Source organism: Aegilops tauschii, chromosome 3 (assembly GCF_002575655.3).
Source record: "Aegilops tauschii subsp. strangulata cultivar AL8/78 chromosome 3, Aet v6.0, whole genome shotgun sequence".
NCBI classification, from domain to species: domain Eukaryota; kingdom Viridiplantae; phylum Streptophyta; class Magnoliopsida; order Poales; family Poaceae; genus Aegilops; species Aegilops tauschii.
The window spans coordinates 341,704,749-341,776,837 of NC_053037.3; the positions used below are offsets into that span (position 1 = coordinate 341,704,749).

General features: G+C 44.7%; 2 protein-coding genes and 1 non-coding gene across 3 annotated transcripts; 2 read left to right on the forward strand and 1 right to left on the reverse strand.

The window, feature by feature from the left end:
• Positions 1 to 26,546: 26,546 nt before the first annotated feature.
• LOC141020499 (acidic endochitinase-like) lies at positions 26,547 to 27,786 on the forward strand. The gene has a single exon (XM_073510494.1). It carries the CDS (start codon positions 26,770 to 26,772, stop codon positions 27,613 to 27,615), a length of 846 nt encoding a protein of 281 aa, XP_073366595.1. The 5' UTR covers positions 26,547 to 26,769; the 3' UTR covers positions 27,616 to 27,786.
• A 97-nt stretch (positions 27,787 to 27,883) lies between these two features.
• On the forward strand, positions 27,884 to 32,306 carry LOC109786564 (uncharacterized). Its single transcript, XR_012205001.1, has 5 exons — positions 27,884 to 28,451; positions 28,539 to 28,630; positions 29,799 to 29,844; positions 30,645 to 30,703; positions 32,051 to 32,306. It is a non-coding gene; the product is annotated as an uncharacterized protein (transcript).
• Positions 32,307 to 33,859: 1,553 nt separating this feature from the next.
• LOC109786565 (plastidial pyruvate kinase 2) lies at positions 33,860 to 41,073 on the reverse strand. The gene is made up of 12 exons (XM_020345137.4): positions 40,668 to 41,073; positions 39,411 to 39,698; positions 39,018 to 39,183; positions 38,196 to 38,330; positions 38,014 to 38,124; positions 37,841 to 37,929; positions 37,503 to 37,565; positions 37,030 to 37,205; positions 36,346 to 36,448; positions 36,106 to 36,254; positions 35,451 to 35,559; positions 33,860 to 34,302 (listed from the first exon to the last, which is right to left on the reverse strand). Exons 1-12 carry the CDS (start codon positions 40,902 to 40,904, stop codon positions 34,195 to 34,197), a joined length of 1,734 nt encoding a protein of 577 aa, XP_020200726.1. The 5' UTR covers positions 40,905 to 41,073; the 3' UTR covers positions 33,860 to 34,194.
• Between the last annotated feature and the right edge of the window lie 31,016 nt (positions 41,074 to 72,089).

A 72,089-nucleotide genomic window follows, 5' to 3' on the forward strand; every position in this document is an offset into this window, starting at 1 on the left:
AATTTGTTAATATCCGGTTGTAGAGAACTTGACACTTGACTTAATTAAAATGCATCAACCGCGTGTGTAGCCGTGATGGTCTCTTTTCGGCGGACTCCGGGAAGTAACACGGTTTTTGGGTTATGTTTGACGTAAGTAGGAGTTCAGGATCACTTCTTGATCATTACTAGTTGACGACCGTTCCGTTGCTCCTCTTCTCGCTCTTATTTGCGTATGTTAGCCACCATATATGCTTAGTGCTTGCTGCAGCTCCACCTCACTACCCCTTTCCTACCCTTAAGCTTAAATAGTCTTGATCTCGCGGGTGTGAGATTGTTGAGTCCTCGTGACTCACAGATACTTCCAAAACAGTTGCAGGTGCCGATGATACCAGTGCAGGTGACGCCACTGAGCTCAAGTGGGAGTGCGACGAGGACCTTGGTCGTTACTATGTTTCGTTTCCTGATGATCAGTAGTGGAGCCCAGTTGGGACGATCAGGGATCTAGCAGTTGGGTTATCTTCTTTTCTTTCGGCTTTGACTGTAGTCGGTCTATGTGTGTACTCTGATTGATGTATGATTTATTTATGTATTGTGTGAAGTGGCGATTGTAAGCCAACTCTTTATCCCATTCTTGTTCATTACATGGGATTGTGTGAAGATGACCCGTCTTGCGACAAACCACAATGCGGTTATGCCTCTAAGTCGTGCCTCGACACGTGGGAGATATAGCCGCATCATGGGCGTTACATAGATAGACATCCCTCTAGTCATCTAAATGATCACGTGATCCATATCAACTAAACCATGTCCGATCATCACGTGGGATGGAGAAGTTTTCAATGGTGAACATCACTATGTTGATCATATCTACTATATGATTCACGCTCGACCTTTCGGTCTCAGTGTTCCGAGGCCATATCTGCATATGCTAGGCTCGTCAAGTTTAACCCGAGTATTCTGCGTGTGCAAAACTGGCTTGCACGCATTGTATGTGAACGTAGAGCTTATCACACCTGATCATCACGTGGTGTCTCGGCACGACGAACTGTCGCAACGGTGCATACTCAGGGAGAACACTTGTACCTTGAAATTTAGTGAGAGATCATCGTATAATGCTACCGCCGTACTAAGCAAAATAAGATGCATAAAGGATAAACATCACATGCAATCAATATAAGTGATATGATATGGCCATCATCAACTTGTGCCCTTGATCTCCGTCTCCAAAGCACCGTCATGATCACCATCGTCACCGGCTTGACACCTTGATCTCCATCGAAGCATCATTGTCGTCTCGCCAACTATTGCTTCTACGACTATCGCTACCGCTTAGTGATAAAGTAAAGCAATTACATGGCAATTGCATTTCATACAATAAAGCGACAACCATAAGGCTCCTGCCAGTTGCCGATAACTGTTACAAAACATGATCATCTCATACAACAATTTATATATCATCACGTCTTGACCATATCACATCACAGCAAGCCCTGCAAAAACAAGTTAGACATCCTCTACTTTGTTGTTGCAAGTTTACGTGGCTGCTACGGGCTTCTAGCAAGAACCGTTCTTACCTACGCATCAAAACCACAATGATTTTTCATCAAGTGTGTTGTTTTAACCTTCAACAAGGACCAGACGTAGTCAAACTCGATTCAACTAAAGTTGGAGAAACAGACACCCACTAGCCACATGTGTGCGAAGCACGGCGGTAGAACCAGTCTCATGAACGCGGTCATGTAATGTCGGTCTGGGCCGTCATCCAACAATACTGCCGAATCAAAGTATGACATACTGGTAAGCAGTATGACTATTATCGCCCACAACTCTTTGTGTTCTACTCGTGCATATAACATCTACGCATAGACCTGGCTCTGATACCACTGTTGGGGAACGCAATATTTCAAAACAATTACCTACGATCACGCAAGATCTATCTAGGAGATGCATAGCAACGAGCGGGAAGAGTGTGTCCACGTACCCTCGTAGACCGAAAGCGGAAGCGTTTAGTAACGTGGTTGATGTAGTCGAACGTCTTCGTGATCCAACCGATCAAGTACCGAACGCACGGCACCTCCGCGATCTGCACACGTTCAGCTCGGTGATGTCCCTCGAACTCTAGATCCAGCTGACGCCGAGGGAGAGTTTCGTCAGCACGATGGTGTGGTGACGGTGATGATGAAGGTACCGACGCAGGGCTTTGCCTAAGCACTACGACAATATGACCGAGGTGGAAAACTGTGGAGGGGGGCACCGCACACGGCTAAGACAAATCTTGAGTGCCTTTGGGGTGCTCCTCTCCCCCGTATATAAAGGAGGGAGGGAGGAGGCGGCTGGCCTGGGGGGGCGCGCCAAGCATAGGGAGTCCTACTAGGACTCCCAAGTCCTAGTAGGATTTGCTTTCCTATGCGGAGTAGGAGAGAAGGAAAGAGAGGGAGAGGAAGAAGGAAAGGGGGGCCCTTCTCTTGTGATTAACACCCAAAGAGTACTAAGGTGTGATCATGTTTTGCTTGTGAGACAAGTTTAGTCAACGGGTCTGCCACATTCAGATCCGCAAGTATTTGGCAAATTTATATGTCTACAATGCTCTGCACGGAGCTACTCTAGCTAATAGCTCCCACTTTCAATGTGTATCCAGATTGAGACTTAGAGTCATCTGGATCAGTGTCAAAACTTGCATCGACGTAACCCTTTACGACAAACCTTTTGTCACTTCCATAATTGAGAAACATATCCTTATTCCACTAAGGATAATTTTGACCACTGTCCAGTGATCTACTCCTAGATCACTATTGTACTCCCTTTCCAAAATCAGTGTAGGGTATACAATAGATCTGGTACACAGCATGGCATACTTTATAGAACCTATGGCCAAGGCATAGGGAATGACTTTCATTCTCTTTCTATCTTCTGTCGTGGTCGGGCTTTGAGTCTTACTCAATTTCACACCTTGTAACACAGGCAAGAACTCTTTCTTTGACTGTTCCATTTTGAACTACTTCAAAAACTTATCAAGCGTCTTGATCTATCTCTATAGATCTTGATGCTCAATATGTAAGCAGCTTCATCGAGGTCTTTCTTTGAAAAACTCCTTTCAAACACTCCTTTATGCTTTGCAGAATAATTCTACATTATTTCCTATCAACAATACGTCATTCACATATACTTATCAGAAATGTTGTAGTGCTCCCACTCACTTTCTTGTAAATACAGGCTTCAGCACAAGTCTGTATAAAACTATATGCTTTGATCAACTCATCAAAGCATATATTCCAACTCCGAGATGCTTGCACCAGTCCATAGATGGATCGCTGGAGCTTGCACATTTTGTTAACACCTTTAGGATCGACAAAACCTTCTGGTTGCATCATATACAACTCTTCTTTAAGAAATCCATTAAGGAACGTAGTTTTGACATCAATTTGCCAGATTTCATAAAATGTGGCAATTTGCTAACATGATTCGGACAGACTTAAGCATCGCTACGAGTGAGGAAATCTCATCGTAGTAACCACCTTGAACTTTGTCAAAAAAACCTTTTTTCAACAAGTCTAGCTTTGTAGATAGTGACACTACTATCAGCGTCCGTCTTCCTCTTGAAGATCCATTTAATCTCAATGGCTCGCCGATCATTGGGCAAGTCAATCAAAGTCCATACTTTGTTCTCATACATGGATCTCATCTCAGATTTCATGGCCTCAAGCCATTTCGCGGAATCTGGGCTCATCATCGCTTCCTCATAGTTCGTAGGTTCGTCATGGTCAAGTAACATGACCTCCAGAACAGGATTACCGTACCACTCTTGTGCGGATCTTACTCTGGTTGACCTACGAGGTTCAGTAACAACTTGATCTGAAGTTTCATGATCATCATCATTAACTCCTCGCTAATTGGTGTAGGTGTCACAAGAACCGGTTTCTGTGATGAACTACTTTTCACTAAGGTAGCAGGTACAGTTACCTCATCAAGTTCTACTTTCCTCCCACTCACTTCTTTCGAGAGAAACTCCTTCTCTAGAAAGGATCCAAATTTAGAACGAATATCTTGCCTTCGGATCTGTGATAGAAGGTGTACCCAATAGTTTCCTTTGGGTATCCTATGAAGACACATTTCTCCGATTTGGGTTCGAGCTTATCATGTTGAAGCTTTTTCACATAAGCATCGCAGCCCCAAACTTTAAGAAATGACAACTTTTGGTTTCTTGCCAAACCAAAGTTCATAAGGTGTCGTCTCAACGGATTTAGATGGTGCCCTATTTAACGTGAATGCAGTTGTCTCTAATGCATAACCCCAAAACAATAGTGGTAAATCGGTAAGAGACATCATAGATTGCACCATATCTAATAAAGTACGGTTACGATGTTCGGACACACCATTACGCTGTGGTGTTCCAGGTGGCGTGAGTTGCGAAACTATTCCGCATTGTTTCAAATGAGGACCAAACTCGTAACTCAAATATTCTCCTCTACGATCAGATCGTAGAAACTTTATTTTCTTGTTACGATGATTTTCCACTTCACTCTGAAATTATATGAACTTTTCAAATGTTTCAGACTTATGTTTCATCAAGTAGATATACCCATATCTGCTTAAATCATCTGTGAAGGAGAGAAAATAACGATACCCGCCGTGAGCCTCAACATTCATCGGTCCACATACATCTGTATGTATGATTTCCAACAAATCTGTTGCTCGCTCCATAGTTCTGGAGAACGGTGTTTTAGTCATCTTGCCCATGAGGCACGGTTCGCAAGCATCAAGTGATTCATAATCAAGTGATTCCAAAATCCCATCAGCATGGAGTTTCTTCATGCACTTTACGCCAATATGACCTAAACAGAAGTGCCACAAATGAGTTGCACTATCATTATTAACTTTGCATCTTTTGGCTTCAATATTATGAATATGTGTATCACTACGATCGAGATCCAACAAACCATTTTCATTGGTGTATGACCATAGAAGGTTTTATTCATGTAAATAGAACAAAAATTATTCTCTAACTTAAATGAATAACCATATTGCAATAAACATGATCAAATCATATTCATGCTCAATGCAAACACTAAATAACATTTATTTAGGTTCAACACTAATCTCGAAAGTATAGGGAGTGTGCGATGATGATCATATCAATCTTGGAACTACTTCCAACACACATCATCACTTCACCCTTAACTAGTTTCAGTTCATTCTGCAACTCCCGTTTCGAGTTACTACTCTTAGCAACTGAACTAGTATCAAATACCGAAGGGTTGCTATTGTTGGGAATCGTAGCATAATTTAAAATTTTCCTACGCTCACCAAGATGCATCTATGGAGTCTACTAGCAACGAGGGGAAAGGAGTGCATCTACATACCCTTGTAGATCGCGAGCGGAAGCGTTCCAATGAACGTGGATGACGGAGTCGTACTCGCCGTGATCCAAATCACCGATGACCGAGTGCCGAACGGACGGCACCTCCGCGTTCAACACACGTACGGTGCAGCGATGTCTCCTCCTTCTTGATCCAGCAAGGGGGAAGGAGAGGTTGATGGAGATCCAGCAGCACGACGGCGTGGTGGTGGATGTAGCGGGTCTCCGGCAGGGCTTCGCCAAGCTTCTGCGAGAGAGAGAGAGGTGTTGCAGGGGAGGAGGGAGGCGCCCAAGGCTGTGTGTCGCTGCCCTCCCTCCCCCCTTTATATAGGCCCCCTTGGGAGGGGGGGCCGGCCAAAACCCATCTAGGGTTGGGGGGGCGGCGGCCAAGAGGTGGAAGGGGTGCCTTGCCCCCCAAGGCAAGGGGGAAGTCCCCCCACCCTAGGGTTCCCAACCCTAGGCGCATGGGGGGAGGCCCATGGGGGGCGCCCAGCCCACTAGGGGATGGTTCCCTTCCACTTTCAGCCCATGGGGCCCTCCGGGATAGGTGGCCCCACCCGGTGGACCCCCGGGACCCTTCCGGTGGTCCCGGTACAATACCGGTAACCCCCGAAACTTTCCCGGTGGCCGAAACTTGACTTCCTATATATAATTCCTCACCTCCGGACCATTCCGGAACCTCTCGTGACATCTGGGATCTCATACGGGACTCCGAACAACTTTCGGGTTTCCGCATACATATATCTCTACCACCCTAGCGTCACCGAACCTTAAGTGTGTAGACCCTACGGGTTCGGGAGACATGCAGACATGACCGAGACGCCTCTCCGGTCAATAACCAACAGCGGGATCTGGATACCCATGTTGGCTCCCACATGTTCCACGATGATCTCATCGGATGAACCACGATGTCGAGGATTCAGTCAATCCCGTATGCAATTCCCTTTGTCAAACGGTATTTTACTTGCCCGAGATTCGATCGTCGGTATCCCAATACCTTGTTCAATCTCGTTACCGGCAAGTCTCTTTACTCGTACCGCAATGCATGATCCCGTGACTAACGACTTAGTCACATTGAGCTCATTATGATGATGCATTACCGAGTGGGCCCAGAGATACCTCTCCGTCACACGGAGTGACAAATCCCAGTCTTGATCCGTGCCAACCCAACAGACACTTTCGGAGATACCCGTAGTGCACCTTTATAGTAACCCAGTTACGTTGTGACGTTGGGCACACCCAAAGCACTCCTACGGTATCCGGGAGTTGCACGATCTCATGGTCTAAGGAAAAGATACTTGACATTGGAAAAGCTCTAGCAAACGAAACTACACGATCTTTTATGCTATGCTTAGGATTGGGTCTTGTCCATCACATCATTCTCCTAATGGTGTGATCCCGTTATCAATGACATCCAATGTCCATAGTCAGGAAACCATGACTATCTGTTGATCAACGAGCTAGTCAACTAGAGGCTTACTAGGGACACATTGTGGTCTATGTATTCACACATGTATTACGATTTCCGGACAATACAATTATAGCATGAACAATAGACGATTATCATGAACAAAGAAATATAATAATAACCATTTATTATTGCCTCTAGGGCATATTTCCAACAGTCTCCCACTTGCACTAGAGTCAATAATCTAGTTCACATCACCATGTGATTAACACTCACTGGTCACATCACCATGTGACCAACATCTAAAGAGTTTACTAGAGTCAACAATCTAGTTCACATCACTATGTGATTAACACTCAATGTGTTCTGGTTTGATCATGTTATGCTTGTGAGAGAGGTTATTAGTCAACGGGTCTGAACCTTTCAGAACCGTGTGCTTTACGAATATCTATGTCATCTTGTGGATGCGACCACGCGCTATTTGGAGCCATTTCAAATAATTGCTCTACTATACGAATCCGGTTTACTACTCAGAGTCATCCGGATTAGTGTCAAAGTTCGCATCGACGTAACCCTTTACGACGAACTCCTTTCCACCTCCATAATCGAGAAAATTCCTTAATCCACTAGGTACTAAGGATAAGTTCGACCGCTGTCATGAGATCCCTTCCCGGATCACCATTGTACCCTCTTGACCAACTCATGGCAAGGCACACTACATGTGCGGTACACAGCATAGCATACTATAGAGCCTACGTCTAAAGCATAGGGGACGACCTTCGTCCTTTCTCTATCTTCTGCTGTGGTCAGGTCTTGATTCTTACTCAATACTCACACCTTGTAACACAGCCAAGAACTCCTTCTTTGCTGATCTATTTTGAACTCTTTCAAAATCATGTCAAGGTGTGCTGTCTTTTTGAAAGTATCATCAGGCGTCTTGATCTATCTCTATGGATCTTGATGCCCAATATGTAAGCAGCTTTATCCAGGTCTTCCTTTGAAAAACTCCTTTCAAACAACCCTTTATGCTTTCCAGAAATTTTACATCATTTCGGATCAACAATATGTCATTCACATATACTTATCAGAAATGTTGTAGTGCTCCCACTCACTTTATTGTAAATACAAGTTTCTAACAAACTTTGTATAAACCCAAAAACTTTGATCACTCCATCAAAGCGTATATTCTGACTCCGAATGCTTGCTCTAATCCATGGAAGGGTCGCTGGAGCTAGCATACCTTTTAGCATCCTTAGGATCGACAAAACCTTTCTGATTGTATCACATACAACCTTTCCTTACGAAAACTGGTAAGGAAACTTGTTTTGACATCCATCTGCCAGATTTCATAAATGCAGCTAATGCTAACATGATTCCGACGGACCTAAGCATCGCTACGGATGAGAAAAACTCATCGTAGTCAACTCCTTGAACTTGTGAAAATACTCTTTGCCACAAGTCGAGCTTCATAGACGGTAACATTACCGTCCATGTCCGTCTTTTCTTAAAGATCCATCTATCTCAATGGCTTGCCGATCATCGGGCAAGTTCACCAAAGTCCATGCTTTGTTCTGATACATGGATTCTATCTCGGATTTCATGGCCTCGAGCCATTCGTCGGAATATGGGCCCACCATCGCTTCTCCATAGCTTGTAGGTTCATTGTTGTCTAGCAACATGACTTCCAAGACAGGATCACGCATTACTCTGAAGTAGTGCGCATCCTCGTCGTCCTACGAGGTTTGGTAGTGACTTGATCCGAAGTTTCATGATCACTATCATAAGCTTCCACTTCAATTGGTGTAGGTGCCACAGGAACAACTTCTTGTGCCCTGCTACACACTAGTTGAAGTGACGGTTTATTAACCTTATCAAGTCTCCACCATCCTCCCACTCAATTCTTTCGAGAGAAACTTTTCCTCGAGAAAGGACTCGTTTCTAGAAGCAATTACTTTTGCTTCCAGATCTGAAATAGGAGGTATACCCAACTGTTTTTGGGTATTCTATGAAGATGCATTTATCCGCTTTGGGTTCGAGCTTATCAGCCTGAAACTTTTTCACATAAGCATCGCAGCCCCAGACTTTTAAGAAACGACAACTTAGGTTTCTCTAAACGGTGTCGTCTCAACGGAATTGCGTGGTGCCCTATTTAAAGTGAATGCGGTTGTCTCTAATGCCTAACCCATAAACGATAGTGGTAATTTGATAAGAAACATCATGGTATGCACCATATCCAATAGGGTGCAGTTATGATGTTCGGACACACCATCACACTATGGTGTTCCAGGCGGTATTAATTGTGAGACACTTTCCACAATGTCTTAATTGTATGCCAAACTCGTAACTCAGATACTCATCTCTATGATCATATCACAGACATTTTATCCTCTTGTCACGACGATCTTCAACTTCACTCCGAAATTACTTGAACCTTTCAATAATTCAGACTTGTGTTTCATCAAGTAAATACACTCAGCATCTACTCAAATCATCTGTGAAGTAAGAACATAACGATATCCACTGCATGCCTCAGTACTCATTGGACTGCGTACATCAAAATGTATTACTTCCAATAAGTTGCTCTCTTGTTCCATCTCACTGAAAACGAGGACTTTCAGTCATCTTGCCCATGTGGTATGATTTGCATGTCTCAAGTGATTCATAATCAAGTGAGTCCAAACGATCCATCTGTATGGAGTTTCTTCATGCATATATACCAATAGACATGGTTCGCATGTCTCAATCTTTTCAAAAACGAGTGAGTCCAAAGATCCACCTACATGGAGCTTCTTCATGCGTTCTACACCAATATGACTCAAGTGGCAGTGCCACAAGTATGTGGTACTATCATTACTATCTTATATCTTTTGGCATGAACATGTGTATCACTACGATCGAGATTCATTTTAGGTGCAAGACCATTGAAGGTATTATTCAAATAAACAGAGTAACCATTATTCTCCTTAAATGAACAACCGTTTTGCGGTAAACATAATCCAATCATGTTCAACGCAAACACCAAATCTCGATGGTAGAGGGAGCATGCGATGCTTGATCACATCAACCTTGGAAACACTTCCAACACATATCGTCATCTCACCTTTAGCTAGTCTCCATTTATTCCGCAGCTTTTATTTCGAGTTACTAACACTTAGCAACCGAACCAGTATCTAATACCCTGGTGCTGCTAGGAGTATTAGTAGAGTACACATTCATATAACGTATATCCAATATACTTCTGTCGACCTTGCCTGCCTTCTCATCTACCAAGTATCTAGGGTAGTACTGCTTCAGTGACCATTCCTCTCATTACAGAAGCACTTAGTCTCGGGTTTGGGTTCAACCTTGGGATTCTTCACTAGAGCAGCAAACGACTTGCTGTTTCATGAAGTATCCCTTTTGCCCTTGCCCTTCTTAAACTAGTGGTTTTACTAACCATCAACAATTGATGCTCCTTCTTGATTTCTACTCTCGCGGTGTCAAACATCGCGAATAGCTCAAGGATCATCATAACTATCCTTGATATGTTATAGTTCATCACGAAGCTCTACTAGCTTGGTGGCAGTGACTATGGAGAACTATCACTATCTCATCTGGGAGATTAACTCCCACTCGATTCAAGCGATTGTGGCACTCAGACAATCTGAGCACATGCTCAACGATTGAGCTTTTCTCCCTTAGTTTGCAGGCTTAAGAAACTTGCCAGAGGTCTCATACCTCTTGGCGTGGGCACTAGTCTGAAATCCCAATTTCAGTCTTCGGAACATCTCACATGTTCTGCGACGTTTCAAAAAAATGTCTTTGGTGCCACAATTCTAAACCGCACTGAACTATCACGTAGTCATCAAAACGTGTATGTCAGATGTTTCGTAACATCTACAGACGACGCTGAGGTTCAGCACACCGAGCGGTGCATTAAGGACATAAGCCTTCTGTGCAGCAATGAGGACAATCCTCAGTTTACGGACCCAGTCCGCATAATTGCTACTACCAACTTTCAACTAAATTTTCTCTAGGAACATATCTTAACCAGTAGAACTAAAGCGCAAGCTATGACATAATTTGCAAATACCTTTTTGACTATGTTCATGATAATGAAGTTCATCTGATTATGAACTCCCACTCAGATAGACATCCCTCTAGTCATCTAAGTGAAACATGATCCGAGTTTAACTAGGCCGTGTCCGATCATCACGTGAGACGGACTAGTCAAGATCGGTGAACATCTCCATGTTGATCGTATCTTCTATACGACTCATGCTCGACCTTTCGGTCCTCCGTGTTCCGAGGCCATGTATGTACATGCTAGGCTCGTCAAGTCAACCTAAGTGTATTGCGTGTGTTCCGAGGCCATGTCTGTACATGCTAGGCTCGTCAACACCCGTTGTATTCGAACGTTAGAATCTATCACACCCGATCATCACGTGGTGCTTCGAAACAACGAACCTTCGCAACGGTGCACAGTTAGGGTGAACACTTTCTTGAAATTATTATAAGGGATCATCTTACTTACTACCGTCGTTCTAAGCAAATAAGATGCAAAAACATGATAAACATCACATGCAATCAAATAGTGACATGATATGGCCAATATCATCATGCTCCTCTGATCTCCATCTTCGGGGCACCATGATCCTCTTCGTCACCGGCATGACACCATGATCTCCATCATCATGATCTCCATCATTGTGTCTTCATGAAGTCGTCACGCCAACGATTACTTCTACTTCTATGGCTAACGCGTTTAGCAACAAAGTAAGGTAATTTACATGGCGTTATTCAATGACACGCAGGTCATGCAAAATAATAAAGACAACTCCTATGGCTCCTGCCGGTTGTCATACTCATCGACATGCAAGTCGTGATTTCTATTACAAGAATATGATCAATCTCATACATCACATATATCATTCATCACATCTTCTGGCCATATCACATCACATAGCACTTGCTGCAAAAACAAGTTAGACGTCCTCTAATTGTTGTTGCAAGTTTTTTACGTGGTTTGTAGGTTTCTAGCAAGAACGTTTTCTTACCTACGTATGACCACAACGTGATTTGCCAATTTCTATTTACCCTTCATAAGGACCCTTTTCATCGAATCCGTTCCGACTAAAGTAGGAGAGACAGACACCCGCTAGCCACCTTATGCATCTAGTGCATGTCAGTCGGTGGAACCTGTCTCACGTAAGCGTACGTGTAAGGTCGGTCCGGGCCGCTTCATCCTACAATGCCGCCGAAACAAGAAACGACTAGTAGCGGCAAGAAGAATTGGCAAACTCAATGCCCACAACTGCTTTGTGTTCTACTCGTGCATAGTAACTACGCATAGACCTGGCTCTGATACCACTGTTGGGAATCGTAGCATAATTTAAAATTTTCCTACGCTCACCAAGATGCATCTATCGAGTCTACTAGCAATGAGGGGAAAGGAGTGCATCTACATACCCTTGTAGATCGCGAGCGGAAGCGTTCCAATGAACGTGGATGACGGAGTCGTACTCGCCGTGATCCAAATCACCGATGACCGAGTGCCGAACGGACGGCACCTCCGCGTTCAACACACGTACGGTGCAGCGACGTCTCCTCCTTCTTGATCTAGCAAGGGGGAAGGAGAGGTTGATGGAGATCCAGCAGCACGACGGCGTGGTGGTGGATGTAGCGGGTCTCCGGCAGGGCTTCGCCAAGCTTCTGCGAGAGAGAGAGAGGTGTTGCAGGGGAGGAGGGAGGCGCCCAAGGCTGTGTGTTGCTGCCCTCCCTCCCCCCCCCCTTTATATAGGCCCCCTTGGGAGGGGGGCTGGCCAAAACCCATCTAGGGTTGGGGGCGGCGGCCAAGGGGTGGAAGGGGTGCCTTGCCCCCCAAGGCAAGGGGGAAGTCCCCCCACCCTACGGTTCCCAACCCTAGGCGCATGGGGGGAGGCCCATGGGGGGGCGCCCAGCCCACTAGGGGCTGGTTCCCTTCCACTTTCAGCCCATGGGGCCCTCCGGGATAGGTGGCCCCACCCGGTGGACCCCCGGGACCCTTCCGGTGGTCCCGGTACAATACCGGTAACCCCCAAAACTTTCCCGGTGGCCGAAACTTGACTTCCTATATATAATTCTTCACCTCCGGACCATTCCGGAACCTCTCGTGACGTCTGGGATCTCATCCGGGACTCTGAACAACTTTCGGGTTTCCGCATACATATATCTCTACAACCCTAGCGTCACCGAACCTTAAGTGTGTAGACCCTACGGGTTCGGGAGACATGCAGACATGACCGAGACGCCTCTCCGGTCAATAACCAACAGCGGGATCTGGATACCCATGTTGGCTCCCACATGTTCCACGATGATCTCATCGGATGAACCACGATGTCGAGGATTCAGTCAATCCCATATGCAATTCCCTTTGTCAAACGATATTTTACTTGCCCGAGATTCGATCGTCGGTATCCCAATACCTTGTTCAATCTCGTTACCGGCAAGTCTCTTTACTCGTACCGCAATGCATGATCCCGTGACTAACGACTTAGTCACATTGAGCTCATTATGATGATGCTTACCGAGTGGGCCCAGAGATACCTCTCCGTCACACGGAGTGACAAATCCCAGTCTTGATCCGTGCCAACCCAACAGACACTTTCGGAGATACCCGTAGTGCACCTTTATAGTCACCCAGTTACGTTGTGACGTTTGGCACACCCAAAGCACTCCTACGGTATCCGGGAGTTGCACGATCTCATGGTCTAAGGAAAAGATACTTGACATTGGAAAAGCTCTAGCAAACGAAACTACACGATCTTTTATGCTATGCTTAGGATTGGGTCTTGTCCATCACATCATTCTCCTAATGATGTGATCCCGTTATCAATGACATCCAATGTCCATAGTCAGGAAACCATGACTATCTGTTGATCAACGAGCTAGTCAACTAGAGGCTTACTAGGGACACGTTGTGGTCTATGTATTCACACATGTATTACGATTTCCGGACAATACAATTATAGCATGAACAATAGACGATTATCATGAACAAAGAAATATAATAATAACCATTTATTATTGCCTCTAGGGCATATTTCCAACAGCTATAAACACTAGTAAAGTACACATCAATAACATGTATATCAAATATACTTTTGTTCACTTTGCCATCCTTCTTATCCGCCAAATACTTGGGGCAGTTCCGCTTCCAGTGACCAGTCCCTTTGAAGTAGAAGCACTTAGTCTCAGGCTTAGGTACAGACTTGGGCTTCTTCACTTGAGTAGCAACTTGCTTGCCGTTCTTCTTGAAGTTCCCCTTCTTCCCTTTGCCCTTTTCTTGAAACTAGTGGTCTTGTCAACCATCAACACTTGATGCTTTTCTTGATTTCTACCTTCGTCGATTTCACCATCACGAAGAGCTTGGGAATCGTCTCCGTTTATCCCTTGCATATTATAGTTCATCACAAAGTTCTAGTAACTTGGTGATAGTGACTAGAGAACTCTGTCAATCACTATCTTATCTGGAAGATTAACTCCCACTTGATTCAAGTGATTGTAGTACTCAGACATTCTGAGCACATGCTCACTAGCTGGGCAATTCTCCTCCATCTTGTAGGCAAAGTACAGTCAGAGGTCTCATACCTCTCGACACGGGCATGAGTGTGAAATACAAATTTCAACTCTTGGAACATCTTATATGTTTCGTGCCGTTTCAAAAAACGTCTTTGAAGCCCCGATTCTAAGCCGTAAAGCATGGTGCACTAAACTATCAAGTAGTCATCATACCGAGCTTTTGTCAAAACGTTCATAACGTCTGCATCTACTCCTGCAATAGGTCTGTCACCTAGCGGTGCATCAAGGACATAATTCTTCTGTGCAACAATGAGGATAAACCTCAGATCACGGATCCAATCCGCATCATTTCTACTAACATCTTTCAACTTAGTTTTCTCTAGGAACATATCAAAAATAAAACAGGGAGCTAAACGCGAGCTATTGATCTACAACATAGATATGCTAATACTACCAGGACTAAGTTCATGATAAATTAAAGTTCAGTTAATCAAATTACTTAAGAACTCCCACTTAGATAGACATCCCTCTAATCTTCTAAGTGATCACCTGATCCATATCAACTAAACCATGTTCGATCATCATGTGAGATGGAGTAGTTTCAATGGTGAACATCACTATGTTGATCATATCTACTATATGATTCACGCTCGACCTTTCGGTCTCAGTGTTCCGAGGCCATATCTGCATATGCTAGGCTTGTCAAGTTTAACATGAGTATTCTGCGTGTGCAAAACTGGCTTGCACCCATTGTAGATGGACGTAGAGCTTATCACACCCGATCATCACGTGGTGTCTGGGCACGACGAACTTTGGCAACGGTGCATACTCAGGGAGAACACTTTTATCTTGAAATTTAGTGAGAGATCATCTTATAATGCTACCGTCAATCAAAGCAAGATAAGATGCATAAAAGATAAACATCACATGCAATCAATATAAGTGATATGATATGGCCATCATCATCTTGTGCTTGTGATCTCCATCTTCGAAGCACCGTCATGATCACCATGGTCACCGGCGCGACACCTTGATCTCCATCGTAGCATCGTTGTCGTCTCGCCAATCTTATGCTTCTACGACTATCGCTACCGCTTAGTGATAAAGTAAAGCATTACAGGGCGTTTGCATTGCATACAATAAAGCGACAACCATATGGCTCCTGCCAGTTGCCGATAACTTGGTTACAAAACATGATCATCTCATACAATAAAATATAGCATCATGCCTTGACCATATCACATCACAACATGCCCTGCAAAAACAAGTTAGACGTCCTGTACTTTGTTGTTGCAAGTTTTACGTGGCTGCTACGGGCTGAGCAAGAACCGTTCTTACCTACGCATCAAAACCACAACGATAGTTTGTCAAGTTGGTGTTGTTTTAACCTTCGCAAGGACCGGGCGTAGCCACACTCGGTTCAACTAAAGTTGGAGAAACTGACACCCGCTAGTCACCTGTGTGCATAGCACGGCGGTAAAACCAGTCTCGCGTAAGCGTACGCGTAATGTCGGTCCGGGCCGCTTCATCCAACAATACCGCCGAACCAAAGTATGACATGCTGGTAAGCAGTATGACTTGTATCGCCCACAACTCACTTGTGTTCTACTCGTGCATATAACATCTACGCATAAAACCTGGCTCGGATGCCACTGTTGGGGAACGTAGTAATTTCAAAAAAATTCCTACGCACACGCAAGATCATGGTGGTGCATAGCAACGAGAGGGGAGAGTGTCCACGTACCCTCGTAGACCAAAAGCGGAGGTGTTAGCACAACACGGTTGATGTAGTCGTACGTCTTCACGATCCAACCGATCAAGTACCGAACGCACGGCACCTCCGAGTTCAGCACACGTTCAACTCGATGACGTCCCTCGAACTCCGATCCAGCCGAGCTTTGAGGGAGAGTTCCGTCAGCACGACGGCGTGGTGACGATGATGATGTTCTACCGACGCAGGGCTTCGCCTAAGCACCGCTACGATATGACCGAGGCGAATTATGGTGGAGGGGGGCACCGCACACGGCTGAGAGATCAAGAGATCAATTGTTGTGTCTCCAAGGGGTGCCCCCCTCCCCGTATATAAAGGAGTGGAGGAGGGGGAGGGCCGGCCCTCTCTATGGCGCGCCCTAGGAGGTGGGAGTAGGATTCCCCCCCTTCCAAGTAGTAGGAGTAGGAGTGAAGGAAAGGGGAGAGAGAAGAGAAGGAAGGAGGGGGCGCAGCCCCTCCGCCTAGTCCAATTCGGACTAGGCCTTGGGGGGGCGCGCAGCCTCTCCTCTCTCTTTCCCCTAAAGCCCAATAAGGCCCATATACTCCCCAGCGAATTCCCGTAACTCTCCGATACTCCGAAAAATACCTGAATCACTCGGAACCTTTCCGATGTCCGAATATAGTCGTCCAATATATCAATCTTTACGTCTCGACCATTTCGAGACTCCTCGTCATGTCCATGATCTCATACGGGACTCCGAACTACCTTCGGTACATCAAAACACATAAACTCATAATATAACCGTCATCGAACTTTAAGCGTGCGGACCCTACGGGTTCGAGAACAATGTAGACATGACCGAGGCATGTCTCCGGTCAATAACCAATAGCGGAACCTGGATGCTCATATTGGCTCCCACATATTCTACGAAGATCTTTATCGGTCAAACCGCATAACAACATACGTTGTTCCCTTTGTCATCGGTACGTTACTTGCTCGAGATTCGACCGTCGGTATCTCAATACCTAGTTCAATCTCGTTACCGGCAAGTCTCTTCACTCGTTCCGTAATACATCATCCCGCAACTAACTCATTAGTTACAATGCTTGCAAGGCTTATAGTGATGTGCATTACCGACACTACTAGGAAAAGGGCTATAGATAATATGGACACTAATGGCGCACCACACATGTGGTGCGCCACTACTATATACTAATGGCGCACCATGTGTTGGTACGCCATTAGTGTCCAAATACTAATGGCGCACCACTACTAACAAATTTTTTTATTTTATTTTTCAAAGTTAGTAATGGCGCACCGTGAGTGTGGTGCGCCATTACTAGTTTAACATCCCCAAAAAGTTACCGTGGGATATACTAACTTGCAAACCCCGTTCAACATCTTCAAAATCCCCAAAAACCTAACAGAACGAAAGATACGGGGCTTTTAAGATCTAGAGGGGGGAAATGAAAAAAAATTCAAACTTACTAGTGGCGCACCATTTGCTAGGTGCGCCACTAGTAACAGAAAAAAAATTGGTTTCAAAAAAACTTTTTTTTGGATTTTTTTTCAAAATATGATACGTAATATGACCGGGAAGTTTGAATTTTTTTTTCAAAATTTCATCACACTCATGAACATGAACAAAGTCCTAGACATCAACAAGGTTTAATAGGATTGATATGATAGATATATCAACAAGTGCCTGTGAAGTGAGCTGGTGTTGGGGTTGGATAGAACTGCGAAGTTAAGTGTGCTCGGGCTGGAGTAGTGTGAGGATGGGTGACCTTTCGGGAAGTTTGACCACGGAGTGCGATTTGACTTGAGATTAAGCATATTGGCTTGAGATTAAGCCATAGTGACCCGAGATTAAGAAAAAAACGAAAAAAATATTGTGAAAAATTCCTAAAAAAATTGTTAGTAATGGCGCACTTCTATGTGGTGCGCCATTACTAAGTTAGATAGTAATGGCGCACCGTGGGATATACTAATGGCGCACTCCCTGGTGCGCCATTAGTATACCAGATACTAATGGCGCACCTATGGTGCGCCATTAGTAAAAAATTCTAATGGCGTGATGCTAGTGGCACACCTGTAGTGCGCCATTAGTAGCCAAAATAGGTGCGCCACTAGCAGGCCTTTTCCTAGTAGTGCGAGTGGGCCCAGAGATACCTCTCCGATAATCGGAGTGACAAATCCTAATCTCGAAATACGCCAACCTAACAAGTACCTTCGGAGACACCTGTAGAGCACCTTTATAATCACCCAGTTACGTTGTGACATTTGGTAGCACACAAAGTGTTCCTCCGGTAAACGGGAGTTGCATAATCTCATAGTCATAGGAACATGTATAAGTCATGAAGAAAGCAATAGCAACATACTAAACGATCGAGTGCTAAGCTAACGGAATGGCTCAAGTCAATCACATCATTCTCCTAATGATGTGATCCCATTAATCAAATGACAACTCCTTTTCCTAGTAGTGCGAGTGGGCCCAGAGATACCTCTCCGATAATCGGAGTGACAAATCCTAATCTCGAAATACGCCAACCTAACAAGTACCTTCGGAGACACCTGTAGAGCACCTTTATAATCACCCAGTTACGTTGTGACATTTGGTAGCACACAAAGTGTTCCTCCGGTAAACGGGAGTTGCATAATCTCATAGTCATAGGAACATGTATAAGTCATGAAGAAAGCAATAGCAACATACTAAACGATCGAGTGCTAAGCTAACGGAATGGCTCAAGTCAATCACATCATTCTCCTAATGATGTGATCCCATTAATCAAATGACAACTCTTTGTCTATGGCTAGGAAACATAACCATCTTTGATCAACGAGCTAGTCAAGTAGAGGCATACTAGTGACACTCTGTTTGTCTATGTATTCACACATGTATCATGTTTCCGGTTAATACAATTCTAGCATGAATAATAAACATTTATCATGATATAAGGAAATAAATAATAACTTTATTATTGCCTCTAGGGCATATTTCCTTCAATACCTTATTTGGAGAAGGATCGTGCCTACTTTGGAGAGGCTCTTGATATGTGTGCTCAGCTGAACATCCTCAAGCTCATGGATTTCAACAAGGATTTTGATGCCGACATGGTGGCTCAATTTTATGCCACTGTTCACCTTGGCACTGACGAGGAAAGGACCTCGACTTGGATGACCAATGGCAGACTTCTCTTAGTCAAATGGAAGGCGTTCATGGAACTTTTGGGTGTTGAAGATCAGGGGCTTGACAACCCGGTTGGCTTTCGTCCCCATAAGGAGGCTACTTCTACTCACAAGTCAGCTCTTTGGCCATACAGCACGGTGAAGGTTCACCCGACACGCAGAAGAAGACATATGAGATGTTTCCTTTTCTGGATATTCTTCATCGCATCTTCAGGAACACCCTTTTCCCTTGTATTGGGAACTTGGATCGGCTTCATTCTTACCTAGTGGATATGTTGCTGTTTTGCCAGCATGAGAAGGATGTCAACACAGGAGAGTCCTTGAATATTTCTCATCTCATGTGGTCAGAGCTCCTCTCTGCCATCACTGAGCACAAGTGCCCCGTCTATGCCCCCTACCTGATGTTTCTTATTGAGAAGGCATGGGCATACACTTATCCTGATGTTAGGCTGGAGACCGATGATTTGTTCTCTCATGAGACTAAGCGACTGAGACAAAAGGAGCACTAGGGCACTCCTGTTCCAGAGACTGAGATTGCTTCGGGTGCTGATGAGGCTGAGGCCGACGATGATGAGGATTATGAGCCCTCCAGAGTGGAGCCTTCGTGGGCTAAGAAGCTCAAGCCCATGATGAAGAAGCTGTTCTGCATGGAGTCCCACAGGCAGTATATGGCACATGTGTCTGAGAAGAAGTCGCGCAACCGTCATAAGGTTCTTATGCGTCAGCTTGGAGCTGAAGTTAACAGTGGGTCAGAGGACAAGATCACAGACGAGGAGGAGCGGATTTCTCAGCACTGTCCCTGGACGGATTCAGAGACCGACAACCCACTACCGATGACAGAGGCGCGAGCAACCACGCGGGGCTGTGATGATGGGGTTCTTCGGCATTGCTATCACCTGTGACTGTAGTAGCACTCTTTTCCCTTTTGTTGTCTCAATGCCAAATGGGGAGAGAGTTTAGGGATTTGTCGAGTTGCGAGTGCGTCTTATTTGCCTTGTCTTTCTCTCTCGCAAACTCTTTTATCGGTGGTCTGCTTTGGTTTGGTTTGTGCTTGTGAGACCTGGGTACCCTGTCATATGGTGTGAGACATATGCTATCCTACCTTATTATCTTATGTTTGTGAGTTGCATGCTTAACTTATGTCCTCTTATGCTCACTTACTACTCCTTGCATCCTAGCTTATTTCCCATATTATAGATGCAAGTGTTGTCAGTCCATAAAATATAGGGGGAGTGTTGATCCTAATGTGTGTACTTTGCATTCCAAAGGCATTCTTAATTAAGTGTACACATCTAGGGGGAGCACGTCTATATTTTGTAGACTCTGGGGTTTGCTTATTCTCTTGTTATATCTCTATGAAAATCCCGTGTTGTCATCAATTCACCAAAAAGGGGGAGATTGTTAGGGCATATCTCTCGCTAAGTGGTTTTGGTGTTTGATGACAATGCGTTTGCGGACTAATCGTATGCATTGAGCATTTCAGATATTCATTCATTGGCACGAGATGATTTATTCCCCTCGGAGCTCAAAGTGGAGACGGTGTAGTTCTCCTTTGTTTCGGTTTTGGTGGACTTGAGTCGTAGGAGATACCGTACTATCAAGAGGGGGTCCATATCGAAAAGGCTAGGGCGGAATCAACACATACACATCTCTTTTGCACCCCCAGGTCCTTTCCTCATCCTTGGAGGATCCTCCGGTATCGTGGAAGTGGCATAGGAGATGTGCCAGCGGTAGTACCGCGGCCCTAAGCGGAAGTACCGCCGAGAGCAACAGGCGCTAGTACCGCTGTAGCAGCGGTAGTACCGCCCAGAGCATCAAGCGGCAGTACCGCACCGGTTCCACGCTAGTACCGCCTCGACTCGAGACATGCATTTCTTGTGTCGGGTTCAGCGGCAGTAGCAGTGGTAGTAGGAGCGGTAGTACCGCTCATAAGCGGTAGTACCGCACCTACCACCACTACTAGTGCCGCTCAAAGGCCCGCTCCTCTGTCCCTTCCCCCTTGTCGTGTGTAGGTGTTGTTCGCGGTCCCAGCGGTAGTACCGTTGGGCCAAGCAGCAGTACCGCTACGGCTAGCGGTAGTACTGCTCCCTTGAGCGATAGTACCGCTCGCTACGGGCTGAATAAGGGGATAACGGTTGGATTGTTCCCCCACTATAAAAGGGGGTCTTCTTCCCCAAGAAGACTTACCTCTCCTCCCCCAAACTCCATTGTTGCTCCAAAGCTCATTTTCGCCCGATCTCTCTCCCTAGCCAATCAAACTTGTTGATTTCCTAGGGATTGGTTGAGAAGGCCCCGATCTACACTTCCACCAAGAGAAATTTGATTCCCCCCACTAATCCCTTGCGGATCTTGTTACTCTTGGGTGTTTAAGCACCCTAGACGGTTGAGGTCACCTTGGAGCCACATTCCATTATGGTGAAGCTCTGTGGTTCGTTGGGAGCCTTCAGTTCGGTTGTGGAAAGATCCCAACCTTGTTTGTAAAGGTCCGATTGCCGCCTTCAAGGGCACCACTAGTGGAATCACGGCATCTAGCATTGTGTGAGGGCGTGAGGAGAATACGGTGGCCCTAGTGGCTTCTTGGGAAGCATTATGCCTCCACACCGCTCCAACGGAGACATACTTCCCCTCAAAGGGAAGGAACTTCGGTAACACATCCTCGTCTCCATCGGCTCCACTTGTGGTTATCTCTTACCTTTACTTTGCACAAGCTATTGTTGTGTTGTATCATTTGCTTGCACTTGTTGTTGTTGTTGTTGTTGTTAGCTTCATATAGGTTGCTCACCTAGTTGCACATCTAGACAACCTTCGTTGCTAACCCTAAGTTGTTAGAAAAGCTAAAAATTGGTAGTTGCATATTCACCCCCCCCCCCACTCTAGTCAACCATATAGGTCATTTCACTTGGGCACACCAAAGGTGTAGATACTTGGTCCAATATTGCTTGCTCAAGACATGAATCTGAGAGCAACTTTGTGAAATGATGTTCATCCAAGTACCTACAATTGTTAGATACAATACAAGGGAGCAATGTATCCAATATATGAAAATATCATCATAAGAGAAATATCATGGATTAGTCATAATAGCTCATGCCCCTGCATGCATCCAAGTGAGTGTTTAGTTTATGTTGGAAGCATCAATGACATTCGACCCACTTCTCAAGTGACAAAATATCTTCTCGTCAAGAGGTTTGGTGAATATATTCGCCAATTGTTTGTCGATACGAACATGCTTAAGGTCAATGTCACCTTTAGCAACATGATCTCGAATGAAATGGTGACGAACCTCGATATGCTTAGTTCGAGAATGTTGCACGAGATTGTGTGCAATCTTAATAGCACTTTCATTGTCACATAGTAATGGCACATGTTTCACATGTATCCCATAGTCTTTAAGAGTTTGTGTCATCCATAGCAATTATGCACAACATGATCCGACTGCGATGTATTCTGCTTCGGCGGTGGATAGAGATACCGAATTTTGTTTCTTGGAAGACCAAGATACAAGAGATCTACCAAGAAATTGACATGTACCTGAAGTGGATTTTCTATCAACCTTGTCTCTGGCATAGTCCGAGTCGGAATAGCCAACAAGTTTGAATGAAGATCCTTTAGGTTACTAAATGCCAAAGTTTGGTGTATGTACCAAGTATCTCACAATTCTTTTTACGTCCTTAAATTGGCACTCTTTTGGTGTCACTTGATATCGTGCACACATGCACACACTTAGCATAATATCGGGATGGGAGGCACATAGGTATAGCAAAGAACCAACCATGGATCGGTAAACCTTTTGATCAACGGGTTTGCCATTCTTTATCAAGTCAAGATGTTCGGAAGTTGGCATGGGGGTTTTCATACCATTGATTTCTTGCATGTTGAACTTTTTGAATAAGTCCTTCGTATACTTTGTTTGTGAGACAAACATACCATGCCTAGTTTGCTTGATTTGCAAACCGAGGAAGAATTTGAGTTCACACATCATAGACATCTCAACTTTTCTGACATCGACCTTCCAAACTTTTCACTAAAGAAAGGGTTAGTAGAACCAAAGATAATATCATCAAATAATTCACCATTTACTCTATTAGTAAACGAGGTTGAATCAATTTTACGAATCTCAAAGCCTTTTTCAAGAAGAAACTTTGTTAAGCATTTATACCGAGCTCTTGGGGCTTGTTTGAGACCATAGAGAGCTTTATGAAGTTTGTTAACATGGTTTGGTTTCTTAGGATTTTCAAAGCCGAGAGGTTATTTAACATAAACTTCCTCCTCAATTTCACCATTTAGAAAAGCACTTTTAATGTCCATTTGATAGAGGGTGATATCATGGTGATTGGCATAAGCAAGTAAAATGAGAATGGACTCAAGTCTAGCAACGGGGGCATAGGTCTCACCATAGTCCATACCTTCGACTTGAGTGTAGCCTTGAGAAACGAGATGAGCCTTGTTGCGTATGACTTGTCCATCCTCATCTTGCTTGTTCCGAAACACACATTTGGTTCCGATGACATTTTGTTCATCCTTGGGCTTCTCAACCAATGTCCATACTTGATTCCTCTTGAAGTTTTGTAGTTCTTCGTGCATAGCATTCACCCAATCGGGGTCTTTAAGGGCTTCATCAACCTTCATAGGCTCAATACTAGAGATGAATGAGTAATGCTCACAAAAGTTAGCTAAACGAGATTTAGAGCAAGTGATTCTCCCACATTTGATGTCGCCAAGAATTTGTTCGATGGGATGATGATTGTCAATTCTTGCTCTAACTCGAGGTAGCTTTTGCTTGGGTTGTGATGAAGCATCTTCATCATCTTCTTCTTCTTCATTGTTGTTAGTGTCGTTGTTCGCTTGAGGAGGTGGAGAAGGAGGTCGAGGTGGATCATCTTGTTGTACTTCCTCATTTCCTTCGTCTTGTCGTGTTCCACTTGTGGATGCCTTTATGTCAACTTGTGGTTCACCTTGATGTGAAGTTGAGGCTTCCACTTGAATAGACGAAGTGCTCCCCTTCATCTCCATTGGACGGATCTTGCCAACAAACAAGTCTTGAATTGCTTCCGAGGGATCTTTGTCTCCTACATTAATTGGCAATTGCTCGACTTGCGAGCCATTAGATTCATCAAACTTCACGTCAACCATCCCTTCAACTTTGCGAGTGAAGTTGTTGTAGACACGGTAGGTGTGAGAGTTCGATCCATAACCGAGTAGGAAACCGGTGAGATTTAGGAGCAAATTTTGAACGACGATGCTTGTCAAGAATGTAACACTTTGAGCCAAATACTTGAAAGTATCCAACTTGAAACTTGTTATCGGTGAGTAGCTTGTATGTCGTTTTACCGAGGATGTTGAATCAGAAGTTCATAACTACTTAGTAAATGCTCATGCCTTCCCAGTATGTGTAGTTGCCAAACTTCCTGAAAAACAGCTCGCTGAAAATTAAACAATCCCAAGATCAATATGCCAAACATTTAATGATTTTGTACAAGTATACTCCCAACAATTAATGATTTTCTACAAGTACATTGAGCATGTGGAATTTGCACCAAGTGATCAAGTCTTCCAAGTCTACGTGCCAAACTTTCTAGGTACGGTAGAACAAACACTGTCCAGTTTGGAAAAAGCCAACGCCAAACTTGGAACCATTCAACAATTCGTCCCTATAAATGGCACCCACAACACCTCTTCACCGCCAAGCAAATCACGTACTAAGACAAAGCATTGGCAAAAGCTTTACCATCTCGTGCATCGCCGTGACTAACAATGGCTTGTAAGCTCAAATGGTTGTTAGTAGTAATCTTGACATGCATAGATTGTTAGCCGCATGCATACAGGAGCGTGGATCACGGTCAGTTAGCCGGGCCATATTCAGTTGGTTGGCTGGCTTGATGTGTTCAGGTTGTTAGCTAGCTTTGTGCATGAAATTGTGAGTGGACTCGGTCATTAGAGGATAACCACCATGATGGAGTAGTGGCCGGTGTGTTGGCCGGATCGTGCATGCATGGATGCATGCAAGTTAGTTGGATTAGTAGGAGTTAGAGAGTTGTGAGATGCAACTAGAGGGAGGAAGACGACGCGGCGCTGCGAGGAGGCGGCGCCAAAAATTGGTATTCAGAGCCACAAGGTTCGAGGGGCGGCCGTGGCGCGCGGTGGCGTCCGCGGCGAGTACGGTGTGCGCGGCCGACATGGAGGCATCGGCTGCGACGCGCGGCGAGCGCGTGGCGACGGCAACGCGCGGCGAGTCCATGGCTGTGCGGTGTGATGTTGTGCGCGCGAAGGGCACGGCAGTCGTGGAGACGAGGAGGTCGCGAAGGACCTGCGTGGTGGCGCAGAGGTCGCGACGGCTCGGCGCGACAACCGTGGAGGCGCGTGGCACGGAGACGCGGCGTGGCGGCGCACGGGACTGCGGGCTGCTGCAGCGCCAGCGAGTGGCGGCTTGTGCCGGAGACGCAGCGGAGGCGTACATGGCGACGACGAGGAGCCAGGGCCCCTGTCGGCAGGCCGTGCGGCGAGGCCACGGCTTAGGGGGTGAGTGTTGGCCAGAATAAGCCGCGGCGCCAGTGTCGGACACGTTGGGCGCGTGTATAGGCGCGTGCCGGGCGTGTCAGGCGCGGCGGGACCGCGGTGTAGGCGTGTGTGGTCGGGCTCGTCGGGCGCGACGGATTCGCGCGGGACGTGCGGGACGCACGGGTGCAGTCGGGCTCGTCGGGCGCGTCGGGTACGTGCGGGACGCACTGGTGCGGTCGGGCTCGTCGGGTACGCCGGGTGCGCGCGGAACGCGCGGGGCGTAGAGGGACGTCAGGCGTGTGTTGCCGGCGGAGGAGGAGCTCGGCGTATGTCGCCGGAGACGTGATGGGGCACGATGGGACCGGCGTCAGTGCGTCAGGTCAGGTCCGTGGCGGTGAGACCGGCGTCGTTGCGCCAGGTCGAGTCCGCGGGTTGGGTCACGGTCGTGGCGACGACGACGACGGGAGCTGCGACAACTCCGGCGAAGGCAAGTCAAGATTAGAAGGGAAAATGTTAGTAGTAATCTTGATATGCATAGATTGTTAGCCGCATGCATACAGGAGCGTGGATCACGGTCAGTTAGCCGGGCCATATTCAATTGGTTGGCTGACTTGATGTGTTCAGGTTGTTGGCTAGCTTTGTGCATGAAATTGTGAGTGGACTCGGTCATTAGAGGATAACCACCACGATGGAGTAGTGGCCGGTGTGTTGGCCGGATCGTGCGTGCATGGATGCATGCAAGTTAGTTGGATTAGTAGGAGTTAGCAGCCGAGTGTGGCGGCTGGCCAGTGCGTGTGTGAGTCTTTTGTACTGGTATTTAAAGTGATCAGGTGAATGAGAAAGAGCGGCCGTGTGGGCTGAGAAAACAATGTAGTGCTTGTGGGTGCCAAGGGAGAGTCTCGGCAAAGCCTGTGTGTTCTTTTTTGGTGTATATGCGTGCGTGTGTGTAAAGTTCATTACCATGTGTGTGTTTGTGAGAGAAGAGAAGAGAGAAACCTCAGCAGAGTTGTGAGATCTAACTAGAGGGAGGAAGACGACGCGGCGCCAAAAATGGTCTCCTCTCCTCCCCATTCTCCTACTCGCCGGCATGGTTGGCATCTCCCAAGCCGGCAACATCGCCGTCTACTGGGGCCAGAACGGTAACGAGGGCACGCTCGTCGACGCCTGCAACTCCGGCCTCTACGCATACGTCATGGTCTCCTTCCTCAGCACCTTCGGCAATGGCCAGACCCCCGCACTCAACCTCGCCGGACACTGCGATCCGCTCTCCGGCAACTGCAACGTCTTCAGCTCCGACATCACGACGTGCCAGTCCAACGGCGTTAAGGTGCTCCTCTCTCTCGGCGGCGGCGCCGGCAGCTACGGCCTCTCCTCCACCGAGGACGCGCAGAGCGTCGCCACCTACCTGTGGGACAACTTCCTCGGCGGCAGCGCGTCGTCCCGCCCGCTCGGCGACGCCGCCCTGGACGGCATCGACTTCGACATCGAGACGGGCAACTCGGCGCACTACGACGAGCTGGCCACGTTCCTGTCCCAGTACAGCGCGCAGGGCAGGAAGGTGTACCTGACGGCGGCGCCGCAGTGCCCGTACCCGGACGCGTCACTGGCGCCGGCGCTGCAGACGGGGCTGTTCGACAACGTGTGGGTGCAGTTCTACAACAACCCGCCGTGCCAGTACGCGAGCGGGGACGCGAGCAACCTGCAGAGCGCGTGGAACACGTGGACGAGCAGCGTGAAGGTGTCCGGGGGCTTCTACCTCGGCGTGCCGGCCTCGACGGCCGCGGCCGGGAGCGGGTACGTGCCGCCTGGCGACCTCACGTCGGCGGTGCTCCCCGGCGTGAAGAGCGCCAGCAACTACGGTGGGATCATGGTGTGGGACCGCTACAACGACGTGCAGAACAGCTACAGCAGCCAGGTGAAGGATAGCGTCTGAGTCTTCGCGCGCGCGCGCGGGAAGTGCGATCATACCACTACACAATAAATCACATATAGGAGTATATAATACTTCTACATATTACATGCCCATGGAGTGGCTAAGTTGATTTGGGACTGGATAATAAGAGCGGGCGAGCTGGGGTCGTAGTAGAAATGATATGGATGCGGTGTACACTTGCAACACATGCCCTGAGATAAATAAAGTAATCCCAAAATCTAAAAAGTGGCCGCGCACTTTTTCATCGTCCCGAGCGGCCGCGCTAAGCGACAAGAAGCACACCGCGCTAGAAAATTCCCCTTCGCTGTCTTCCATCTCCCTCGCCTGGCTCTGCTACTCTCCACAGGCCCCCAACGCCGACCACGCCGCCGCCAAGGCCGCCTTCCACCACCTCCGCGGCTCCCACCCGGAGCCCCGTGTGCTGCGCCTCGCCTCATCACCCGCGACGCCAACTACCCCCCTCCTCCCCCGCGAGCTCCGCGCCATGGCCGTTGTCCTCCTCCGCAAGATCCTCTCTCCACGGCTTCCTCTGACTCGTCCACCTCCGAGCTCCGCGTCATGGCCGCTGTCCTCCTCCGCAAGCTCCTCTCCCCTGACGACCTCTTCCAACTCTGGCCCCTCCTCTCCCCCGACGGCCAGGCCGCACTCAAGTCAAACCTCGTCAACGCATCCGGCAGTGCCGCAGCAACCTTGACGGAGCTCGCTGCTGCTGCTCACTCTTATCTCCACCGGGCTGGAGTGTAGGAGGTTGCCGCCACCGGGCTGGATCCATCTCTTGTTTTTTATTGAATCAAAACACACATCCAGATTCATCCCTGGCTTGCTTGCAGGAGAACGTAAGTTGTTTTTTCTACTACCGCTCAAGTTGCACAGGCACTTGTATCAGTACGCATTTCTGATACAGCTTAATCTTATCTCTGTAGCACACTCGCTAGAAGGCCGTTGATTTGGATGAAATTGGGTGTCCTACATTCTGCTACTTTTGTGCTATGCTTGTTGCCTGTGTATGCTTCAGGTATAGAAAAATCCTATCCACTTTCATGAAGATACAAAGACTAGATGACGTTTTTGTTTAAGCCTTGTTTAGGTTGATCTATTTTTGCTATTCATATTTTTTGTTGGCATCTACAGCAGTTGTAGTTGCACACATAATAGTTCTTAGTTGGATATGACCATCAAGCATTTACACAACACAACGATACTAAATTGGCTAGATGAAATCTAGCTCTCACATTGATTACTTCAATTTAGCTAGACACGGGTCATTGTAAGCTCGACCAACTACTATTTGTAAACTAGAAGCATGCATACTCTCATCCGCATATGTACAGTACTTTCGGCATCTTGCTCAAGGAGCTATGGTGATTAGGATTAGTGGTGGGTTTGTACAGCGATTAGGGTTTGAGTTGGATTTTCACGGCTGGTTGTTCTAATTTCGCAACTATTGGTATGGTTCAGGATCCTATCTTGATCCTTCTATTTTTGCCTAGACTACAACTGTCTTTTTAAACATGATACTCTCTCTAGAGCTTCATTACATTATGTACCTCTTTTTTCTTGTAAATGCATTCGTGTGGTTTCTCTGTTTTCTCGTAAGTTCCATGCATATAAGTAACTAGTTGGCTAGTTTGTTGTAATAGTTGCACAGGAACGCAAACGTAGTTGGATGACGCATATACATATCTCAGTTGGCTAGCCAACTTATGAAGTTGCACACTAAGGGCTAACCAGTTGCACAATCGATGGTATTTAGATGGATGCACTGTGTAAACTATGTTCAAGCAGTGTGTGTGGTTTTTTTGGTTGCACACTCATGTGTGCCCTGTTGGCAAGGGTACACGTTCGTATAGGAGTACAGATCCTAGCTGCCTTAGCCGCACTTATACAGCTGCACAGGGAAAGGCTACCTAGTTGCACGGTTGACGGCTAGGTAGGTTTGGCTCCAGTGCCTAAATCAAGTTCACACGGTCTGTATACTGATTTTTTTTGGTTGCACGCTCATTTGTGCCCAGTTGGCCATACAGTGCATCAAGTTGCACATAATTTTTTGCTTGGTATGTGTGCTTTGGAAAATCATCATAAGTTGCTTACCCCGTGGCATTTTTATATCAATTTTTTTGCTATTTTTTTTCTTTTATACATTTGGTTGCTTTGACTAATTTGTTCGTTTGCATTTTTCACAGACCAAAAATGGTCGTAGAAGGAGATGCGGCTCCTGGTGAAGGAGAGGTATCCTCAACCTTTATAGATGCATCCTGAACTTTTATAGTTGCACAACAATCAATTAAGAATTGGTATCCTCAACTTTTCAAATAGTTGCACAATAGTATCATACGAGTTGGCATCCTCAACTTCCATAGTTGCACCAGAACCATTTCAGAGTTGGCAGTCTCAACCTTTTAAATAGTCCCACAACAATATCATATGAGTTGGCATCCTCAACTATTTTAGTTGCACAAGAACCAATCAGGAGTTGGCAGTCTCAAGTATTTTAGTTGCACAAGAACCAATCAGGACATTTTTTTCATTTTTCATTTTTCAGTTGCACAACCTCTCATGTCAGTTGGCTGCATCTAGATGGTAGTTGCATGCTCCAGAAATTATAGTTGGGGGGGACATTTTTTTATATGATATCTAACTGGTACACTCTACACTACATAGTTGGCTAGTAAACATTGCACAGGAATGCAAGCATAGTTGGATTTAGACACAAAGGATGAACATTAGTCTATTTTTAAAATTTCATTTTTCAGTTGCACACGCTCATAAGTTAGTTGGCTACATTTGTAGAATAGTTGCACGCTCTAGATCATTTAGTTGGCAGGCCATTTTTTTGCCATGATATCTAAACGGGACACTGTGTCTGCATCACACAGTTACGACAGGTTTTTTCCGGTGTGGTTTTCTCCGCCAAGTGTTCGTCCAGTTTTTTAGTAGATCACGTGGTGTTTTCTAGTGGACTTTTATGTGCATGTCTCGCCTCCTTATGCTTTCTCCAGCTCACATGTGTGTCCTTGGGTTTCTTGCAGTGAATATGGTGAAGTGAAAATGGTTGTAGAAGGGAGATAATGGTGGCAACGGAGGAGAGGTAAATTTTGCGTTTTTTTCTTCATGATATGTGTGTTTAGGTTTTCATTATAGTTTTCAAAAAAGGCGTTTTCATATAGATTTGGTGTGGGCAGGCATTGCGTGAGAGAACCACCACATAGGAGTCTGCGCAACCGTGGTCTTCTTTCCCCATCTTTGGCGAACTTTCTCGCTCAACCCCTACCTCAATCCTTAATTATCCATGTCATGGAGCACATCGACCACTAGGCAGTTGTTCATCGACTGCTAGACAGTTGGTCGGGATATAAAAACTTGGATATCTCACTCGCGGTGGTACTTAGAGTAGTGAAAATTCCACATCCGACTATTAGGCAATTGGCAGGTGTAGCAGACGAAGTTGCACATCATCTGCTAGATAGGCGGCCGGGACAGCTGATGAAGTTGTACAACAACTGCTAAACAGTTGGCCAGGACAGCAGACGAAGTTGCACATTGCACAGCCAGAGGCTATTGAGGTGGTGAAAACTGCACATCCACGGAGTTGGGGGAATGTTGTACATTGACCTACTAGAACATTGGTTGCGGCAGCAGATGAAGTTGCATATCGTCTGGTAGTCAGTTGGCGCAGATAGCGCATGAAGTTGCACATCTCACTAACATGGATAATTAGGGAGGTGAAAAATGCACATCCATGGGGTAGGGAAAAAGTTGCACATCGACTACTAGGCAGTTGGCCGGGCAGCAGCCGAAGTTGCACATCAACTACTAGGCAGTTGGCCGGGCAGTAGTCGAAGTTGCACATTGTCTGCTAGGCAGGTGGAACGGGCATCGGATGAAGTTGCACATCATTTGTTAGTCAGTTGGCACGAACAACAGATGTTATTGCACATAATTTGTTAGCCAATTGGCGCCGACAGCAAATGAAGTTGCACATCTCAGGGGTAATTAGGGTGGTGAAAAATGCATGTCCATGTGGTAGAGATAAGGTGCAGATCTACTGCTAGATAGTTGTCCGAGCGGTAAATGAAGTTGCATATCATCTGCTAGACAGGTGGACGGGGCAGCAGGTGAAGTTGCTCATCACATGAAGTTGATTCATCTAACACTAGAATTACACCATGCAGTACTATAGTTTGGTTGTGGTAGCACCAAATTTAGTTTTAAAAAAAGTTGCATCCCATAGTATAAAAGTTGCACCATGTAGTACCAACAGTTGGCTGTGAAAAAAGTTCATCGAAACCTATATAAATTAGGTCTAGTTTTAAAGATCTCATTGCGAGGATTACAACGGTGAAAACGGATTTTAATTTCAATATGTGGTTTGAAAGTTATAGCTTTTTGAATTTTTTGAAATGCAATTAATTGGCTTTTTGCTTTACTAATGCAGATAGGAAGAAGTGGCGCCAGCGTGAAGGAGGAAATAGAAGACGTGTCGATGGCCGATGCTTTTTTAGTTTTGTCTCATGTGGGGACCAGGTTTCTTATTTAGGACATGGGGCATAAATATTCCTAATATGGCTGGCTGGCGAGGATCGCTAGCGAGCGCACGGCTGCTCGCTAGACGTATCCTAAAGTAATTTGGCATCCATCCGGGTTAATTTTACACTATTACTACATTCGAAAATAAAGGATTTCAATACAAATCTGAGGTCAGTATTTTAGGGCTAAAAATTCTGACGCTCTCAGGTACGTCAAATCCAGATCAAACGTATGGCAATTAATCGCTGTAGCATGATAAATTTTCTGTTGATTTTTTACGTTACATGGCCATTTTCACTGTAGAACATGGCAAATCCTATGCACAAAGCATGGTAATTTTATCTGTTTTTGCATGGCAAATCTGGCCGTTATTTTTAGCGCTTAAAATCTGACTTCAGATTTTTAACATTTCCGAAAATAAAAGTAGTACACTATTACTAATAGCCTACTTGGTAACCTTTGGGAAGAGGAACGGGCGTTTGTGCCAGGGAGTTCATCAACGGAGTAGTTGTGGGAAATAGAATTTACTCCCATTCCCTTATTTGATATGCGATGGGAATTAGTTCGCGATAAAGGCCTGCCCACAAATTAACAGTGTCCCCATGGGAAGAAATTGATGATTGGCACTCTCAGCTCCCATTCCCTTCCTTCTTAAACTCCCGATCCCTCTTAACAATCAGTGGGCTTTTATTCTCCTTACTAAGGGTTTTTCTTCGAGGGGGGTTACGGGTATGTGTTCCTATCATTACACCAAAAATTTTTGCCTTGCATCTGGTTTTGCGAGTGACACCAAAGTTAGCATTACAATAACAAAATAAATAGGCACTCTATCTTATTTTTGCCAAATAGCGGACTAAGTAACAAGCACAGAAAACGTGCACCAAAATTTTGTCAGCCATATTGTGCGCACTAATCAGCGAGATGCAAAGTTAGGGTAAAAAAACATCAACCAATATTTTGACCCAAATGGTAAGTGCCACACGTGTGGCATGAAGCAATTCGGCCCTGACATTTTTTCAACTAAAGTTGTCATCCAAAAAGAAAAGAAAAATAAAAAAACTGAAACTTGCCATCCGAAAAAAAAATTGTCATGTTTAACAATTAAAGTTGTCATCCTCGCGTCACTGAACTTGCCATAAAAAATATTCGGAGTTGCCATGTATTCGTGCCACACATGTGACACTTTTCAGGGGGTCCTATTTTGATGACTAATCAGAATTTTCACATCAACTAATAAGAAAGTTTGACCGACTGAAATATTCGGTCACCAGTCTCACGACGACTAAGCGTTAACTCTGCATGATGGACGTGCCCCAACAGTATTCGGTCGCGGGTCGAGATTTCAAGAACTGGGAGCACCAGAGCACTAACTGCAATCTCCTCCAGTCCTTTTGACGGTTTCGCTGGCTCTACGTAGGGCTGTGGTGTTGTGCTTTGCTGCGGACCGGGCATGTCTGCCTTTGCTGCTCATCTGCAGCGTTCCCTTTTGTGTTGGCGGTGTCGATGGGCGACGGTGCCTCAAGCCAAAAATACACTATTTGTTGCTTTAATAATCATGTCATGTCAGGCTTAATTTTCATCTCGCGGGCATGCCTATGCCTACCTCTCGGGCAACATCATCCTCCACGCTGAACTAGTTAACAAAGGCAAAATTGATAACGGCCTCTCAGTCTTGTGCCAGTTCTGGAATTAAAGGCAAACACATTTTGCAACAAAGTTCCTGTCGAACAAGTCCTTGTAATGTATTAATGCATAAATTGTTTTACAAAATAAAGAACCCTACAGCACTCCCAAGCTACAGCTAAAAACAGACAGAGGAAATGATTGGTCTGAATCATTTTACACGCAAGAGTAGTAAACAGCAAGAGAGAATAGAAAGAGAGAATAGAATCACAACACTCGCTCTCAAACAACAAATCTACGTAGTACACATGCTATCAAGCTCATGGCTCAAGGACAGTAATGCCGGCATGGCATCATAACCGGACCTTCGTGTTTGCCCCAATCACAGCAAATACCTCCGTTACTGGTCGTGCAAATGGGCATTCCTCATCAAACCTTCCTAACCTGAATATTGTGGGTGGACTGCGACCTCCAGATGGGTTGTCTGCCACTCTGAACGAGTGCAACCTCCTCACCTTCCTTCACCATACCATGCTTCTGTGAAATGTAGCATATCATGTTAGACGACATATTCTCATGTTATAATAAAAGAAATGGTATCAAAACGTATATGGAAATGGAATAGTGTGAACATGCATGTTGCGACGAAAATCATGTAACTTCTCCAGCTAATTTCCCCGCCCTTCTAATTAAGCACACAGATCAAGGTCACATGCGCTTGCTTGTTTAGTTTTACTATTTCTTAAAGCAGCTTCGGGACGATTCTAGATTTAATATGCTGCTGAGTACCCCGTATTTCCCTATTTCCTATATGCATTTATGTCCGTTTGATTTGAAATCAGACGGTGGAGAGAGAAAAAAGATGAATGTTATGCACCCGGCTTTCAGTATAGATCAAAGTTGGGAACGTAATTGCCCATCCCAAAATAAGTGTCTCAACTTTGTTCTAACTTTAGTACAAAGTTGTGCTAAGCTTGAGACATTTATTTTGGGACGGAGGGAGTATATGTTTGGGAGCAACGAATGCAGTTAGTAGCTGCAGTTTGCGGGCCAAACTATGTGAACACGCTAAATTTTTGCACATTCCATAACTGAAGAATTTAGTGGACAGTGCGATATCACATGTATTAGCCCCAGAAACTCGCCAAAAGAAGAATGCATCATCATCATTTGTGACCACAATCGAGTGAGTTGTTCGTCACTGTAATAGGCCCATTTTGTCTTCCATAAGGTCAATATCTTGGTTGTTATTGTCTTAAAAGCCCATTTTTATTTCCAATAGTCTGTGTTAATTGTTATGGTTCTACACCTATTTTTGGCAGAAAGTAGTTCCAATTCCACGATCATATATTTAGCATCAACTTGTTTATAGTGCACCGATTTAGTTAGCGTTTGGTAGATCATGCCTCAGGAATGTGTTCTACAACTTTTTGCGGGGCATTTCAGGTTTACGAATATCATGAGCACCCGATGAGTAGAAACATCTGATACATCCTCTGTACCCACGCTCCAAAAAGCCTTCCAAGTTTCTAAGGCAATATAGCCTAACTAATTTCAACACTTAGTGCAGGCTCTTTTAGGGTATTTTAACGGTTTCATCATGTACTGCAACCACAATCGTAGATACGTAAGCTAATGCCAGCAAAAAAAAAATACTAGAAGGGATGGGGTATATCAGTGATTACCAGCAAGTAAGATAAAGCATCAGCAAATGTCTTCTCAGCACAATCAGAAAATTCCATGTGAACTGGACATACACCTTGGTACAAAGCCAGTCGTTGTCTAACTATCTCCCTATAAGCAGTAACCAACATCAATAACACTAAGAAATACTTTAAAAAGAAAATATGAACAAAGGGGGCAACAATATTATGCTTCCAGAAATAATAGATCTAATCTTCAGATCAGTTCTCCCACAACAGTAGGATAAAAAGCATATACCACCACAACATTATCTAAATTCAGTTTCATTAGTGATAAACTCTTCTCCTAGGATATACTAGTTTCAATAATCAAATAACTTGCATGAGGCAAACAGTTCCTAGGAATGACTTCATGCACATGTTAGGGATACGGTGTTCACCAAGTAGAAAAGCAGAGCTGGTTTTCAGCCCACGTATGTTGGTGAATAAGCAGCTAAGCGCATCATTTGCTATTGCTTGTCAAGGTTATCATTATGACTGGATGACAAGGCAAGAAAATGTATTGGTAATTAATGTATTGCACATGATTAACATTGAATATCTTAGCAGCATCGGTGATTTTGTTTCTTAACATGTTAACATAGGAGTTTCATTTTATTGATGACATAACATTGGAGCAAAAGCAGAGAAATCTTACTGATCTGTGAAGGCAAATATGGTGCCAGATGGCCGGTAATGGCTAAGTAGGATAGACATAAATCCCGTCCTTGTGAAAACCACAATTGATGTACCAAGTGTATTGGACATCATTGTTGAATGGTAGGCAAACATTTCGCTCATGTGGTTCTACAGGGAAGAAAGTAAATAGGAAAGATAGAAACTGGGTTAAAGTGAAGAAAAAGACATGCAGTGTCAGTTGGGATATTGCAGTTCAGACCTTGAACACCTGACCAAGGTTAGACGGTGTTTCCCCGCCAATAATAGTTGCTTCAGTTCTTAGTGCAACAGTATGCATGACCTTGACAGCTTTCAAGGGAAATCTGTCCGGCATCAAGTGGTAAAGCTTAGTCATGTATCCATCTTAAATGCACGTCATAAATAGCAAGCATCTTTTAAACAAACCAAAAGGGCAACAAAAAGAGTGCAACTAAACATCAACATGCCCACTCCTTTATTCATGATCTATTACAACAAAATCAAGCAATCCATGATCCATGTGGCAGTTCAGTAAGTCTAACACAACAAAAACGTTCGAATGAGCTAACTTAGATGGAAACCAAAACAACATGATACCACAAATTCAGAGCAGACATATTGAAAGTAGAGTTAGATATCATAGTTTACTCAGGATAAATAATAGGACAAGAGCAAAATCACCAACAATTACAAATAACAGCTTATAGCTGATGAACACACATTAGTAGTCCTAACAATTTCTGGAACATTTAAAGAATACAATCACAAAAATAACATCCTATAGTACTGCAGAAATATTACTTAGTAATAAAATCAGCTGGCTTTTGTTAGTTAATTTATTAACAATAGACTGTGGGTGCACATATAGTTTGCTGGAAATATATAAACAATATTTTGTTATGCATAAGAAAACGAAAACACATACTTTCCATGTGCAGTTTCCCCAGAAAGCATAACTGCATCAGCACCTTCCCGAACAGCTATAGCAATGTCTGAAACTTCTGCACGGGTTGGAGTTGGATGAACGATCATGCTTTCCAGCATATTAGTGGCGACAATGACAGCTTTTCCCATGCTTCTGCACATTCTAATAATTTCTTCCTGCATCGGGACATGAAATTCTAAGCATGTCATGTATATCCCATATCGAATCAACTAACGGAAGCACAGAAAGTTCAGTGCCAGGTTTCAAATTGGATAGCTACCTAGATGTATATACAAACAAGTGCAAAGCGGCCCTCAGTTAATAATTATTTCCTTCCAAGCGTAAATTGTGTAGTTGATATTGTACAGAGCACAACCAGGTTTGTAGCTTTTCGCTTAAACAAATAACTAAGCAGGGAAGTGGGCATTTAGTGCAATGGACTTGTGGACAGTGTGCAATAAACTAGATCATACCTGCAGCAATGGTACCTCCTCGATAGGAAGTTCAGCCCCCAAATCACCCCTGGCAACCATAGCCTACAGAACTCGACAATTTATACATCAGTACTTCAAAACTAAAATCAACAATGACACACTCTGTAGAAAAAGATTAAATAGAGAAGAAGCCCTTTTCATGATGCCCATACAACTTAAGATCTTTCATGGTTAAGATATACTCCCTCCGTTCCATATTACTTGTCGCTGATTTAGTACAATTTTGTACTAAATCAGCGACAAGTAATATGGAACAGAGGGAGTATTTTATAGTGCATCTTGCTAAACTCAAGAAACAATGAATATCAACCTCTTACCCCATCAGATGCTGTAATGATTGAATGTAAGTTTGGAATAGAATCTGCACTTTCAATTTTCACAATTACGTGTATATCCGCATTCGAGCCTGAGTCAAAATAAAAAGGAAACATGGTCAAGACACACTCAAAACGACGCCCACGCTGTTTATAAAGTCCGGAATAATTATTACTTCTGAGATAATCCTTCAATTCATGCACAACTTGAGCATCTTTGACGAAAGAAACAGCATAGTAGTCAACCTGATTTTCCACTCCAAACTTAATATCATCCCAGTCCTTATCTGAAAGTTTGGAAAGTGTGCATGAGACAAGAGCATATTTATTATTCAATGAAACATATGATGACTATTACCGGTGATTGATGGCAAGGTTGCACTCTTGCCACGGACATTCAGGTGACGCCTGGATTTTAATTCACCTCCATCAATAACTTCACATTTTACAGAATCTTCGGTTTTTGATTTGACCAGAAATGACATCATTCCTCCTAAATAACCAATAGAATGATCATTAAACACAACATAAATCACTTTAATGTCAAAGTTACGTAATCAAAAAATATAATCATCCTTACAAGCATAAAAAATACAGAGAACAAAGGTAGAAGGATGTTAGATGGGTATCTGATGTTCTAATTCAATTGTTAATCAGTTGTGCACACTAAGCAAGACCACCTGAAAACAAAAGTGCTGGTAAACTCCATCTCAGAAAGCTGACTTAAGTACAAAAACAGATGCAGGTGTTAATGCTCTCAAAACTACAGGGCAATGTTGGAAACACTGTGTCTCCGCATGCATAAACGATTGATGCATCATGACTCCATGCTAGTAGGCAGTAGTTAGCCACACAATGTGTTCCAGGAAAGCAATAAAATTAAGTGTCAGCAGAGAAAACATAGAATATCATTACGCTGGACAAAACCAGAAGATTTTAAACAACATGTGACAGCTTAGCTTAGCCATGTTAACAAAGACCAGCTCTTCATGAGCCTATCCAATTCACTATATACAGTTATGTGCCGCAATACAAATTTATTCAATCGCTAGCTAAAAGTAAGTGTTAGACTATTTCAGATAAACTGATTTGCTGCATCCGCACATTCTGTAAACAATCATGTGTCACCAACAAAGATCAAATAATCAAATACCAGAACAGGAAAAGAATGTGCACATACCATCCACAAGGAGCATGTCACCGGCTTCTACATCATTAACAAAGTCATCATAGTTAACACTAACACATGTCTCAGTCCCAACCCCTCTCTTAATTGTGAAGGTGAATTCCTGGCCAGTTTCCAAGAATATAGGCTGGGGCAAATCTCCACTCCTAACTTCTGGGCCCTGAAGATGTAAAATCTAGCTTCAATCATAGAAATCAAGGTACAATATGATGAAAGAAGCGCAGCATCAAAAGGTTTAACTACAGTATTTATTAACAGAGCAAATCATGCGCTAGCATGGGCATGACAGACTTATAATTAAGACTGGCACAAATAGAGCATCTTCTGAGGACGAGATTGCTCATCCATCAGAGTGTATGTATAAGCTCTGAAAAAAGGAATACAAACCTTGGTGTCAACCATAAGCGCAATCACGTTGTCCTTCGTTTGAGCATTATACTCCTTCACCAAGTCAATAACTTTCTGGTGTGATGCATGGTCTCCATGTGACATATTAAGCCGAGCCACATTCATGCCAGCCTCGGCAAGGTTCCAGATCATCTCTCTCGTGTTAGTTGAGGGACCAATTGTGCACACAATCTTTGTCTTGCGCCTAACATTTGGTTTAGACCACACACCATTGGCTGCTGTTGCTAGTTGCTGGACAGCCTTAAGATGCTGGAAATTTTCTTCTTCCTGTCAAGAAGAAGTATTATTGACAGTAAGTTTCAATTCATAAGGTTGCTTCCAAAATAGAAATACACCTTACTATTATGAATAACTGCAGCACGCGAGCCAGAAAACATGTCATGTTAAATAACTTCCTATCATAGAGAAAATTAGAAAACAACAATATATATGTCACGTTCATCATAAGCGTTCATAGCTTACTGTATAAGTGGCTTAGAGAAGACTCAAAATTGTGATTTAACAGAAGTGATCAGAAGGTAGCACATCCATATTTAAAATAGTTCATCCATTTTGAGCTATTCTCAGTAAGATTAAGGGGTTCCGTCCTTTTCAGTGGCAGGAAATAAGCTAAGCAATACAGATTCTGCTGAGAATTATTCCCGCAAACGATTTTTAAAAGGGGCTGTTACAAAGTATACCAATTATTTATACTTTTCGGGTGCATTCCTTAACTATATTCAATGGTTCCAATGTCAATTATGCAAACAGTAACATAATTAATAGCTATCCTCTTAGTTCAAACTTTGAGCCGGATAATTAATAGCTATCCTCTCAGTTAAAACTTAAGCCACATAATTAATAGCTATCCTCTCAGTTAAAACTTAAGCCAGATGAAAAATAGCCTGTTACTCAGAAATATATGCTTTACAACAGTCAAAACGACGGACAGAATTTGGTGTACCAGACAAGCAGCTCTTATGGATGCATATATAAACATAAAAGAGCACAAACAGACGCCAAAATTCAAGCAACAACGCATGGAGGAGAATTTTGAGAAAATGACATCACCAACAGTTCAGGGCTCTAAATTCCACCGTCACGCGCACGAAAATGATGCCCCCGGACGTGACAAATCCGATTTCACCGTCACGGAAAGCCAATTTCATGCCCCCAAAGTAACCGGAGACCACAAAAAACCGCCGTTCCCGAGCTAGCGAGCAGCTGAGGTAGCAGTCAGGTACGAGGAAGCGCTACCTTGACGACCGCGTCGTCGTCGGCCGACACCGGCATCACCTCGGCATCGGCGCTAATCACCGAGGCGACCGGGTGCTCACGTCGACCCCTGGAGGCCACGCTCCCGCTCCACCTTTCCCTCGCGTCGCGCGGGCCGAAGGGCAGCCTCGCCACGGGCCGGAGCGAGTCGGCCCCAGATGCGCCGCCGAGCGGCCTGGCCGCTCCCGCCGCGCCCGCTGCCGCCACCACCTGCGCCATCTGGATTCAGAGTTGGAGATGAGGTAGTGAGGCGTGCGAGTCGTGTGCCTGTGCCGTGAGCAGTGCAGATGGCAGACGGGTTTGGGTTTAAGCTGATGCGCCTCTGCTTCGTTTGTATCGAAAGGGGAACGATGTGGGCGTGGGCCTATGGTGTGGCCGCGGGTGAGCTGGCTTTGCATTTCGCGTCGCCACGCTACATACGCCGTTCGCTAACCCCGCCCAGCCGCGCTCACTCGCGCCTTGCCTTGGAGCCTCCGTTGTGGCTTGTCTAGTTGGCCGGGATAGAACCTCGGCAAATGCACGCGAGTTCGTCGCATCCAGTATGGCGTGACTTTGCAAGTATTGAACCGGCATCTTCAATAGATCCTAGTAGAACTTAATCCCTCGGTTCGTAAATATAATTAAGATGTTCTTGATCTTTTTCTAAACTGAATGTATATAGACTTCTCATTTCAGTCCCTATGTAGTTTATATTATAAAATAATATCCAAAACATCTTGTATTTGTGAACGGAAGGAGTACTTGTCATGTCGATTATTCTCTCTCAAAAAAACGTGTCACGCTGATGAGGTACTGGGATATATAGCCAAGTGAAAGACAGACCACAATACATAAGAGCATCTCGAGTCGTTCGGCTCCTCATGGACTTGAAATATCACCGCTTGGGGGCCAACCGGCGGTAGTTTTGGCGTGGGGGCTCTGGTTCCTAGCCGGCCCCTCAATTTCGCCTCCCAGCCGCTGATTTCGGTTCAATTTTGGTGCAAATTAGGCCCAAATTCAGGGTGCTTCGCCACAAATTCAATATAAACTAATTTTATCACATAGTTCATCACAAAAATCAATACAAATCAAATAGTTCAACGAAGCAAACTCATAATTCAAACATGAATTAAAACTCATAGTTCATCACACGTCGAACTAGGTGTTGCCCTTGAGCCTCCATAGGTGCTCCATCAGATCGTGGAGTTCTTGATGCATCTGTGGGTCTCGGATGTTCTGACGCATATTGAGGAAGGCAACCTATGATGCCGGTAGCTGTTGATCAACTTGGGCAAGAGGACCCTGCCTGTAATATGGTTCAGTGTCGAACACTGGCTCTTTCTGCTTGCTTTTAATGATCATGTTGTGCAAGATGACGCAGCAAGTCATGACTTTCAACATTTGATCTTTCGACAAGGTCAGAGCGAGGTACCGGACAACAGCAAATCGAGATTGGAGCACACCAAATGCTCACTCGACATCCTTCCTGCAAGCCTCCTGACACTTGGCAAAGTAGGAGTTCTTGCCTCCTGATAACTCACAAGTATAGGGGATCGCAACAGTTTTCGAGGGGAGAGTATTCAACCCAAATTTATTGATTCGACAAAAGGGGAGCCAAAGAATAATCTCAAGTATTAGCAGCTGAGTTGTCAATTCGACCACACATAAAAGACTTAATATCTGCAGCAAAGTATTTAGTAGCAAAGTACTCCCTCTGTTCCTAAATATAAGTCTTTGTAGAGATTCCACTATGAACTACATACGGATGTATATAGATGCATTTTAAGTATGAATTCATTCATTTTGCTCCGTATGTAGTTCATCTAGTGGAATCTCTACAAAGACTTACATTTCGGAACGAAGGGAGTAGTATGGAAGTAACGGTAAAAGCGGCAAAAGTAACAGTAGCAGTTTTGTAGCAATCGTAACAGTGGCAACAGAAAAGTAACGAAGCAAAGATCAATATGTGAAAAGCTCGTAGGCAATGGATCAATGATGGATAATTATGTCGGATGGCATTCATCATGCAACAGTTATAACATAGGGTGACACAGAACTAGCTCCAATTCATCAATATAATGTAGGCATTTATTCCGAATATAGTCATACGTGCTTATGGAAAAGAACTTGCATGACATCTTTTGTCCTATCCTCCCGTGGCAGCGGGGTCCTAGTGGAAACTAAGGGATATTAAGACCTACTTTTAATAAAGAACCGGACCAAAGCATTAGCACTTAGTGAATATATGAACTCCTCAAACTACGGTCATCACCGGGAAGTGTCCCGACTATTGTCACTCCGGGGTTGCTAGATCATAACACGTAGTAGGTGACTATAACTTGCAAGATAGGATCAAGAACACAAATATATTCATGAAAACATAATAGGTTCAGATCTGAAATCATGGCACTCGGACCCAAGTGACAAGCATTAGGCATAGCAAAGTCATAGCAACATCAATCTTAGAACATAGTGGATACAGGGGATCAAACCCTAACAAAACTAACTCGATTACATGGTAAATCTCATCCAACCCATCACCGTCCAGCAAGCCTACGATGGGATTACTCACGCACGTCGGTGAACATCATGAAATTGGTGATGGAAGATAGTTGATGATGACAATGGCGACGATTTCCCCTCTCCGGAGCCCAAAACGAACTCCAGATCTGCCCTCCCGAGGAAGAACAGGAGGTGGCAGCTGCTTCATATCGTAAAACGTGATGAATCCTTCTCTCTAATTTTTTTCTCCTCGAACGTGAATATATGGAGTTGGAGTTGAGGTCGGTGAAGCTTCGTGGGGCCCACAATACCAGAGGGCGCGCCCCAGGAGGGTGGGCACGCCCTCCACCCTTGTGGGCAGGGTGTGGGTCCCTCTCTGGTTGATTCGTTCGCCAATATTTTTTATTTATTCCAAAAATAATCTCCGTGAAGTTTCAGGTCATTCCGGGAACTTCTATTTCTGCACAAAAATAGCACCATGGCAAGTCTGCTGAAAACAACGTCAGTCCGGGTTAGTTCCATTCAAATCATGCAAATCAGAGTCCAAAATAAGGGCAAAAGAGTTTGGAAAAGTAGATACGATGGGGACGTATCAACTCCTCCAAGCTTAACCCATTGCTTATCCTCAAGCAATTCAGTTGACAAACTGAAAGTGATAAAGAAAAACTTTTACAAACTCTGTTTGATCTTGTTGTTGCAAATATGTAAAGCCAGCATTCAAGTTTTCAGCAAAGATTACGAACTAACAATATTCACAATAACATTTAGGTCTCACATTTACTCATATCAATGGCATAATCAACTAGCGAGCAATAATAATAAATCTCGGATGACAACACTTTTTCAAAACAATCATGATATGATATAACAAGATGTAGCCCTTTCTGAGACCGTAAAACATAAATGCAGAGCACCCCTGAAGATCAAGGACTAACTAGACATTGTAATTCATGGAAAAAGAGATCCAGTCACGGTCAGACTCAATATCAATTAATAGCAAAGCATACAAATGGCAGTGGTGCTCTCTAACTGGTGCTTTTTATAAGAGGATGATGACTCGGCAATAAAAGTAAATAGATAGGTCTTTCGCAGAGGGAAGCAGGGATTTGCAGAGGTGGCAGAGCTCGAGTTTTTGAAATAGAGATAAATAATATTTTGAGCGGTATGCTTTCATTGTCAACATAACAACCAAGAGATCTCGGTATCTTCCATACTAGATACATTATAGGCGGTTCCCAAATAGAATGGTAAAGTTTATACTCCCCCACCACCAACAAGCACATTCTACGGCTGGTCCGAAACAACGGGTACCATTCAACTAACAACAGTCCTAGGGGAGTTTTGTTTGCAATTAAATTTTGATTTCATTTGAGCATGGGACTGGGCATCCCGGTTACCAGCCATTTTCTCGTGAATGATGAGCGGAGTTTGCTCATCGTGAGAATAACCCACCTAGCATGGAAGATATTGACAAACCTAGTTGCTATATGAGCTATTCGAGCATACAAAACAGATTATCATTTAAAGGTTTAGAGTTTGGCACATGCAAATTTACTTGGAACGGCAGGTAAATACCGCATATAGGTAGGGATGGTGGACTCATATGGAACAACTTTGGGTTTATGGAAGTGGATGCACAAGCAATATTTCCGCTTAGTACAAGTGAAGGCTAGAAAAAGACTGGGAAGCGACAAACTAGAGAGCGACAACAGTCATAACACATGCATTGAAATTAACCAACATTGAATGCAAGCATGAGTAGGATATAAATCACCATGAACATAAATATCGTGGAGGCTATGTTGATTTTGCTTCAACTACATGTGTGAACATGTGCCAAGTCAAGCCACTTGAATCATTCAAATGAGGATACCATCCTATCATACTACATCACAACCATTTTAAAAGCATGTTGGCACGGAAGGTAAACCATTATAAACTCCTAACTAATTAAGCATGGCATGAGTAACTATAATCTCTAATTTTCATTGCAAACATGTTTCATTTATAATAGGCTGAATCAGGAACGATGAACTAATCATATTTACAAAAACAAGATAGGTCGAGTTCATACCAGCTTTTCCTCATCTCAATCATTTCACCATATATCGTCATTATTGCCTTCACTTGCATGACCGAACAGTGTGGATAATAATAATAGTGCACGTGCATTGGACTAAGCTGGAATCTGCAAACATTTATTCAAAGGAGAACACAAGGTGATATGGGCTCTTTGTTAGATCAACAATAATGCATATGAGAGCCACTCAACATTTTCATCGTGGTCTTCTGATAAGTCCATTTTGCATCATGTTTTCTTACTGTTATTTATGATGTTTTTATCCATAATAATGCTTTTTGGAGTAATTCTAATGCCTTTTCTCTCATAATGTGCAAGGTATACACAAAGAGGGGGAATTCTGGTAGCTGGAAATCCGGACCTGGAAAAGCTACGCCGGGCCACCTATTCTGCACAACTCCAAACAAGCTGAAACTTCACAAGGATTTTTTATGGAATATTTGAGGAATATTGGAGCACATAACTACCAGAGGGGCCCACCAGGTGGGCACAACCCACCTGGGCGCGCGCCCTGGTGGGTTGTGCTCACCCAGGCCCACCTCTGGTGCCCATCTTCTGGTATATAGGTCATTTTGACCTAGAAAAAATAAGGAGAGGAATTTCGGGACGGAGCGCCGCCGTCTCGAGGCGGGACTTGGGCAGGAGCACTTTTTCCCTCCGGCGGAGCGATTCCGTCGGGGGAACTTCCCTCCCGGAGGGGGAAATCATCGTCATCGTCATCACCAACAACTCTCCCATCTTGGGGAGGGAAATCTCCATCAACATCTTCAACATCACCATCTCATCTCAAACCCTAGTTCATATCTTGTGTTCAATCTTGTTACCGGAACTATAGATTGGTGCTTGTGGGTGACTAGTAGTGTTGATTACATCTTGTAGTTGATTACTATATGGTTTATTTGGTGGAAGATTATATGTTCAGATCCAATATGCTATTTAATACCCCTTTGATCTTGAGCATGATTATCATTTGTGAGTGGTTACTTTTGATCTTGAGGTCACAGAAGAAATCATGTTGCAAGTAATCGTGTGAATTTGATATGTGTTCGATATTTTGATAGTATGTATGTTGTGATTCCCTTAGTGGTGTCATGTGAACGTCGACTACATGACACTTCACCATATTTGGGCCTAATGGAATGCATTGTGGAGTAGCAATTAGATGATGGGTTGCGAGAGTGACAGAAGCTTAAACCCCAGTTTATGCGCTATTCCGTAAGGGACCGATTGGATCCAAAAGTTTAATGCTATGGTTAGAATTTATTCTTAATACTTTTCTCGTAGTTGCGGATGCTTGTGGGAGGGTTAATCATAAGTAGGAGGTTTGTTCAAGTAAGAACATCACCTAAGCACCTCTCCACCCATATATCAAATTATCAAAGTACCGAACACAAATCAAACCAACATGGTGAAAGTGACCAGATGAAAATCCCGTGTACCCTCAAGAACGCTTTGCCTATCATAAGAGACCGTTTTGGCCTGTCCTTTGCCTCAAAAGGATTGGGCTACCTTGCTGCAGTCTTGTTACTACTATCGTTACTTGCTCGTTACGAATTACCTTGCTATCAAACTACTCTGCTACTTATAAGTTCAACACTTGCAGACATTACTTTGCTGAAAACCACTTGTCATTTCCTTCTGCTCCTCGTTGGGTTCGACACTCTTACTTATCGAAAAGAGCTACAATTGATCCCCTATACTTGTGGGTCATCAAGGCTCTCCTCGTTGGGTTCGACACTCTTACTTATCGAAAAGAGCTACAATTGATCCCCTATACTTGTGGGTCATCAAGGCTATTTTCTGGCGCCTTTGCCGGGAAGTGAAGCGCCTTTGGTAAGGAAACATTTATATAGTGTGCTGAAATTTATTGTCACTTGTTACTATGGAAAATAATCCTTTGAGGGGTTTGTTCGGGGTATCTTCACCTCGACCGGAACCACAATTAGCTACCCCTCAACCTACTGCACCTACTGAAAATATTGAATATGAAATTCCTTCGGGTATGATAGAACAACTGCTAGCTAATCCTTATGCAGGAGATGGAACCGAACATCCTGATATGCACTTGATATATGTAGAACAAATTTTTGGATGGTCCAAGCTTGCAGGTTTACCCAGGGATGAAGTTATGAAAACGATTTTCCCTTTATCTTTGAAGGGAAAAGCATTGGCATGGTATAGGCTATGCGATGATATTGGATTTTGGAATTGGAATCTTTTGAAATTGGAGTTCCACCAAAAAAATTATCCTATGCATCTAGTTCATCGTGATCGGAATTATATATATAATTTTTGGCCTTGTGAAGGAGAAAGTATCGCTCTAGCTTGGGGGAGGCTTAAGTCAATGTTATATTCATGCCCCAATCATGAGCTCTCAAGAGAAATTATTATCCAGAACTTTTACGCTCGGCTTTCTCGTAATGATCAAACCATGCTTGATACTTCTTATGCCGGTTCTTTTATGAAGAAGACTATTGAGTTCTGGTGGGATCTTTTGGAAAGAATTAAACGCAACTCTGAAGATTGGGAACTCGACGAAGGTAAAGAGTCAGGTATTAACCTTAAGTATGATTGTGTTAAATCTTTTATGAATACCGATGCTTTTCAAAAGTTTAGCACTAAATATGGACTTGACTCTGAAATAGTATCTTCCTTCTGTGAATCATTTGCTACTCATGTTGATCTCCCTAAAGAGAAGTGGTTTAAATATCACCCACCTATTAAAAAATAAATCAAAGAATCGGTACCTGTTAAAGAAGAAACTATACTTTACAATGTTGATCTAGTTGTTCCTTCTGCTTATATTGAGATACCACCTTTCCCTGTTAGGATAAAGGAACATACTAAAGTTTCAACTGTGGTTAACAAAAGCTATATTAGAACACCTAAACCTGATGAACAAATCAAAGTAGAACCTGTTATTGCTATGGTTAAAGATCTCTTAGAAGAAGATATGGATGGGCATGTTATTTACTTCTGTGAAGAAGCTGCTAGAATTGCCAAACCTGATAAAAAAGATAAACATAGACCTGTTGTTGGCATGCCCGTTGTCTCAGTTAAAATAGGAGATCACTGTCATCATGGTTTATGTGACATAGGTGCTAGTGTGAGTGCTATTCCTTACACCTTATATCAAGAAATTATGAATGACATAGCACCCGCAGAGATAGAAGACATAGATGTTACTATTAAACTTGCTAATAGAGACACTATATCACCAATTGGGATTGTTAGAGATGTTGAAGTCTTGTGTGGGAAAATAAAATACCCTACTGATTTTCTTGTTCTTGGTTCCCCACAAGATGACTTTTGTCCCATTATCTTTGTTAGACCTTTCTTGAACACCGTTAATGCTAGAATAGATTGTGAGAAGCAAACTGTCGGTGTCAGTTTTGGTGATGAGTCTCATGAGTTTAATTTTTCCAAGTTTAGTAGAAAACTTCATTAAAAAGAATTGCCTAGTAAAGATGAATTAATTGGTCTTGCTTCTATTGTTGTGCCTCCTACTGATCGACTAGAACAATATTTGCTAGACCATGAAAATGATTTACATATGCATGAAAGAAATGAAATAAGATTTTCTTTGAACAACGTCCTCTACTTAAACACAATTTGCCTACTGAAACTCTAGGAGGTCCTCCTCCACCTAAAGGTGATCCTGTGTTTGAATTAAAACAATTGCTAGACACTTTGAAATATGCTTATCTTGATGAAAAGAACATATATCCTGTTATTATTAGTGCTAACCTTTCAGAACATGAAGAAGAAAGATTATTGAAAGTTATAAGGAAGCACCGAGCTGCTATTAGATATACTCTTGATGATTTAAAGGGCATTAGTCCCACTCTATGTCAGCACAAAATTAATATGGAACTTGATGCTAAACCCGTTGTTGATCACCAACGTCGGTTAAACCCAAAGATGAAAGAAGTGGTAAGAACGGAAATATTAGAACTTCTGGAGGCAGGTATAATCTATCCTATAGCTGATAGTAGATGGGCGAGTCCTGTTCATTGTGTCCCTAAGAAAGGAGGTATAACTATTGTTCCTAATAATAAGAATGAACTTATTCCACAAAGAATTGTTACAGGCTATAGAATGGTAATTGATTTTAGAAAATTAAACAAAGCAACCAGAAAAGATCATTACCCTCTGCCTTTTATTGATCAAATGCTTGAAAGATTATCTAAGCACACACATTTTTGCTTCCTTGATGGATATTCTGGTTTTTTACAAATGTTTCTCAACCTGATCAAGAAAAGACCACTTTTACTTGTCCCTTTGGAACCTATGCTTATAGACGTATGCCTTTTGGTTTATGTAATGCATCTGCTACCTTTCAAAGATGTATGACTGCTATATTCTCTGACTTTTGTGAAAATATTGTTGAGGTTTTCATGGATGACTTCTCTGTTTATGGGAAGTCTTTTGATGATTGTTTAAGCAATCTTTATAGAGTTTTGCAGAGATGTGAACAAACAAATCTTGTCTTGAATTGGGAGAAGTACCACTTTATGGTTAATGAAGGCATTGTCTTGGGTCATAATTTTTTTAAAGAGGTATTGAAGTGGACAAAGCTAAGGTTGATGCAATTGAGAAAATGCCATGTCCTAAATATATAAAAGGTATTCGTAGTTTCTTAGGTCATGCTGGTTTCTATAGGAGATTTATCAAAGACTTTTCTAAAATTCTAGGCCTCTTACGAATCTTTTGAAAAAGGATATTCCTTTTGTTTTTTATGATGATTGTTTAGAAGCCTTTGAAACACTCAAGAAAGCCTTAATTTATGCATCTATTGTTCAACCACCAGATCGGAACTTGCCTTTTGAAATTATGTGTGATGCTAGTGATTATGTTGTTGGTGTTGTTCTAGGACAAAGAGTTGATAAGAAATTGAATGTTATTCATTATGCTAGTAAAACTCTAGACAGTGCTAAACAAAACTATGCTACTAATGAAAAAGAATTCTTAGCGGTGGTGTTTGCTTGCGATAAATTTAGACCTTATATTGCTGATTCCAAAGTAACTGTTCATACTGATCATGCTGCTATTAAATATCTTACACTACTGGAATTAAGATCTTAGCCGTCAGCCAGTTCTTTGTCGTCAGCCAGTTGACGGCAAAGGAGGTCTTTGCCATCAGCATACAGAAAGCCGACGGCAAAGAAAGAGCGGGCAACAAAGATGGTGTTTGCCGTCAGCCAGTTCTTTGTCGTCTGCTAGCAGACGGCATAGAAGCTTTGCCGTCCACTAGCGGACGGCAAAGAGGGGGGGGGTGGCGGCATACAAGCGAGGGCCTCCTAATGGCCACTTTCTTTGCCGTCAGCTAGCGAACGACAAAGAATCTTTGTTGTCGGCTAGCGGACGGCAAAGAAAGTGGCCAACTAACGTCCGTTAGCTAGGCTCTTTGTCGTCCGCTAGTGAACGGCAAAGAGCTGTGACCTAAACTAAAAAGCCGTCAGCCCCACGTTCCTATCTCTCCCCTCTCTCTCCCTCCCTCCCTCGTCACACCCGCGCCACCGCCCCGTACCCGAGCCGCCCCCGCTGCTCCATAGCCCCACCTCGCCGCCCTGGCCACCCCGCCCCACCGCGCCGCCCCGGCCCGACCGCCCCGCCCCGGCGCGCCACCCCGTCCCTCTGCCCCGCCGCCCTGGCCCGGCCGCCCCGAGCCGCCCCAGCACCCCGCCCCGCCGCCCCGAGGCGCCCCGGCCGACCCGGCGCCCCGGCGCCCCGGCCCCCCTCCTCCATCCGGCACCCCCTGCCGTGCCTGAAGGTGACATCCCTATTTTTTTCTATTTCTTTAGATTTAGTTTAATTTAGGCTTGGTTTAGTTTTGGTTTAGTTACTGTTTTTAGGTTTAGATTTAGTTTAGTTTAGGTTAAGTTTATTAGGTTTAGTTTAGGTTAGGAAGAAAGATGAAAGATGAAAAAAGAAGAAGAAGAAGAAGAAGAAGAAGAAGAAGAGGAAGAAGAAGAAGAGGAAGAAGAGGAAGAAGAAGAAAAAGGAGGAAGAAGAAGAGGAGGAAGAGGAAGAAGAAGATTAGGGGTGCATCACCGATGAAACCGGGTCGAGCGGGTTAGGGGGTTCCTCGGTGTCGATGGAACCCTAAATAGCAAGTATCGTCAGTGCGAGATACATGTGGCCGTTTGTGTCGAACACTACCTCCACGTCCCACAAGTGAAGCCGGCGTCTGGCGTCCCACAACAACAGTTCTCGGTGTCGATGGCGGTCGAACCCCATTGCGAATTTGTCTGGCAGCCTCTGCGATGACGATTAAAAGGCAAGTGTTGAAACTTGGAACACCCAAACTGACTCAAGTCGGTCTGGTTGTTTGAAATTTCAAAACTTGGCTTTAATCCTCATCGCAGAGGCTGCTAGACAAATTCGCCAAGGTGTTCGACTGTCATCGGCCACCAGAACTATTGTTGCGGGACGCCAGGCGCCGGCTTCACTTGTGGGATGTGGATCTAGTGTTCAACACCAAGCGCCACATGTATCTCGCATCGATGATACTTGTTGTTTAGGGTTCCATCGATGCCAAGGAACCCCCTAACCCCTCGTCCTGTTGTAAATATTTAGTTAGGTCGACGGAAAAAACAAAATTGCTATGTTACTCATCTTTCGATTTAAATGTGCAGTTTTTTCGTCGCTGCGAGGGTCTAGTGTTCGACGAGCTCTGCCCCTGCATTCGTGGGTGAGCACAAATGACATCTCCTCCTCCCCCCTTCATTTTCTCTGTTCCGGTCTTCGTGCCGATGAAACTTGCTAGCTATAGGTGTCTTCAATCATCAGTATGCGTGACCACTTTGCGTCTCCCGTTCGAAAGGGTTACATCTATAAGTATGCATGCATTTGCATATTTATAACCATGATTCTTTTGAATTGTCCAACGTTATCCATGGACAGCCCGAGTATGTGTAGATTGGGTTCATTTTCCCATATGCTCTGCTACGGATCCGATGCAGAATTTCGTCAGTGCCTCCCTGTTGTTCTCCGGGTACACATCCTCTCTACTTATTGCCGAGACGTGTATCAGGAGAACAGCGGGGAGGTGCTGCCGAAATTTTGCGTCGGATCCGGAGCAGAGCATGGGAAAACAAACCCAATCTACACATACTTGGGTGGGATTAGGACCTATCTTTACCTATTAGCGTCTTGGTTGCATGGACGTAATAAAAGCGACAAACTCCATTAACTGATGAATATATACATGCTGATTTACATATATATATATTTCTTATGTGTCCAGTAGCTAGGCAAGATGACTGATCGTGTGTGGATGTACACGGTCACACTAGTCAGAAAGACATGACCATTGAATGGTTAACAAAAACCAAGGGGTTTCTGAGAGCCGCATTTGCAAATGGCCAAAGGACAACATGGTGCCCCTGTGCCGGGTGCAACAATTGGCACAAGATGGTAGAGGATGAAATGGGAAAACACCTGCAGAAGTGGGGTTTTACTCCAGATTATATGGTGTGGACATTTCATGGCGAGTCTGCCCAACGTGCCAGAGCCAAGGTGCTTCATCGTCGCGCCGACGAGCATGGTACCGGGATGCAAGACATGGTGCAAGACTTTGATGATGCTCGGGACTCGGACGATGAGATGGAGGAATCTGCAAAGGCCTTCAATGAAATGTTGGAGTCTTCAAAACGTCCTCTCCACGAGCACAACGAGCTTTGTCAGCTAGATGCCATCTCACAAATAATGGCTCTGAAGGCTCAATTCAACTTGGGCAGAGAATGCTACAACGCAATGATGATAGTCTTTGGACGTTTTCTACCCAAAGGCCATGTACTACCTGCAAACCTGTACCAGTCAGACAAAATCCTCCGTGCTCTTAAGATGCCCTATGAGAAGATACATGCCTATGAGAAAGGATGTGCCTTATTTAGGCTTCGGTATGCGGACTTGAACTATTGTCCCATTTGCAAGTCATCCAGGTATGTTGTGGTAGACAACGGTATGGGTGAGAAGACGCAGACCAAAATCCCTGTTAATGTTCTTTGGTATATGCCAATCGTACCAAGACTTCAATGTCTTTTCATGGTTGAAGAGACGGCCAGACAGATGACATGGCACAAAACGGGCAAAAGAACCCAACTAGATGCAGATGGGAAGCTCATGATGGTGCACACATCGGACGGTGAAGCATGGAAGAGCTTCGATGCATTACATGATGACAAAGCGGCAGATCCGAGGCATCCTCGAGTCGGCATCAACACAGATGGGTTCAGTGTGTTTGGTCTGATGGCAGCCCAATATAGTTGTTGGCCCGTATTTGTCTTTCCACTCAATCTCCCCCCGGACAGATTATGCAAAGAAAGAACATTTTCATGACGTTGATAATTCCAGGGCCCAACTATCCAGGGAAGAATATGAATGTGTACATGCAGCCGCTGAAGGACGAATTGCAAGAAGCCTAGGATAATGGGTTCAAGACATACGACGCCTTTAGCAAACAGAACTTCATAATGCGTGTCTGGTACATGTACTCGACGCATGACTTGCCGGCGTATGCGTATTCATTGGCTGGTGTGTGCATGGAAGGTTCCCGTGCCCCACATGCAAGGGAGCTCTTGAGTTTCGTTCAGGCCGGTCGCAAGTTTTCTTGCTTCGACATGCATAGACAGTTCCTGGATCCTCGCCATAAGTTCAGGAAAGAAAAGAAAAACTTCATCAGAGGTAGAGTTGTCAAAAACTCTGCACCACTTGTGTTGACAGGCCAAGAGACCCTGGACTAGTTAAACGCTCTCGAACCAGATCCAGAGTGTCCAGGGTATTTCAAGGGGTATAATTCGAAACACGCCTAGACTCACAAGACATGCTTGTGGGATCTGCCTTACTTCAAAGACCTCCTTTGCCCACACAACATCGACATGATGCGCACTTAGAAGAATATCGCCGAGGCACTTTTTGGTACATTGTTCGACATAGATGGGAAGTCAAAGGATAATACTAAGGCTAGAGTCAATCTAGAGGTGCTATGTGATAGGCCGTTACAAAACATGAAAGAACCGAAAGGAAAGCAGAACTGGACGAAGCCAAAGGCATGGTTCAATCTTGGAAGGCAAGCTATGAGGGAAATTATCTTGTGGGTGCAACAGCAGTTGATGTTCCCCGATGGGTATGCAGCGAATCTAAAGAGGGGAGTGAGTCTTGATAAATTGAAGATATTTGGTCTCAAGAGTCATGATTGGCACATATGGATTAAGCGGGTAATGCCGGTGATGTTGCGTGGCTTCACTACAAAAAAAGACACTTCCGTGATGATACGTGTTTGTCACAGTAGGTCACGTTTTCTATCATGCATGTACATCCATGACAAATTTATGACAGAATCAAGATAGTCATACCTGTGCTGTCGTAGAAGTGTTCCATGACATTACCAAAATTATCATCACGGAACTGTTCACTTCCATGACGATAAATGCCACGTCATGGAAGTGCTTTTGTCAAGGGTGACCGACACGTGGCATCCACTGTAACGGGACACCGTTAAGCTATCGGGTTCGATTTTGGATCCGATAACCCGTTAACACCCAGACCAATGGGGATTTTCCACGTGTAAAATACTCATTGGCCGGAGGAAACACGTGTTTGCTCACCGTTGGGACAGGTGTCACTCATCCAATGGGCGAGATGCGCATATAATACGTTGACACGTGGACCGGCCCAAAAGTGGCGCATAAAGATTAAATGGGACGGCCCAACTAAAGGCCCACAAAATTTAGTGGGCCATAATGGGCCGGCCCAACAAATGGCCCACAAAATTTAGCGGGCCATAATGGGCTGGCCCAACAAATGGCCCACAAGATTTAGCGGGCCATAATGGGCTGGCCCAGCTAAAGGCCCACAAGATTTTGCAGACCATAATGGGCCGGCCCAGCTAAAGGCCCAACATTCTCAGTTAAGGCCTGTACGGCTAGTGTCAAATCGGCCCGTCAACAGCCCGTCCTAAATTTGTCATCATCGCGGCCCATGGTCACTTCTGGCCCATTAACAGTCCACTAAGAATTTGGGCCGAATTACGGCCCGGTGTGTTTCCGGCCTGTTAAAGGTCTTGCTTCATTTGGGCCCATTTATAGGCCATTGAAACTTTCGGCCCATAGACGACCGTGAAGGATATGGGTCATATTCGGCCATGTCTGACATTGGGCCTGTTAGAGGCCCGCTACAGATTTGGGCCACTTTCAGCCTGTTGTGACTTTCGGCCTGTTAACGTCGGACGAAATCCATGGGCCATATGTGGCCCAATGCCACATCGGGCCTACTAACAGCCCATATAAAAATGACACTAATCAAGCCCGACCGAACTTCCGGCCTATTAAAGGCCCGTGTAGTAGGTCGGCGCATTTACGGCTCGTCTGAATTTCGGCCTGTGGATGATCCGCATTGTAAATGGGCCACCATTTCGGCCTACTGAGACCAGTGGGTTATTTGGCACAATCAGGGCCCAATCTACCTTTCGGCCTATTAAAGGCCCATGTTTTTATGGGCTCGAGATATTTACACATGTAAACGGCCTATTATTACTGAGGGCCCAAATTATATTTAGGCCTGTTAAAGGCCCACTATGGGCACATGCCTACCTGAAAAATATGAAAGCTTATGCTGATTTAGGCCCAGATATTTTTAGTGGGCTACATGCAAATTTTGGCCCAGAATCGTTTTTAGCCCAATTGGAATGGGCCCGACGAATGTTGGCATGTTGGGGCTCCTACGAAGCTTTCGGCCGAATACATTACTAAGATAAACCTACACTATACAAAAATAGCATCGTAATTACTGCAGCCTTTGGCAGCATCATAAATGTTGTATCACAACAAAATAAATTCCAACCATACAACAAAAGGCCTGTTGGCATAAAGTTTACAGTCCTTGAAGATAAAAGCACCATCAGATGTATAGAAGCACAGACCATTTGACCTGAGTGCTTATGTTTCAGGCTGTAGAATCTGATGGAGCAGCACGATCTTCCCCTTTTTTCCGCCATTGCTCTTGAACAACGAAGCAAATGTCTGATAGTCTGGTTTCAAAACCATTCATATCTTCACGACATTTGTCAACCACTATTTTTGTTTCCGACACAACGTCCATTAGGGATTGGACTTGTGTCTGGAGCACAGATATATCACTCTGTCTAGCCGGAAGATTTTGGTCAATAGGCGATTTGGACAAGGTTACCTTGACAACCAGCCCAGAATTACGCAGGAAGGTGATTTTTGCACTGTTAGTGGAGAGATACTGACGCACTGCAGCAAGAGGTGACATTGTGCTTGTGGTAGCCTCTCACCTTCAGGTGGTTGTGGCTGTTCAATCATTTGTTCCATAGCTTGCTGAAAGTTTGAACTTGTAGATTAGTGTACCAGATAAGTTACTAATGAGACAAAAACAAACAAAGTAGGTTTCACGTTTATACATAACTTATTTTGGTGAACTACTGTAATACATTAGCATGTATTGTAGTGCGAACTACATAATAAAATCACTTTCGGAACATATGTCCATGTAGCATGCCTACTGTATTGTCTATTTCCTCACATTCCTTGACATCTAAGGATAAAGAGACATGGTTTAATGTAGGATAAAGAGACATCATTCATATCATGGGCAAACAGATATAAAACAAACAGGCTATTCTATCATTGTGTGTGCACGTGAACATCACAACTAGATTACATATCAAGACCAAAAGAATATCCTTCATCTCTTTTAAACCATGTAAGGTGAAATGGTACGTTAAGACAACTGTGTATAAAAGTGAACAGAGTAACTGACATTGGCTGCAAACCAAGCAGTTAAATGAACACATCACAGTACCAATCAGTTCAAAGGCAGGAGGAGTAAGGACTTACAACAGCGGCCTAAACTGGTGTGCTCACGCCCTTCATCTTGCTGGTGTGGCAATCCTTGAAGATTTACACTTCATTCGGTTCAGGTTCTTTTTGGTCCGCACGGGTTTTCCTCTGTATTTGGAACAAGTCAATATAGATACGATAATATGGCACAGAAAAAAGAAGGAAGTAGCAGCTATTTACAAGAGCCTCGCAGTGTGCAATATAGCTACGAGATCCTGTTGTCTGTTGGAATTTCACTTTAGAAAGGTTTGTCTTGTCCTTCAAACAGTTAGCCTAGAAGAAGATACACTTGTAAGGCAAATACATAAATACAAGTTCAATATGTGGTCTGATCAAATACATATACCCTACCTGATACTTTGGATCAGACCAGTGTTTAACAAGGGATGTCCAGTCTTCATCTGTAATATATTCCACTGGAGATGTTTGGGCGATTTCATTGTTAGCCTTGCCTTCAAAGTGAGATTTTCTAAGGTGGTACCGATACTGTCGCAGAGCAGACTGAAAAACATGAGTGCATGCTTGTTTAGTTGCATCATCTTTCGGATCCAACTTGAACCTCATCTGTTGAAAAAAGAATGTGAGTCTTATTAGGAGGAAGCTAGAAAGTATGGCACAGAGCAAGACAATATTACAAATTGCGATGAATAACATTACTTACGGATAAATGGTCAAGGAAGGTGTTAAACTGGGTATTGTCTTTCTCATTCCTGTACGGGATCAATGTTGGGAGGATACGTGCATGACACCTAACGGCAATGGCTGCCTCTGATACTAACTTGGCTGACTCTGTAGCATCACGTGGCCTTTTTAAACCTGCCTCAAAATGGATCTCCATTCTTCCTCCTTTAGATTTTGTTAATCTGTCAAGCATTATCCATGATGTCTGTTTCCGCTTGCGCCATGGTGCTAGTTCATCAACGAATATGGAAAGTGTTAGTGCACATCAAACTGTGAGAGTACATATAAAGGAGCATGCAACTGCAACTTGACTCGGTCAGGTGTCGTCTTGGTATTGATGCTCATGAGGTTCATCTGATCTTGCCAAGTCCTGTTGTGTCAGCAGTGCTTCGGAAGTAGTGTTAGGTGTGAATGCAGCTTGGGAACTGGCCAGTTCCGGAGCAAACGAGCGAGTAACTCGTTGAGATGCTGGTACAGTTGAAGCGGATGCTGCAGCTGGTGGAGCAGGTGATACTGTGTTTGTAGATTTAGCCGGTGGACTTGGACCTTCTACTGCACTATAAGTACCAGCAGAATCTCGAGGGCAGATCCTTTTCCGTTTCACCCGACGAGTAACATCATTCCCTACTATATTCTTTTCCTTGCTCTTTTTTGACTTTGCCATGTCAAGGCATACCCACAACATAAAAGAATAAAATCGCTCTTCAGAACTCATTGATGCATGATACAGACAAGCAATACTTTGATGTAAGACAACCATATGAGGATGGAATATGTAAAAAAACAGGACGGCGTGACATATTGACAGCTACGATGTGCAAACTAAGCAGAAGGATTTTCAAGAAAATAGAAGTAATGCAAGCTAGACACCATATGAAAGATGCAACCAATATCACTATGCCTAGTTAAAAGTGTCTTGTCATAAGTGGCATGTCGAAAAATTAGAAGCAGTACAACGTAGAAATCAATGCAAGATGCAACCACTATCAAACTGCCATGTTAAAAGCGTCCAATCATGAGTGACTGATGTGGGATACACAACAGCAGTACTTTGATGTAAGAACATGGTATGATTGATAGATGCAGTGTATTCTAGACACAGAAAGGCATGTCATATGCACATGTATAACGTATAAACTCAGCAGGTGCAATTTAATCAAAATAGAAGAAATACAGGCTAGACAACATATGCAACATGAAACCAATTATCACACTGTCAACTTAGAGCAAGCGCCTGCGATGGTGGAGTACGGGAGATGAACTCATCATGTAGACTTGGGACTTCAACTTCATTAGCAGTGGCAGTGGCAAATCTAGAGAGTCTCTGTTTGCGTCAGTCCGAAGGACCACCAACATCCCCTAACTTACTCTTTTCCTTCCTATTTTCTGATATTGCCTTATGAAGTCAAAACCAAAAGAAGATGAATAAAATTAGCTCTGCATAACTGGTTGATGCATGATACAGACGAACACTACTTTGATGTAAGGCAAGCGCGGGATAGGAGGATGGAATATATACAAAAAGAAGACAACATTGCATATTCGGACGTACGATAGGAGGAGGGAATATGTATGAAAAACAGTAAGCAGAAGGCATTTCAACAAAATTAGATGAAATGAAAGCTAGGCACCATATGAACATGCAACCAATATCACTCTATGAGGTAAAAAGTGTCTCGTCGTAAGTGCCATTTCAAGAAATTAGAAGCAGTACAAGCTAGAAGACAATGCAAGATGCAACCTACATCACACTCCCAAGTTAAATGTGTCTTATGGGTAAGTGATTGTTGCAGGTATAAGTTGTAAGATACGTAGATGCAATTCAACAAAATCAGAAGCAATACAAACTAGACATCATATGGAACACACAACCACATATAACAGTTCCAAGTTAGAGCAAGCACCTGTGATGGTGGAGTAGGGGAGATGTGCTCATCATCTACACGTATGTTCTAGAAACAGGAACATGTGTCATATTCACAGGCATTATGTGTAAAGTAAGCAAATGCAATTCAACAAAGTTAGAAGCAATACAAGCTAGACATCATATGCAACATGCAACCACATATAATAGTGCCAAGTTAGAGCAAGCACCTGTGATGGTGGAGTAGGGGAGATGTGCTCATCATCTACACAGCTACGTTGACTATCCAGCCTTGTGTTGTCTTGCAAATCTTGTTGGTAGGATGGCGGAGTAGAATCTATAGAGACCCTCTGTTCGAGTTGCTCCGAAGGACTACCATCATCCACTGCCGGACTAATTTCCTTCAGCTGTATTGATTTTGCATTGTGAAGTCAAACCGATAAGAAAAAGGAATAAAATTCGCTCTTCAGAACTCATTCATGCATGATACTGACGAACACTACTCGGATGAAAGGCAAACACATGATACGAGGATGGAATATGTACGAAAAACAGGACGGCGTGACATATTCACACCTATGATGTGGTAACTAAGCAGAAGGCATTTCAACAAATTAGAAGCACTGCAAGCTAGACACCATATGAAAGGTGCAACCAATATCACTCTGCCAAGTTCAAACTGTCTGGCGTTTCAACAAATTAGAAGCAGTACATGCTAGAAATCATATGCAAGACACAACCAATATCACAGTGGCGACTTAAAGGTGCCTTATCATAAGTGACTGATGTGGGATATGCAAGAACAGTAGTCTGATGTAAGAACATGGTGTGATCAGATATAGTATGTTCTAGAAACAGGAACACGTGTCATATTCACAGGCATTATGTGTAAAGTAAGCAGATGCAATTCAACAAAGTTAGAAGCAATACAAGCTAGACATCATACGCAACATGCAACCACATATAATAGTGCCAAGTTAGAGCAAGCACCTGTGATGGTGGAGTAGGGGAGATGTGCTCATCATCTACACAGCTACATTGACTGTCTAGCCTTGCGTTGTCTTGCGAATCTTGTTGGGAGGATGGCAGAGTAGAATCTGTAGAGACCCTCCATTTCAGTTGCTCGGAAGGACCACCATCATCCAATGCCTTACCAATTTCCTTCCGCTTTATTGATTTTGCATTGTGAGGTCAAACCGACAAGAAAAAGGAATAAAATTCGCTCTTCAGAACTCATTCATGCATGATACTGACGAACACTACTCTGATGAAAGGCAAAGTCATGATACGAGGATGGAATATGTACGAAAAACTAGACGGCTTGACATATTCACACCTATGATGTGGTAACTAAGCAAAAGGCACTTCAACAAATTAGAAGCACTGCAGGCTAGACACCATAAGGAAGGTGCAATCAATATCACTCTGCCAAGTTAAAACTGTCTCGTCATAGGTGACGTTCATCAAACTAGAAGCACTACATGCTAGAAATCATATTCAAGACGCAAACCAATATCACACTGCCAACTTAAAGGTGTCCCATCATATGTGACTGACGCAGGATACACAAGAAGAGTAGTTTCATGTAAGAACATGGTGTGATAGACATATATAGTATGTACCAAAAACAGGAAAGCGTGTCATATTCACACGTATAATGTGTAAGCTAAGCAGATGCAGTTTACACTAATTAGGAGCAATACAAGCTAGACACCATATGCAACACCTTGGATGGCGGAGTAGGGGAGCGGAGACTTGGAACTTGTAATGCACTAGCAGTACAAGGAGAATCCGTATAGATGCTCCGTTTACGTTGTTCCAGAGGACCACCATCATCGTCTTTCTTACTCTTTTCCTTCCTCTTTTTTAATTTTGCCGTGTCAAGTCAAACCCACAAGAAAAAGGAATAAAATTTGCTCTTCAGAACTCATTGATGCATGATACTGACGAGCACTACTTTCATGTAAGACAACCGCATGATGGGAGGATGGAATATGTATGAAAAACAGGACATCATGACATATTGACATGTATGATGTATAAAGTGTAAACTAAGCACAAGGTGTTTGAACTAGTTAGAAGCAATGCAAGCTATAAACCATATGAAAGATGAAACCAATATCACTCTGCCAAATTAAAAGGGTGGCCTAACAAATGTATTTGACCAAATTAGAAGCAATACATCGCAACAGGCTAGAAATAATATGCAATATGCAACGAATAAAGGTGTCTCATCGTAAGTGATTGATGCAGGATACAGAATAGAGGTAGTTTCATGTAAGAACATGGTTAACACATAGATGTAGTGTGTACTAAAAATAGGAAGGCATGTCATATTCACAGGTATAATGTGTAAACTAAGCAGATGCAATTTACCCTAATTAGAAGCATTACAAGCTAGACACCGTATGCAACATGCAACCACATATCACACTGCGAAGTTAGAGCAAGCACCTGCGATGGTGGTGTAGGGGAAGTGCAGTCTTCAAGTACAGAGCTACGTTCAATATCTTCAATTAGGCTTGTTGTTTCTTGAGAATCATGTGGAGAGGATGAAACTGCACTCTTTATAAGAGTAGCGCGTCTCATACTAACCCACGGGCGTGACTGTCTCATCATAAGCGATAGATGCAGGATATACAAGAACAGTAGTTTGATGTAAGAACATGGTGTGATAGGCAGATGTAGTATGTACCAAAAACAGGAAGGCGTGTCATATTCGCATGTATAATGTGTAAGCTAAGGAGATGCAATTTAACAAATTAGGAGCAATACAGGCTAGGAACCATATGCAACATGCAACCAGATATCACACTGCCATGTTAGAGCCAGCACCTGGGGTTGTGGAGTAGGGGAGATGAGATTTGGAACTTGCACTGCAGTAGGAGTAGCAGGAGAATCTGCAGAGATCATTTGTTTGGGTTGCTCCAGAGGACCACCATCATTCCGTGCCTTCGTCCTTTTAGATTTTGCCTTGTCAAGTAAACACACAAGAAAAAGGATTGAAATTCGCACTTCCAAATTCATTGATGCATGATACTGATGAACACAACTTTTATGTATGGCAACCACATTGTAGGAGGATGGAATATGTATGAAAAACGCTAAGCAGAAGGTATTTCAACAAATTGGAAGCAATGCAATCTAGACACCATATGAAAGATCCAACCAAAATCACTCTACCAAGTTAGATGTGTCTCATTATAAGTGGCACTTCAACAAATTAGAGGCAATACATGTTTGAAATGATATGCAAGATGCAACCAATATTACATTGTCAACTTGAAGGTGTCTCGTCAGAAGTGATTGATGAGGGATACACAAGAAAAGTAGTTTGATTAAGAACATGGTTAATACAAAGACGTAATATGTACCAAAAACAGGAATGCATGTCATATTCACAGGTATAATGTGTTAACTAAGTAGATGCAATTTACCCTAATTAGAAGCATTACAAGGTAGACACCATATGCAACATGCAACCACATATCACACTGCCAAGTAAGAGCAAGCACCTGCGATGGTGGTGTGGGGGAATTGCGGTCATCAACTAGAGAGCTACGTTGACTATCTTCATTTAGCCTTGCTGTTTCTTGAGAATCATGTGGGGAGGATGACACTGCACTCTTTAAACGAGTAGCGCGTCTCACAGTAACCCACTCGGGTGACTGTCTCGTCATAAGTGATTGATGAGGGATACAAAAGAGCATTAGTTTGATGTACGGACATGGTTAATAGACATATGTAGTATGTATCAAAAACAAGAAGGCATGTCATTATCAAAGGTATAATGTGTAAAGTAAGCTAATGCAGTTTAATCAAATTGGAAGCAATACAAGCTAGACACCATATGCAACATGCAACCACATTTGACAGCGCAAAGTTAAAGCAAGCACCTGGGATGGTTGTGTGTGGCAATTGAGATCATCAACTGCAGAGCTACGTTTACTGTCTCCATCTGCTGGCACTGCACCCTTTAGAGCGCTGAGACGCTTAGTGGTTATCTTCGAATTACACTAGAGCGACTTCTGTCTTTTCTTTTTTGTATTCATCAACACTGCGTCAGAGTCTGAAATACCCATGCATAAAAAACAATAGTGTGAGTATGGGTGAAGTGTGTGCACAAGCAGTACAGTGTAAAGGTAGCAGATAGCATGTCGGTGAGAAATAAATGACGGGAGACATATGATAGCTCTACAACATGCATGGCACACGGAATTACTAGATTCTAGGATTTTGAAATATGAGCACAGGGATGGCTGGGAAATGCAGATGCTCCTCCAGTGGTCCTATGAAAATAACAGTCGAATGAAGACAAATAGGCCAGTCCATTTTTTCTGCACCGTCCGATGTACAAAGAACGGGCAGATTGCCTTCATCTACCTCCAGCCAGTCAGTGTTACGATCTTCCTCGAAACGCTAGCGACCACCGGCCCAGTCCCCTGCCTCCGCCCTCCCCTCGACCTCACCGCACCGCCGTGCTTGGCACCGCCCCGGCCATCCCTTCAAGCCCCGCCGACCTCCAGATCGAACGCAAGCAGCTCCTGCGCCCCAAACCCCTATGATAGACACCGATGTGCCGCTTCCCCGGCGAATAGGCGGACTAGGTGCTCCGTGCGCCTAGGCGGGTGCTGCTTCTTTTAATTGCGATTTGACTGACCCTGAATTGAAATCCAGGCAGGCTACTGACCTCTAGCAAAGGTGAAATAGTAAATGGGAGGAAACCTTATGCATTTAGTATCATGAAGAAGATGCAGTACGAAGCGCTCAACTAGTTTCTTTCGTGGGATGAATACGATGTGAGCACAGACGTAAGATTTGCACGAATAAGGGAAGAGGAGTACCTCTTTCTGCTGGCAGTGCTGTGTTCTCCTTCCGTTTTTCCAATGATCTTCTTGTGGTTCGCTGGAAACGTGAAGTTGTGGAGGACGGTGGAGCGTTGGACGAACCCATGGCAAAGTTGTTGAGTGTGGTGCGGTGTTCGTCTGTCGGCGGCGGGGAACCAGATCCGAGGCGGCGAACGACGGCGTAGCGGGAACAGCTCCGGTGCTGTGGACGGTTGCGACAGTGGAGCGGCAGCGGTGAGGCGCAGGACGGCGTGGTCGAAGTGGTTCTGGTACGGCACACGTCGGCGTGGGCGTCGTGGAGGCAGCTCTCCCTCGGCTTCAGCTGCTAAGTCCTTGAGGGCGTTGCGGCTGCGTTGGACGACGACGTCGGGGTACCGGCTCCGGCGTGATGGAGGAGGGCGGTGGTGGATTGGGCGCGATGGGGTGGAGGACGGAGGAGGCTGGGGTTTCGTGGCTGGTGGAGAGGGCGTTTTGGCGCCCACGGAGTATGAATGGGGAAACGGAAGGGGGGGACTAAGGGTGAACAATGTTTCGGTTTGGGACGCGCTTGTTTGAAATTTGGGGAAAGTTACAAACTTTGCCCCCATCTAAAATTTCGGACATATTGCGGGTTGGGGGTAGGACAATAATCTCAGGTGTGCCAAATGGTGGGCGGGATAGATTTCGGCCGAGCACATGGGTGTTTACGCGCCCACGGCGTATGAATGCTTCTAGGAGGCGGTTGAGACTGGCATGTTGGTGAAGTTACAAACCTACCCTGGTTTAGACCTTTGGACATCGGGCCGATAGGCTACACGTGCCAGAGTCAGGATAGTAATTTCCTACCACCAAACATTAGTCTCGCGCGGTTTCAGGTGACTAGAGGCTCATTTGGCGCTTCGTTCAATATTTGGGAGCAGAAGCATTAACATTTTCGGTTCTCTTGAATTGAACTTTCAGGATTTGTCAAACTTCACAAATCTTTACTCTTGAAAGTCCTAAAACTACGATTATTTTCGAATGGATGGGGTACATTTGAATATACATTGTACACGAGTATATATTAAAAAATATGCAACTTACCTCAGTTCATGCATGGTTCCAGATATAATCTCCTTTGTTGCAAAAAAATAGTTAGACATGCGTATGAATATATAGCATGTTCAAACGCACTACAGAGATTGATGCCCCCTTTTAGATCTGATTTACAAATGCCATTATCTCGGGTTCAAATAGATGAATGCACTTCCTATAAATTTGAATCTTCGAAACCCCCTTTATGTTGAATTCAACATGTATTCTATTTCGTAGCTAGCAATCTAGAATGTATCCATGTAAGTGACAAATGTATAAAGTGCTTCACACTAACAACATGGAGTGCACTAATTAATGTTTATATATGAATTGCAAAAGCAATGCATTGCCTGTATTTCAAACCGCTCTCACTCTATGGACCGATGATATGAAATAAACACATGCACATGTTAGAATTCAATAGAGTATGGGTGTCTGATAGACCAATTTTCGTTCATACGCAAATTGCAAAATTCATGATCTCATCCAAAAATAAGAATGCCATTTATATTTTAATTTAATGCGTAGAACCGCCTTTTACACGTAGATGCACTATGCCTCGGCCCGTTCTGACAAACGTGCTATATATCTCTCTATCTAACGCATGAGTGCACACACTTTATATACATCAACATTTCTCTTTCACACATGCTCACAATCTCTCCCGGGGTGTCGGGGTGTCTCACGCACACACTCTCTCTGTATCTCTCTCTCTCTTTCTGACTAATATGTACCACTCTTTTCACTAATCTCAGTTGGAAAATACTATCTCTCTCACATGCATATATACACACGCACGGTCTCTACTAGCCCTCTATACACACATATATGTGCCTACGTGTCTCCCACACGCACATTATCTTTAGGCCTCTCTCGCACACATCCCCCCACAGACACACCTCTCTCTTAGTAGTTGGCAGATATGATTCCATCAGATCATTCGGTAGGATATCCCTGACTGTTAGGCTGGATGGTAATACAAGGCAAGGTTTTACCCAAGTTCGGACCCTTGCAGTTGAGGAAAAAGCCTACTCCTGGTATTGTATATTAGTGATAGGGGTGTGTACAAAGTACACGTGAATACTAGGCATTGTGCGTGTGTGTATACTATCGACGAACTAGCACCCAGGCTTCTATAACATACTCGGGGCCTAGGGTTACAAATCATATATAGTCGGCTATCACCAGTGGGGATAGAGTCCTCCACGACTTTGGTAGCTTCGTGTTGTACGCCGAGTCCTCCACATGGGTCTTCGTATAATGCGTCTCGGTCCAACCTATGTGGCGCAGGATGGAACCGACCCATGAGTCCTCATGTTGACCCACCACAACTAGAAATGATGTGCCCACCCCAACTAGAAATGATGTGCCCACCACACCACACACGCAATCGGCCACTAATACATGAAAGTTAATTACATGGTGCATCCAAAAATATTTGTTCTGCATTGTGAATGTTTATATTTTCTCCTAAAATATTAGTCACGGGAAAGAGAAACGAAGGTCATATCTCTCCTTGTCTCCACCGGACACCCCCTCTTTCTACACCACTTTCACGTACCCACACAAACTATCTCTCGGCCCTCTAAAAGTATGCATGCCCATGACACATTCACGCGTGACGGTCATTGTATTTCAAGCGAAAGCACTATACGGTCGGTGGACTTCAGAATATGCTCATTACGGTCACCGTATATATTCTCGTGGTGATCATACGGTATCTAGCTCACGATACGTCTCTGCATTTTGTTGATGACACTGACAGACATTGTATTTGATGCGTGCTCCGTATTTTGTTGACAACACTTACGGTCATTGTATTTGAAGCGAAAGCACGATATGGTCACTGGAATTCAGAATAAGCTCATCACGGTCAGCACATACATTTTGTGGTGCTAACCAACCTGTGGTTGGATGGTTAGGAGGACAGTGGTTTCTCGATCCCACCAGGGTTAAAGTCCTGGTGCTCGCATTTATCCTGGGATAATTTCAGTATTTTTCCGGCGATATGCGTTCAGTGGGAGGAGGAGTTCCACTCGACTACGAGGCACCTATGGTGACTTCGTAAAATCTCAAGATCATATGCTGGCTCACTCTCTTGAAGGTGCTCATAGGGGTAGGGTCTGCGCGTGTGCGCTTATAGCTGTGAGTGCTTGCCCGTATATATGAGTGCTTGCGTCTGCATCGTGTTAAAAAAATACATGTCATGATTATACGGTCACTGGCTCACCCGTACAACTCCGTATTTTGTTGATGACACAATCAATTGACCAGTCAAACGTTCCACGTGGCGCAACTAGTGTTGCACCATCGGGGCGCGTAACCATGGGGCCCACCTATCAGCGCGAATATGAAAGAAATAAATGGTAGTTTGAGTCTGTACTATGTTAATAAAATATATTTTAGGGTGATCATACGGTCACTGGCTCACCATACAGCTCCATAATTTGTTGATGACACGATCAATTGACCAGCCAAACGGTCCACATTTAGCAGCGCACATTACCATAGGGCCCACCCGTCAGCGCGTATATGAAGGACATAAATGGTAATAAATTAGTGGTCGGTGGGTATTCGAAGTCGTGAGACCTCTGGTTGGCAGTCGCCGGCGGTGGGGGGGGGGCGCGGTGATTGGGCGGTGGCGTGGGGATTGCCGGAGAAAAAGCTCGGCGCGGGGGGCCTAGAGGGATGGCCGGGGCGGCGGCGGACCGGCGGTGGGGAGTGGTTTCGGGGCGGCGTGGCCGCGCGGGCCGGCCGCGGGCGGCGGCGGACGGCGGTTCGGCCGGCGGTGGCTGGCGGCTCAGGGGGTGGAGGTTGAAGATAAACTGCAGGCCCTTGATTTCATATCCAACGGCTGGAAAATCTACTGACCAGAGATGAAAAAGTCAGTCGACTAACGTGTAGCCTCACCCCGCACGTACACATGCACGCACGTGATACGTCTCCAACATATCTATAATTTTTTATTGTTCCATGCTATTATATTATCTGTTTTGGATGTTTAATGAGCTTTACTATGCACTTTTATATTATTTTTGGGACTAACCTATTAACCGAAGGCCCAGTGCAAATTGCTGTTTTTTTGCCTATGTCAGTGTTCCGCAGAAAAGGAATATCAGACGGAGTCCAAACGGAATGAAACCTTCGGGAGAGTTATTTTTGGAACAAACGCAATCCAGGAGACTTGGAGTGGAGGTCAAGAAAGAAACGAGGAAGCCACGAGGCAGGAGGGCGCGCCCCCACCCTCGTGGGCCCCTTGTGACTCCACCGACCTACTTATTTCGCCTATATATACTCATATACCCTGAAAACATCCGAGAGCACCAGGAAACCCTATTTCCATTGCCGCAACCTTCTGTACCCGTGAGATCCCATCTTGGGGCCTTTTCCGGTGCTCCGCCGGAGGGGGAATCGATCACGGAGGGCTTCTACATCAACACCATAGCCTCTCCGATGATGTGTGAGTAGTTTACCACAGACCTTCGGGTCCATAGTTATTAGCTAGATGGCTCTTCTCTCTCTTTGGATCTCAATACAAAGTTCTCCTCGATCTTTTTGGAGATCTATTCGATGTAATTCTTTTGCCGTGTGTTTGTCGAGATCCGATGAATTGTGGGTTTATGATCAAGATTATCTATGAACAATATTTGATTCTTCTCTGAATTCTTTTATGCATGATTTAATTATCTTTGCAAGTCTCTTCGAATTATCAGTTTGGTTTGGCCTACTAGATTGATCTTTCTTGCAATGGGAGAAGTGCTTAGCTTTGGGTTCAATCTTGTGGTGTCCTTTCCCAGTGACAGAAGGGGCAGCTAGGCACGTATTGTATTGTTGCCATCGAGGATAAAAAGATGGGGTTTATATCATATTGCTTGAGTTTATCCCTCTACATCATGTCATCTTGCCTAATGCGGTACTCTGTTCTTATGAACTTAATACTCTAGATGCATGCTGGATAGCGGTCGATGTGTGGAGTAATAGTAGTAGATGTAGAATCATTTCGGTCTACTTGTCGCGGACGTGATGCCTATATACATGATCATGCCTAGATATTCTCATAACTATGTGCTTTTCTATCAATTGCTCGACAGTAATTCGTTCACCCACCATAAATTATGCTATCTTGAGAGAAGCCACTAGTGAAACCTATGGCCCCCGGGTCTATCTTCATCATATTATTTTCCTATCAATTTACTATTCCTTCCGTCTTTTATTTTGCAATCTTTACTTTCCAATCTATATCATAAAAATACCAAAAATATTTATCTTATTATCTCTATTAGATCTCACTTTTGCAAGTGGTCGTGAAGGGATTGACAACCCCTTTATCGCGTTGGTTGCAAGGTTCTTATTTGTTTGTGTAGGTACGAGGCGACCTGCGTTTAACCTCCTACTGGATTGATACCTTGGTTCTCAAAAACTGAGGGAAATTGTCGGCGTCCTGGGAACGGGGGTCCCCAGACTTGCCTGCATGCGGCCCATGGCGTGGCTAAGCTAGCAGGCCGTACGGCCCATCTTCATCAACAAGGCATCCAAGACCCTTGCGAGGGGCCAAGCCTCGTGAGGCGGACGACGCAAGACCTCCTCAGGAGTGGCCTAGTCAGGCAGGCTCACGAGGAGTGGAGATATCAAGGCGGGGCGAACCTCACGAGGCTCTCGTGGCGTGAGCCATGACGATCGACACCAGGCGGGCGCCAGCGCGCGTAGCGTCCTTGTTTCCTCTTTGGTGCTAAGGAGGCCAGTGCAGGCGAGGAGTACCGAGGCATCAGGCAAAGGTTGCTATATCGGTGCAACGAGACCAAGACCAGGAGGATGGCAAGACGGAGGTAATCATGGAGCCCAAGACGGCGTCACCACCAGAGCCTTTTGGAGGCGAAGACCACTTTTGTCAGGATAGCTTGTACTAGCTGTCCCCCTTCAAATTCGCCCACCGTTCTTGGCTCCCTTCCCGCTCAATATTTGGGAAGAGGACCAGGGCCTATATAAGTAGAGCTAGCCGCCACAGTAGGGGCATCGGATCGCATTTCGTCTCGGCTGGATCCCATCTGATCCGATCGAGCAGTCCACCCAGCTCTCACCCGCTAAGTCACCAAGCACAAGAACACCACAACCTCAGGAGGCTGTTCTTCCCTCTGTACTGTTCATCATCAGCCCAAGAGGCAATCCACTACCACCACACTGGAGTAGGGTATTACACCACAACGGTGGCCCGAACCAGTATAAATCCCGTGTCTCTTTGTGTTGTGAGTTCGTCGAGTTCGTCCGCGAGATCTTAGCGAGCTAGGGCGTAGATCGGTAGGAGGGAAAGACTTCGCGTGCACCCCAGTGTTCGAACCTTAAGGGTTTGATGGAACCCCACATCCGACATTTGGCGCGCCAGGTAGGGGTGTGCCGTAGCTTCCCTTCCATCAGTTCGTCGCTGCGTCATCTCCATGGCGGACGCTCGCCGTGCTCGAGCTGAGCGTCGGGCTGCCCTCACCACCCGCGTTGCTCAGATGGCCCCCGTCGGTGGGCCACCTCGCCGTTCTCCGTCTCCCGCCGCCAACGCTGCCACCGGCCCGGCGGGGAACGAGCAGCAAGCGTCCTCGCTGCATCCTTCGGTGCGGCAGGACGGCCGCACCGCCACTCCATCGCTGACCCCGGCCGGTTCCTCGTCTCACGCACGTCGCGCTCCCATGGAGGCACGGGCTGCCTCCTCGCCGCAAACGAACTCCTGCGCTATCGCCCAGTCGACGACCTCTACGAGGAGTGGCTCGACTGCGTCGCCAAGCTCGCCCGCGCCGTAGGGGGCTCCACGGCGCCATCCCTCTCTCTACCTCACCCTCTGCCAGCCACGGGCGATGAGGCTCATGGCACGCCTCCACCACCTCTGCCCCAAGACGGTGCCTTGGCACCAAGGCGCGCGGCCTCACGGCGTGATCCGCCACGCCCGGTGCCCGCGCTCGAAGAGAGAAGCTGCCAAGAAATCCCTCGGCCGCGAGAAGCTGCACCCGCGCTTCCCGCGCCGCCTCGTCAAGACCGTGCACCGCCCGCGGTGGCACCACGCGGACCTCATCAAGACCAAGCTCCACCTCCGAAGTGGGCCCCAGCAACCACGACCGGCTGCCGCGCCTTCACCCCTGAGCTGCGCAGCGTCGCCTGGCCAGGCAAGTTCAAGCCGGATATGCCTCCTCGCTACGACGGCACCGCCGACCCCGCGGAGTTTCTGCAGCTCTATGAGCTGAGCATCGAAGCGGCCAACGGCGATGAGAAAGTCATGGCGAACTGGTTTCCCATGGCTCTCAAGGACGGAGCCCGCTCCTGGCTCCTGAACCTGCAGCATGACTCGATCTCCTCCTGGGACGAGATGCGCGACCGCTTCATCGCCAACTTCCAGGGCACTCGCGACCGCCCTCGGGCCGCAGGTGACCTGCGCCGCATCAAGCAACAACCAGGAGAGACCCTCCAGAAGTACATCCAGCGCTTCAACAACACCCGCCTCAAGATCCCCAAGGTCACGGATGAGGCCATCATCTCCGTGTTCTCCGACGGCGT

Coding starts and splice junctions, on each gene's coding strand:
- LOC141020499 (XM_073510494.1), top strand. CDS start 26,770: ATGGTTGGCATCTCCCAAGCCGGCAACATCGCCGTCTACTGGGGCCAG.
- LOC109786565 (XM_020345137.4), bottom strand. CDS start 40,904: ATGGCGCAGGTGGTGGCGGCAGCGGGCGCGGCGGGAGCGGCCAGGCCG. Junction 37,206..37,502: donor AGGAGGTACCATTGCTGCAG/GTATGATCTAGT, acceptor GTCCCGATGCAG/GAAGAAATTATTAGAATGTG. Junction 35,560..36,105: donor ATATTTGCCTTCACAGATCA/GTAAGATTTCTC, acceptor TACTGCTTATAG/GGAGATAGTTAGACAACGAC.